Source organism: Manacus vitellinus, unplaced genomic scaffold (genome assembly GCF_001715985.3).
Source record: "Manacus vitellinus isolate BGI_N305 unplaced genomic scaffold, ASM171598v3 scaffold_0_pilon, whole genome shotgun sequence".
NCBI lineage: Eukaryota > Metazoa > Chordata > Aves > Passeriformes > Pipridae > Manacus > Manacus vitellinus.
The window spans coordinates 11,724,287-11,796,375 of record NW_021938789.1 but is presented as its reverse complement, the minus strand read 5'-3'; the positions used below and the strand labels follow the sequence as shown (position 1 = coordinate 11,796,375).

The following is a 72,089-nucleotide window of genomic DNA, read 5'->3' as shown; positions in this document are numbered from 1 at the left end:
GTACAACATGGCATTGCAAACTTATGAGAACACAGCCCAGCTGCAAGATGCCGCAAAATATGAACCACTGGACAAACTTAACAGGTCTGCAAAGCAGCAGAGAAAATACAGTAGAGAACTAGATATTTGGAAGTCTTGTAAAAATAACATATTTGATTTTGTCTCTGTTGTGGGCATGGAGAATGCCATAAAGCATCTATAAAGGATACTTTTTTTTAAAGTGCTCAATTAGCTTGAGCATTGGACTACAAAGAGAGTCTGGTAAGCACTTCTCTTACTCAGAGGTGTTCCATTTAATGTCTTGTAAAGCTGAATGAAATTCAGAGAACAGAAGCAATCTTACTGTTGTGCCAGTATTCAAAGTATAATGACCTGCATGAACTTTTAATCTGAAAAAGTATAATACAAGTTCAACACAGGATTGAACTGATCAACAGGAAAAAATTTAAATTAATAGCTGATGGGTTTAAAAGTACATATTTTAAATATATTTGAGCTTAATATTTCTTGACATAAAGTTTAAATGACTGAGGTAACTTCGCAGATATCATTTTTCTGAGTGCTACAGCACCAGAAAAAATTGCATTCTGGTTTAAAAGAAATCAGCGCTATATGTTAACAACAGGGAGGTCCCTTCTAATCTAAATTACACTATGATTCTAATTGGAAAATCGCAGGTTTTGGTGGGAACAGTTCTGGGAAAAGGAGACAGAACCTTGTTCAGCTGTGCTTGTGGGTTGGATGTCAGATGTTATTATAGCATCAAGGTATGACGTCTATCAGCAGAACATCATCAAAAGTTTGATTTCAGAAACATGGAGTCTTTCATGGAAAACTAACATGCAGTATGTGGAGCAGCCCTTTGTACTGTTTGTATTTAAAAATGTACATGCATCACCATATTGTCACAGATAAAGGTATGTCTGGGCATGGTGTCTAGGTAAGACAAAGAACTCAAGGTAGATCTATAAAACAACAGACAGACAGTTCAGTGGGCTCCCAAACACTAATTCTCAATGTGCAGCCAGCAGAAGAACAAAACACAGTCATAGAAAATACTGGTAAATATGAAAAAAGTAATATGGCATTGATGAGACTAGTATTGGTATACTGTATATAGTGTTGGTGACTTTTTTTAGACAAGTTGAAGAACTTGAGAGGGTAAAGACAAGATCCACAGAAGGGCTGGGAATACCTTTGTATGATAGGCATTGCTTGGCTGTAAAAAGACTGAGAGTGATACGATTACAGTGTATGGACACAACCCTGCGAATTAGATACAGAGTGCTGAATAATGCCTTTACACTAGTTTCTAAAAATAGCAAAAATTGTTTTTAAAACTGAAGGTGAACAGTCATTGGAAATAGATTACTAAGAGAAGCAATGAATTCTCTACCTCTGGGTGTTCTCATAAATATCTTTCTAAAGAGCTTGAATAAGATACAATCTCCTGCGATCAATATGGACTTGTGATGGATTCTTATAGTATATGTTAGACTATGTGATTCTTTTCTCCTGGTATTAATTTCAAGGAACCTTGACCCTTTCTCCAATGAATTATCTCAGTTCTCATACCAAAACACTCTGATGCCAACTATTGCTCTTGTCTGTACAGTCTTCATCAAGGTCTACATGTAGCATTATTGCAGCTTCTCATATTCATTGTGCAGAGGACTGCAGTGATAGAGGCACTTTTATATCATCACTGTGGTGATCATGATTCATTTTAAGAAGTAAGTATTTCAAAAATTTTCAATCTTACATCCCTTCCTGAGAGTTGGTCATTTTGCAAACTAGAAATATGCAAATCCCAGAGACAAATTTTGACTCACTAATTTTAATGAACTGCTGAATGTCAGTTCCTTCAGTCAACAGGGATTACTTTTCCTAAACAAATGTGTGATATTTTATTATCTCCAGGTAATGCTAATTACACTAGAAGAAAATGGAAGAGAATCTTTAGCATTGCTGTTAGCAGAGAAGCTTAGCAGAACATGATTCACAGGTATTCAGAGCACTTAATAACTATATTCTAAATGAAACAAATTTACTCTGTCTTTAACACTAATTTTAATGGAAAAATATGAAACAAAGATCAGATCTGCTGGGAAAATAGGTAACCTTTTAAATTAATGTTCCCTGAGCCACAATTAATTCAGATTTAATAGGACAGTTAGTGTATGTTATGTGAATACTGATTATTAAACACTCACCAAGGATTAAAAGTTATGTAATAGATTCATAACAGTGAAATTGATATGGACCTATTGCATTGCCATAATACTCTGCAAATATGTTTTAGTATGTAGCTGCTATTTGTTTAATATATAATAACTGTTTAATGAAGTCTAAATTAAATACTTGAATCTCAGTGGCCTGAGAAGTACAAAAGACAATTTGAAATATGTTTACTGTGCTGTGTTTATCAAGATAAAATCACACTGTTTTGAAAAACAAACAAACAAAAAAAGCAATCTGCGGGGCCTGCTTGAACAAAAAGTTTTCCCTGGATAGCTTCACTGCCAAAACTTCTGTGAAAGTGCCTAGATGTCAGGATGATTAAGTACCCAAAGATCAAGATCCAGAAATTTTGCTGATGTTGACATCAAAATGTATTGTTTTCCCCATTTCCTTCTGTCTTGAGAAGCAAACCTATAATGATGTATTAATTGCTATTTATTACTATGCTTCCTATTGCTTCATTTTTTATGCCTTGTGATTGCTTACCAGAACTATAATCCTATGGATAAAATGTACTGGATCAGTACAAGTCTCACTGCAGATTGTTTAGACTGTGGCTTTATTTAGAAATCGAGGGTGCCACAGAGATCACTTCTCTAATGACATAGCTCTGCAACTAGACAGCGATGCTATAACCTACTGCTGTGGCTCCACCTGCTGAAAGGTATGGGTTTGAGTTCTGAGGGAGTGCCACGGTAAGACTCATTGCTTCTCCCATCCACTGACTGCTTTTTTTCCATCTCACAGATTCATAGAATATGCCAAGTTGGAAGGGGCCCACAAGGATCATCGAGTCCAACCCTTAGATCTGCACAGGACCATCCCCAAGAGTCCCATGTATCCGAGAGTATTGTTCAAATGCTTCTTGAACTCTGTCGGGCTTCGTGCTATGACCACTTCCCTGGGGAGCCTGTTCCAGTGCCCAACCACGCTCTGGGTGAAGAACCTTTTTTTAACATCTAACCTAAACCTCCCCTGACACAACTTCAGGCTATTCCCTTGGGTCCTGTCACTGGTCACCACAGAGAAGAGATCAGTGCCTGCCCCCTCTTCCTCTCTGCATGGTACTGACTGTGCCAGGTGTCCATATGCCATATAGAGCGTAGATGCATTTTGGTTTCTTGACAGTAAGGACCCCAACCTCTGTTTCAAAGGGAACTTGTTATTTATTGTCATCCATGTGTTCATAACTCCTGCTCCATGGGCTGTGGGTACACCTCTGAGTCCAGATGAGCTTCTTATCATCCCCCCTTTTCATTTTTACTATTGCCCAGGCCTAGCTCAGTCCTGCGGGATATTGTCTGAGCTACAGTCCCATCTCAGTGTGAGACTCAGCTGCTTGCCTCTGGCCAGTGTAGTCTATTTTATTTTCGTTATTATATTAGCCTTTTCCCTTCTGTTTTTCCATCTAAATTCTCCGCCTGAGTTTGAGATGTCATGCAGGGAAGAAAAAGAGAATCTCTTGCTTCAGGCGACATTACGCAGCCAATAAAATTGGGACTTTTCTAGGGTTAATGTTCTGTAAAATCTAAGGTGATAAGATTTGGGAGTGAAGGAAATACTTCAAAGTATTCCTGTTAAGGAAGTTTAACTTCCAAACTATTTGAATTGCTTAAGCATCAGACAGTTTTTCTTTCATATGCATTGTTCACACAACAGTGCAAATCCACATCTATCTATCCAGACATAATCACCACCATCTTGGAATGCCATTGCCTTCTTTTAAGCCATAAGAGCAACTGCGTTAGTAATGAAATAGTCCAATTTTTGTTTTCATACTTGTTTTTCCCAACAACTCTGAGTGGTTGAAACCTACTTACATTATAACACCTATTGAAGTATTTAACAAAGTATGGTAAGGAGTAGAAGGAAAACTATTTTATTTCCATTTTTATTAGCAGATTATTGCTTGGGAGCCTATAAGTACATTAATGCTGAGTAATGTGCCTAACACATGTAAATATTTTCAAAAGGGGTTGGAATGATGGTCACACATTTTAGAAAATTTTTAATCCTAGGCTGTATGAAAACTATATTTATCTCTTCCTCTTCCATGCAAATACATATTTCTATAGCTTTATTTTTATTTTTATGAGAATTCATATAAGATACACAGAAAGCTTCCAATTATTTGGAAGCCAAACACTGAAAAAGTGATGATGGAACTGTATGTTAAAAAGAAATCTTTCCCAAAAGATTTTACATATTTTCAAGCTGTACACACTGCTTTCTAAAATTTAGCAATGGAACTGTGTTTCAAAGTCAGTGTTCCATCTACAGTTATAGACTAGAACAGCAGAAGAGGAGTGAGATTCCCATATGAGTCTGCTGAATCCACATAGAATGTTTTTTTTCCTTCATGCACAGCAAAGAAAGTGAAAATCAAGCATGAGAATGTTCAGGTCCTGACTATTCTTTCTGCAGAAATCTGGTGGTATTTCAAGTTTTAATATAAAATATTTCAGTGTCTAATTCTCACTTAATTTGGGATTTATTGGTAACCAAACCCAAACACCTCTAAATAAACAGCATGGGCTGTTGTATAAATGTTTTATACATTTCCAAAATGTTTTATACATTTTCTATAAGACAAACTAAGTCAATGAATGTCTGCTATTCTTGAAATATGTCTACTTAAAGGAACAATCAGGTAAAGGGAAATAGTGTTTCTCCTAAGACTCCCAACTGAGGCTAAAAGCTCTATTTTTCCCATTATACTACTGACACTGAGGATCTCTGACCTTTGACTGCAGTAAACTGGGAGAGGGGCTTGCAGAGAATATCTCTGTGTCTGAGAACAAATGGAGAATATCCAACATGACAAACACTAGCCAAGCATCTGGAAATATCTGTGTATTCCACACAGCAGAGCTTGGGGTAACTCAGTGAACTGACTGACAGAGGCAAGGATATACTACAGTCTGCAGCTGCGTAAGAAGTAGTTGTTGTACAAAGGTGACTCTGCACCCACCTGGATTTAGTGGTTACCAACAGCAAGCCAGCATGTGTCAGCAGTTATCATCACCTCCCTGTACTTGGAATATCAAATAACCACAGTATTGCAGACATGGCTGAGGGCAACCAAATGCTTCCTCTTCCCTGATAATTGCTGTAGCAAACAAAACATAGCTGATGATGTCCCAGTCCATGAAATGTGGTAGGTAGAAGACTGTGGCAGCAAGAAAAAAACCTGTAAGATATGAAGCAACATGGGAGTCCCTTGAGAGGAGATTTAGAAAGCACTCATTTCAGTGAAGGTGATGATAGCCCAGCAAAATGTGCAAGGATATAAAATAAGGGATGATAAAAGAAAAGGAGAGGAGTAACAAAAGAATCGGAATGCAAGACAGACACAAATCACATAAAAGCTCCTATTTATCTCTGTGATCTGAGGACAAATAAAGAATTTGAAGTGCTGCCAAAGCTACCTTTGTTTACACATAAACAGTGATAAGAATTTAGTTGCCTTCCACTCTTTCCCACACCCCTCTTTAATATACTGGATACAAAAAGTTAGTAATTAGGAGACTAGAAAGAAGAGAGGAAAAACTGTCCTTTTCTGTGGTTTCCCTAGTTGCCACTAGTACATTCACTTTAAATTACTTTTCAAAGTTGAATGTACTAGTGGCAAATTTTATAAAGGGAAGAGAAACCACAGAAAAGGACAAAGTATGCTTATTGGGAATCTGAAAGCAAAGTGCATTCAAAAAAGTTCAAGTTAATGTCTCACTGCGAGGAAGCACCAACAAAATTACCAACACTGATGGAGAATGAGGGGATTGAGGGAAAGAAAGTTTGAGTATTTTCAATACAGAAAAAGAAACAAACAATGTCAGAAAGAGGTAATATTTTAGAGTAGCTGCTACCCCAGCTACAGCCAGTAAGTATTGGGAACAGCTTGCTTCCTTTTTTCACAGCTGTATTAGCTATTATAATAAAAGATACTGCCTCCCCATACAAACCTTGTCTTTCCTGAAGTTGCTGAGGATGGCTTACTTTGCTGCCTAGATGGGAGGTTTCACTCTCTTCCCTCGTGCCCTCCTCTTCTCCACCTCTGACACCCTTTTAACCTTTCTCTGAGTTGATTCAACTCAATAACCTGGCAGAAAACTAAACACAAAAAAAAGGCTAGCTTAGTTGTTGAGTTGAATCGGTTTATTGAACAATCAGATAACTAAAGCAGATGGAGCAAGAGTGAGGGTATATAACCTACAGGTAAAGGGGCTGTTGAGAAGCTAGGAGCAACAGGACTCTCTGGTTTTTGAAACAGACATATGATGTAACTTTGTTTTTATATCCTTAGACCACTACAATTACAATAAAAGTAGTGACCTAATAAACTTGACAAAGGTATATCACAGTTAAAAAAAAAACCCACACATGAAATTTGTTAGGTGACTCCTGTGAGACATATGTTTTGGATTATGAGCTTTCCTGAGTCAATGTAAGAAAATACATTTTCAAATATTTGGTGCAGAATGGAAGTTGCAGTAATTTGCACGAAAGAGGAAAGATAATTGGAAAAGCATAAGCCTTCAAGAAGAGACTTTTCCTTGAAGCCTTCAAGCTTTTTGAAGACAGGTAAGGAACAATAGACCATGGAATTAGATTCACTGCAGAAGCAGTCAAACTTAGAATAAAAATCAGGAACAACACTTGTAGGTTTCAACAGCTGCAGTTTAAACAGAGGCATAATTTAAAACTGTAGTTTTGCAACTGAGATCCATGGTTAGAGATCTTAGTAGGGGTGGTTTCAGTGGAGAGGAAAAGAATAGAGCAGATAGTTCATAAAGGGCAAGTAACACACAATTAGACATTAAGATGAAAAGCCATAACAACAAATTTGACTCTCCAGGATTATGGGAAAACGGAGAATTAAGATGGGCTGTGATCACAGACACCAGAAGCCCATTCCCATCATCACCTTTAGATTATGCGACCATATGGATCATCTCACTGATACAACTAGTCAAAACACATGCATTGCCACAAATGTAAGACCAGGTAGAGAAGCAAGTAGCTTGAGGGAAACCATGAGAATGTTCCCTTCAGTAGTACAATCTTGATTAGCTATGCTGAAATTGGGGTGATGCAAAGCCAAAATTCTGGTGGGATCAATGGTCTAAACTGGCACAAACTGCCCTGTGCTGCCACAAGAGGCAATTTTATGCCCTTTCTCCATGTTGATCCTTCACCCAGCACAAACCTTTTATGTAGCTGTGCAGTGAATCAGGACATGTTACTGATGCAGCCAAAAGTTATGGGAAGAAGGCAGCAAAAGGGAAGAAGTGTTTAACCCAGCACTACTTCTGAGGGAAAAGGTATCTTGGGCCATGGTTTGATACAGTCAATCCAGCTTTAAAACTCCTGGTGGCAGATCAAAAATGATAAGGTTCTATGATACAAAGCACTGTTCTAATACAAACTCCCTCTGCAGCCTGAATTTGTTTAAAACAAAGCCCAAAATGGAAGAATTAACTCTACACTGGGCAATTTTATGCTAATTAGACCTCTCTTCTCTTACAGTTGGTATAACTGCAGCATAAGAGTAGAAAAGCATTGTCAACTTTGCATTTTGTGCCCTGACCTAATTTAGTTCCAGTGTAACAGTGGCCTCGCATCTCACCCAGATCAGGTTGGTCCTGTTGAGTGACTCAGTGGCGCACAAACATAATATTAAAGTTCAGAGACCTGTGTTCTCTTTGCACTCTGGTCAACAATCTCAGTACACGGGGACAGGTTCTATTTTCATTTGTAAGAGGCCACAGTAAAAGGTGATTATGATGTTTTTATTGTAACCTTGTTCTTCTTGCTCCAATCCACAGTTCTGATGGTTTGTCAGAATCTTTCATTAGGTTATGCTTAAAACCGAGTCACAATCTGAGTGTTCGACATTATTCAAGGACATCTTAAGTTAAAGATTTTGTAAAACTCATTTTGGCAGCTGTTACTGTCAATATCTAAAATGGCATTTCTGTGTAATATCAGGTATTTTGCAGGGTGCTATTTACCACCTGCAAGGATGGAGCACCCTTAAGTTCTGAGTGAGGGACCAGAACTTCCCACAAGTTCTGCAAAATCTATCTTAAAATTTTTAAAGTAGGTGCTGCTCATTCTTGCAATTTGATTGAGAGTTAGGTAACAGTTCTTTTATTCTCCTCACACCTACCACAGGCAAAGAATGTATTGAGAATTTCAGCTGTCGCTGGCACAGAAGCGTTTGCGCCTGGCTGGCCTGGCTGCAAGGAAATATGAGAACACAACCTAATTACACCCAGAAAAGTAGCCCAAGTGTGCAATGAAAACACACGTTGTAGGTAGGGTTCTTTTCGGGTTTTTGGTTTTGGGGTCTTTTTGTGTGTATGTGTAGACAGGGGAGGGTGGTGGTGGTGGGTTTTTATGTTTGGTTTGGGGTTTTTTTCACATTTGAGGTTCATACTTAGAAAATGTGGCTCTCTGGCTGTCAAGTGTGAATAACTGCTTTTCTCGTTTTACAGGGATGATTTGAGGACAAAGGTCTCACAAGTGCTGCTTACTTCAAGTTAAGAATTTGGAAAGCCATTCAGAACTTCAGCAGGGGATTGTCCTTTCTCCACGGAGCATGAACGGCAACGCTCCCACTCGCTAGAGTGGAGCTGAGGGGCACGAGGCAAATTATGGAAGCAGAGAGAGAAACCAAAGCGCTCTACTTCGACCCCTCGAGGGGGACAGGGCGCACGAAGCGCCAAAGGGGCGCTGGGCTGCAGAACGCGGGGTGCCAGAACGGCCCCAGCCACAACTCTCTCCCCAGCCCCCCGCCGGCGCAGGCGCAGGGGCGACGGCCGCGCGCGCGCGCGGCGGTGCCGACGCCGCGGGGGCGCGCGCGGGCGCGGCGGCGGGGCCGGCGCGGGGGGGGCTGCGCCGCGCTGCGCGCGCTCGACCCGCCGGCCCCACACAAAGGGACCGCGGCTTCCCGCCCAACCGCATGGCGGCGGTGCCGCCCCCCGCGGGCTAGGCCGGGGCGGGCCCGGCCCCTCCCTCTCTCCTCCCCCTCTGCCGGCCTCTCCCGCGGGCGTGCCGGGGAGGAGCGGCGGCGGGCCCCAGCGCAGCCCCCACCATGCCCGCCCGCGGCCGTCCGCGTTCCGTGCCGCGCCGCACCGCGGCTGCCCCGCGGCCGCCGCCGCCCGGCGCGGCTCCTCTGCCCGCGCTGCTGGCTGCTGGCGCCCTGGGCGGGCGCGAGGCCGCGCTGCCCCGGGCTGCAAGTACACGGGCGCCCCAAGAGCGCCGGGCAAAAGCGGCGGCGGCGGCCCCGTGGAGGTGAAGGTGGGTGCAGCAACCTGGGAGCTCGCCCAGGTCCTGCCTCCCGAGGCGCTCGCCAACCGCACGGTCACCCTGTGAGTACCGGGCCCCGCGTGGGGGTGGGGCGGCCTCGGGGCGACGTGGACGGGCGGGGATGCGGGCTGAGGTGCTGCGGGCTGAGGTGGGGCGGGACTGGAGGCGCGGGTCACCCCCCTCTGCCGCTGGAGAAAGGCCCTGGGGCGGATATGCTTTTCATGTGTTCCCTTAGCTTCCCAGGATGGTGATTTTAGAGGGGGTGAAGCGTCGCGCAACTCACCGGAGGGGCGGGACCGTCCCGCAGAGGCGCTAACGCCCCGTAGAACAGCATCCCCACGCTGCCCCGCATCTCTCAGTAGGCGTGCTGGTTTTGTGTTGAGGCAAACCCGTCCTACCCATTTGAATAATAAGTTTCAAACACGATGCGCGATTTACTCCGAAGTAAGAAATGGATTTGGAAGTCGTTTTCCTTCGTGAGAGATTAACCGGTCACTCTAGCAAAGAAGTTCATAAAGTGGTTTGTGTTGGAAGGGAGCTTTAACGATCATGTGGTCCAACACCCCTGACAGGGGCAAGGATCATCATCGGCACTGGATCACATTGATCCTGGAAGTGGACCCCAGCGGCAAGTGCCGTCAAGTAGTAGACAAAAGAGTCGATGAAAAGAAACTGAATTATGGGGTCTAGCTCAACATATTTATCTGCTTAAGTGGAAAACAGGCTTGAAAGATCTATTAGTAATCCAACATTTAAAAAGTACAGAATGTATGTAGTTCTTTCATGAGAACGACAATCTGTCTGCCCCTTTTGTGAACTTTGACAGCACCAAAACACCAAGGAAGGGCTTCCTTCAGGAAGCCTTACTGAGGTGAGGACCCAGCAGATGCTTGGACCTGGACCTATAAGAAAAGGGAAAGCCAAAAATAAGCTTAAGTAGTAGTCCTCACTTGGCAATCTGCAAGGGTTCAGAGAATATTTGTAAATTACTTGTGAGAAGTGACCATAAATGTTCCTATATCAAGTTTCTAAAGTAGAAAACCAAGTAAAAAGTAGAAAGTAATGGCTGTTTGAACAACAAATGTATTTTAGTCTTTGTTAGCTTCAAGTGCTTTGTGGCTGATTAAATGTTAAAAATATGGTATTATCCATAAAAACTTTGATAAAGTAGATGATAATATTGTTGATATGCTGAAGTTGACTGTGGGGATCATTTGGTTCAAAAAACTGAATTGCTGATTTAAAAAACTTGAAGCTCTGATTGCTGTGAAAGACAAGCAGATATAAAACACAGCAACCTTGCTGTGAGTGGATATTTGTTCATAATTACAGTGACAGAAGAATTTGGAAGAATGGTTCATCTTTCATCTTGTTTTCATACTCCTTCAATATCTAGTGTGTATATAGAGCATATCTACATATGCTGATTAGTTGCTTTCGATTAACTGGCCTTTGAAGTTCATAGTAACTTCTGAAACATTTAGTTTTCTGTTTTGAACTTTTTAGTAGATGTAGCAAGAAACTATATTTTTTCATTGTTATTTGTAGTAAATATTATAATTCTTGATATAATGTAATGAACACTTTGAAATTTTGCTTAAATATAAGGCAGGGAGTGTTAAATCAATGGTCCTGCTTTTTCTAAGAGAGTGGATACTAACTGTTGTGTTCAGGTTTAGAATCTTTTGAGTTTGTTGACTCTTGAGGCATGACTTTCCATATCTGAGTGTTTTGTTGTGCGTTGGTTGGTTTTTGGTGGGTTTTGGGTTTTTGTGTTTTATTATTATTATTATTATTATTATTATTATTATTAAATTTTAATTTTTTTTATTATTACCAAATCCATCTTAACCTGGATGGAAGGTGTTGGTGATTTATGGGGTTTGTTGCCAAGTGGCACTTCACTAACATCATGATTAGTAGTGGCTTGGTTAATCGTTATTTAATCTTTTGCCAAAAATTACTTTTTTCTTCCTAGGTGGTACTTAGAATTGCAGCACTTGATGGATAGTGGAAGGTTGTCTGATTAGAGTCAAACTGCCTTGAGTTATCTTGAATCTTGATTCTTGTGGGATTCTTCTATTAAGATAACTACTAGTTCTATTATATCTTTTTGTGTTAGTTGATCACTTCAGAGATAAATAGCTGAAAATAGATCACTGTGTAGGTCAGCTGCATTTTAATTCAGTTTTCTTTTATGTTGACTCTTTATTTTGCACAAACCAATTTTAAATAGAAGGATCTGTATAGTTTTATATAATTTCTTATTTTTTGAGTGAACTTGGAATGAGGCAAATTAAGTGATTATATGCATTTTAGAAATTGTGATTTAATCCTTATCATTGGTCAGACTCTTAGACTTCCAGCAGATCAACTACTGTGCATTTAGCATTTACAATTTCTTTTTCCCCAGAGATATGTTTTTGAGGACAAGTCTCTAAAAAGTGAGGAAATGAGAGAACTGCTAGAAATTAGGATAAATGAGTAGCATCTGAGGATGCTGGCCAGCTTCTTTCCTTCTTGCACACCACTGTAGTTAGTGGTCAGCAATGATATTGAGAAGTTGGGCAAGGTCATTTAACTTAGGAAATGCCCTGGCCTGTGTTTGCCACAAAACATGTTATTGTACCAGAAATTTGGGCCAATATTATAGAATACAGTTATTAGAATTATAATTCAGAAAAAATATCTTAACTTGATTTCAATTGATAAGAGACAAAATAAAGGAAACACTAGAAGAGGAGTATTAAAGTACGGAAAGATATTTATGGGAGATTACCATACTGCCAGAAATCATAAACATTACTTAAATTGAAATTCCTTTAGAATCCAGGTAGAACTAGCTGTTGCTTTACTAGGCAGAGTAGGTCAAATTCCAAGGTGAATTCCAGTTTAGTTATAGCTAGGGAAGGGACTTTTTTCCTAGCCTTATATAATAACAGCTGATGGGGATGCAAATGAAGGGTGTATCTACATGAACACCATAGATTACTTTGACCTTTGTAGTTTAACCAGCCAGATGAGATGCTTTTGGTGTGAAGATACATTCACCAATGTGTTGTTAACTCTGTACTTTGTCTGATTTACTCTGAGTTTCAGTAGATGCTGAAGCCATTGCCATGATGCGCATTTAGGTAAGGAATGCCTTGTACTCTTGAGATAGAAGCTGAGATAAGATATCCATTGCTGTCCTGTTTCTTGATGGAAGCTCAAATGATGATGCCATAACTTTTTGGATATTAGCCATTACTTTGTTCTTTGGAAAAGAATGTGTAATTCCACTGAAGACAAGCCTTTGAAGTTGTGATACTTGTTATTCGTTGAGAAGTTTTACTTACCCATTATGTATATGCTATTGGAATAGGAGTCTAAATAAACACAGAAAAAACATATATTTAGTAAAGAATTGTGTTTCTGGATCAGGAGACTTAATGATCTACAAACAACTTTGCTTAAGCACATATCGCTATAGCAACATAGGAGTATCAGTGTTTGCACTTACAAAAGTCTTAGGATTTACAAGCCAGAGCACTGACTTGGATTTGTGTTCAGAGCTGTTCAAAGACACACTTAACTGAGTTGCTGTTGGGAAACATCTTAAAATGTTACAATTTGTGTTCGGCTCCTAAATAAAATCACATAAAACTGCATTCATTAAGGAGCTCAAATGCATACTTAACTTGGCTTTCCAAATATCTTTGCAGCTTTTCCATTTGTAACACAAATTCAAAATTTCAAAAAGTTTCAAAGGAAAATGTCACTCTCATTGTAGGAAGCTGCTTGTATCACAATTTGGGACTACATTGTAACTACCTGAGTCACATAATGTAAATGTCTTCTGTGGAAGTTTCATTCTTCTTTTAAAGTATATTTCTGTTACTAACTCAGTGGTACTCTTGACAGCTATTGGCTTTCTTTTTTGATTTTTTTTTTTTTGTTTCGGTTTGATTTGGGTTTTTTTGTGGGTTTTTTTTCGTTTTTTTTTTAGAATAGTCAATTTTAGGCTGTTTAAGTGGTCAGTGCTAATAACTTGGGCAGTGGTAACATTTTTTGAAGGTACAAAGGGCTAATAACTCCCATTAAAGCTGAAAATTTTCTTTGACTAGTGGACATGTAGGCTATGCAAAATGCGTTGTACTTGTGAACACGTGGCAGTACAGAAGCAGTACTGGAGAATTGTAGCCACAATGTAGTAATTCACAGTACATGTACATACCTTTTTACTAGTGACATCCGACTCTTCAAAGTCATTAGAATGTTTCATTTTCTTGTAGGCTTGTGTTCTAGTAGAACTATTCAGTATATATCTGTCAGAACTTGTATGGCTTCCCTTGTTGAGAAGATAACCATATTAAAAATCACATTTGTGCTTTTCTGTATGTACTTTTCCAACGCTGATTCATTGCTGTTATTACAGGATATACATACAGTATTCTCTTATCGTGTACACTTTTGTGTCTATTTGAACATTGCAAGAAAATTCTGAAGTCACAATTTGAACAGCGTTTTCTTCTAAATTGCAATATGTAGTTCCATCTGAATAACTATTCAACTTTGGAAGACAGCATGTTATGTTGTTTATATGTATCCACTGGGATACACAGTCAAGTTGGAATAGTGTTCTCTTATTTCATGTAGTGTTGCAATAATGGCTTTAACACACGTGTTGGGTTGTAATTGGTAATAGTCTTCATGCAATAATGATTGTATCAATTCATACTGGGGTTTTTTTCCAAAAAACTATTCTATATAAGCATTTTTAAATTGTTTTAGGTGCCTTTTACAATGAGATTATCATACTTTTGATTAAATACATGAGGTAATTAGAAATATGGCTTCTGTACCATAGATACAACAAGCTTGGGGTTCAGATTTTGCATCAGAGCTACGTATTGTTTCCTGGTGAGTTGGAAATAAGGGAGGTGGAGAGAGAGAAGTTCTACAAAATTCTGGAGAGCAAATTTAAATTTTTGTAATGGAAAAAATTATTTTTTAAAATTCTCTGAGCTACGCTATTAATGTAAAATTACCCAATACCTTTATTCCTATGAAGCTACCTATATAAGCAATGTTCTTTAAGTGTTCATAAACCCTTCAGTGAGTATTTAATGTTCAATGTGTTATGCTGTATTTAGCCTCAGGAAGACAGATTTTATCTTCACAACTAATACTTTTTTCTTTTATTGTTGTCTTTTATTGATCAGTAGTACTCCTGTTTTTGTTTCAGTTTGGCAGAACTGCAAAATACTAAAACTTTTATTTAATGCCAAGGGTAAAAGAATTCAAACTAGAATTTGTGCTGGAGGGATGAAGAACAAATCACTACTTGTGTCCCATTTCAGAGGTCATTTTTGTAATTTAAAACAACTGTGGAGCTGCAAGTTTAGATTTTTCATAATTTAATGGTTTATATGTGCAGGTTCATGGATTTGTCATTACTGCCTTATTTAGTCTGTATCATCACCATAATAGTCTATAATTTAATCTATTCAGTTTAAATGCTTTCTTTGTACTAGTAATTAATCCATGAAGATTAAAAACAGTTGAGCACTCCTTTTCATCATTGATAATAAATTGTTTTAAATCTAAGAACTTCAGATAAAGTATGTTTTTGTGAGATAAATGATACATTTTAAATATTAATTATAATAAATAATTTACTGAATATCTTTAGTCCTTGCACAGTAAATAGGTGAGAATTTTATTTTCACCTTTATATTTCACTGTTTGTGTGTTTAGCAGTGAAAACTGCAATGTCTTGTTGCCTTTAGAGTGTTTATATGGATTACTGCTTTGTGGCTCCACCTGCTGTAATGCCACAGGGCATGTCCAGTGGTGCAGTACACTACTGTCTTTCAGATCTCCAGGCTGCCTTAGAGTGAGTGGGGTCCAGTGCACTGCAGTGCAGAGGTTCTAGGTCCCAAAGGAGCCAAGCTGCTTTGGTGATGTGTGCGATCCAAGCTGGTCAGCCAGTTTTGGCAGGGCTGCAGAGTCGTCACTTCTGGAGTAGGAACTTGACATTTTTGGTAAGATAGGCCAACTAAGAGCTCTTTGCGGGGAAAAAGCCCAAACATAATAAATGCAGATTGATTAAAGACATTTAAGAAATAGGCAGCTTAATTCCACTATTTCCATCTGAACACAAAGGCTTATTTCTGTCAGATACAAGAACTCGTTTTTGGCTAACCTTTTATAGAGTACGTTTTACCTTGAAACTCAGATTTTTAAAAACATCCTGTCAAACATCCCAGGCAACTGATTCTCGAACTTTTGTTTTAGGATAACAACCTCTGGTGTTAAAACAAATTTAAAGCAATTCTCAAAACTGTGTGTCAATGGGCTCATTAAAGTTTCTGTGGGTTGTAGTGAGCTGACCTTACAGTTCTGTGCTGGAGAAAGGAGGTTCCCTTCAACCCTCTCTTCCAGCTTCTGACACAGGGATGAGAAGCAAGGACATGACAGAGGAGTTTTCTCCCTCTGGTTGAGTAATGTTACATCTGCATCCAGCTGTCAGTAAAACTGTAGCCTAAACTGGAGCTGATGTTTGTACCTTCACCTCCCAGTCTCTCACTGTGTGGATGTTTGAGGGTTTTTTCCTCCCTTCCCTGGCTCAGTACTAGCCTTTGTCTGGCTCCATGCCTAGTCAGTTCAGGGAGTTAAACTATCCAAAAACTGTTTACTTCTGTAGGATTAGGATATAAATTTTTGTAGATGTATCTTTGTGTGCCAGCATCTGACTGGAAGTGTTTGTTAATGTGTCTAGACAAAGCACTTTCTAGAGAGCTGGTACACCTGATAGGAGGTGTAAATTCATGTGAGACTGGGTGTGACAGTGTATGCTATAATTAATACTTCTCTGATATGACACATTGAATTTATTTACCATAACAGCTAAAGTTAGGAGTGTTTGGCTAGGCATCCATGTGCAGTATTTCTTGTGAAGTGAGTTACGCTCTTGGCATGTATGTATGGAGGTTTTCTGGGTTGGGCAAACATGCACTCAACTGCAAGTCAGTGGGAATCCTGAAAAGTATACAAGTGGTGGCTAAGTGGGAAACTCAGGAGGGAGCAGAAGGTAGTAAGACAGGATGGTTACTACAGAAAAAGTTGATCATCATCTCTTAAAATAATGCAGATGCTACAGATAAAAGCAGGGGAGAGAGAACTTGGAGGAAGCTTCCTAAAATGCAATGGTCACAAGGGTTAGAATACCTGTGCTTTTTGTTAGCTTTTAGAAATGGCAACTCAGAGTTAGTGTTGGAAGAAATTGGATGTTGCTGTGTCCTCTGAATTTTTTCTTAGGTAGGCTTTTGAACGTGGGATAAGTATGAGAAAGAGGTTTGGTTGGTAAGGTTGTAATTTCACAATAATTTATTTTGAAAGTAATTTAATTTTCAACAACATTGCTACTTATTCTTGCATTCTATTTTGCCCCTCAGTTCTGTGCTTTTTCTAAGATGATTATTATTTAGTACTTTTACATAGAAAAACTTGCTGAATTGTTCCAGTGATTGACACTGCATTTCTCTAGAAATAAATTTCTCTCCTTAAGAACAGTTGAAAAGCAATAAATAAAGCATATGGCCACTGAATATCAAGAAAAAACTTCTCTAATGGCAGTGCATAGTGATCATTGATGCTAGAGTAATGTAGGGATTGTGTAGGAAAACCAAAGGTTCCTCATTAGATTATATAAAGTTAGCACATTACCAGTTAAAAATTGAGCAATATAAATAGAGCTTTAATTCAGTAATTTCATTACTTGTGAGTGGTTTAGTTTACAATTTTAATATTGTTTAATATGCATTATAATGAAATGGCATAGGAAATCTTTTATCTCTTCCAAACTTCTGTTTTGCAAATATTTCATTGCTAAGCTTCCTCAATTATAATGCTTTTATTGAATTAGAAAATACTGTCTCCTTTCATTAGGGGCTTTGGAAAGATTCCTAGTTCTTTCACTGTGTAAAGTTTGGTGAAGTGTTTTCATTTCAGAGTTACTTTTAAGCAAGTACTGTTCATGTTCAGTTCAATCCATTACTACATTGCTTTTGACACCTGTAACTCACTAGAAGGCAAAATACTAACTGTTGAAAAATATTGGGTTTATATCTGTGTTAAATCAGCTTCTACAAGATAAACTTTGAAAAATGTATTCCTTTTTACATGTTCACAACTTTCAGCAGAAAGCATTTTTCTTCATTGCACAGATGGTTATTTTAGTCTGACTTGTGCTGGTGGCCGCTTTCCCAGTCCTTAGAGTATACAGTCATTGTGAAATGATCTGATTTATTTTCTATTTCCTGGCTCTCTATTTGAATCTCTTAAAATGTGTTCTGGAAGCTACTTCAGCATTCAACTAAAAGTTACAGTCTCCCAGTCTTCATACAGGCATCTTGATGGCCATTTTGACTACAGGTTAGGAGTGTTAATGGATATATGTGTTTTAATAATATCTACTGAAAGGATTCATATGTGAAGTTTGGAGATGCATTCTGAATTCCTGCCTCGTTGACTGCTGTCTTAGTGATGGTTGTTTTATAGCTGACTAGCCAAAATCATTTCACAGGACAAAACTTTTTCCACTTAGTGCTTACTTTCTTATTTTAATGGTAAAAACAGCTGTGATTTTTTTTTTTCCTTCTGTATAAAGAAGTTAGTACATCAACTTTAGTATCTATTGCTAAAATTCTTTGTAGTACAAAAGACAGACTTTGGGTTCGACTGCATTTATGTTTTGCAGGCTACCAACTGTGCATCTACTGCTAAAGGTCTCACCAATAAGTTAAGAGTCAGAGTTGTTTCTTTGCAGAGGTTTGCCAAAGTCTTCTGCTACTTTACGGAGCAAAATGGAAAAAGGGCTTTCTGATCCAAGCTATATTCAACAAAGAAACATTTCAGCAGTGTTTCTGGAATAGGTGAAAAGCTGGGGGGAGTTTGGAGGTGTTTTTTGAGGGGAGTGTTATATTTTTTCTTGAGGTGCATTGTTTCAGATCACCTCTGTCTCTACAACTCTCCTGCTCAATCAAAGGAAGAGGGAGATGTGTTTTGTGAGGTGATTTGAGATGTCCATGATTCTTTCTAGAACCTACTTTTCAGCTGCTTGTTCTTCCAAGTTTTTTGTGTTAATTCCCATGGCTGTGTTTTTTAACACAGGGACTAACATTGCCTGTGTTAATTCCAAATTTTAGTTTTCTGATATGTAAGGGTTGGACAAGCAAAATGCATGTGTTCTAAGCAGGCATTGTTGATCATTTAAAAGAAAAGAAAAATCTGATATGGAGCAACAATGCCTTTGGGCTGTGGAAACACCTTCATGAAATCTTCAGATACATCATTTATATTGCAAAGTCATTTGTTAAAGAAGAGTTGAACAAGATAGGAATGAGTGGAGCTCTCATCTCAGTGGTAGCTCGCTACTGTTTTCTTTTTAAACTTCCTAAAGATGGAAAAGTTAGCATATTTTCAGAATTACTTGCCTCATAGGAAAAAATATAGTCTTAAACTAGTAACTTAGAATTATTATTGATCACAAATAATATCCTGTGTCTAAGTAGTACATAATAGTCCATCTTTCACTGTACATTAATGCACAGAAACTGTGAAAGTGACTATAAAACATCTACTTTGAGGTGAATGCTTTATCGTGTTTTGTCTTCTTATGCCACATCTCTTAATGCTTCAAATAATGTATCGACTAAATATATTAATAGCAAGTTCTAAACTGCATTTTTTTTAAGATTATACTTACAACATTTTTAAGTGTGATGAAGTGTTTTTGGTTATATGGTGTGTTGTAAAATCCATCATTTATTGTACTAAACCTTTATGGTTGAGCAACTAACAGCCTCTGCAGAGAAAATACTAAATCAGACTGTAATTTGTACATCATACTCAAGAGAGAAATTTACCTTGTGCACAGATATTCAAAGGCTTCTACTTTAGGCCTATTATTTTATAGGCAATGTCAGAAATATAATTTTTTTTACAGAACTGTAACTTTTATTTAGTTTAAATTAAGTTCAGTCAGTTATATCTATTTTTGAAGTGGTTCTGGCTGCATTTTGAATAGCGTCTTTTTCTGTCAAAAGTACAGATAAATTAATAAATCTTAAGATGAAGTAAATTATAACTAAGATACAAGTTACTTTAGTGCTACCAAGGCTTATAATTTGGTTATTTGCGATGATTTAGATGTTTTGTGAACCTCATGGTTTGTTTTTTTAATTTCTCCATAAGTCTGAAATTGGTCTGTCTTTTCTTGCTGCTGATGTTATGCCTTATGTTCACTTTACATTAACTATTAATGATTTTTTATAAGCTCCTTCATTTATTTCTTTATATATTATTACTATTTTTCTTCCTGCATACATTTCTGAAACCAGGAAGGATGTTGAAATAAAGGTGTACTTTATTGGGTTTACTGAATTAATCCTCTACCTACTATTTTTACAGATAATACTTACTATTTAGGTTGAAACCTTTTCGTCTTTGAGTAGAAGTGAGAGTAGTTTCAAACTGATTTTAATGTTTCAGCTAAATTTTACTAGCTTTGCAGGCATTCCCATTAGTAGATGATAATTATTATTATTACCACCACACTTACAGTCTTGCAAATGTGTCTCATGGTTTTCTGTTACATGTTGTGCCTTCCTTGATGGAAAGATTCCTTGAAATACATATACATTTTTTAAGAGTACCCAGGCTTCCTTGGTTTGTATGTGTGTTTAAAAAAAAACCAACACTGTTTCGTTTGTTCAGTCATCTAAGTTATCACAGCTGCAGCCAAGGGGCAATTTTCTTATTTTCTTCCTGTAAGATAGCTTAATGTAGTTGACTACAGAACTATATTTTCACAAGAGCAATTGCTCTTAGCTGACACTCTAGTGCATGTCACAGGCATTATTGGCACATATAATAGCAAATTCTCAGCAAATACTTTTAAGTATTTCTTTCCCCTCATAGTTTTCACCATTCCAGTGATCATTCTTCACCTGGGATTGTGTAGCATACATACTATGTTGATCACACTTTGCAGTTGACATATAAATTTATATCTTGCAAGATTCCTTGGGTAAATGTGTAGTTTAACGTCTGTTGCTTGTGGAGCAGTGGGCACCAGAGATGACTTAAGATGACCCGCAGAAATAACGGCAGGAGAAGGAATGGGATCTCCTTTTGGCATCAGAACTTGTTACCTTTGTTAACAATTTAAGATCGGCTTCAAATTCCCTCCATCAAACTGGAAATGGAAAGATTTTCAGGTGTTTTGTTCAGCTGTCATGACTCTGTATGTGAGATGATAGAGTGACTCAAAGCCAGAGCTCTTAGAAATAAACGTGCCTGCACATTGTTTGTCTAAACCACAGAGGCTTGAGACAATCTTTGAGAAACCTGAAGAAGAAAACTGCTTAGAGTAATATATAGTTGTGTCAAAATGATGCAGTTTTCTTGAATTACTTCTGTATTTTAGTTTTTCTTATTCATAATGTGTTTTGAAGTATTAATCCTTGTCATTAGATGATGGTAAATTATATGCATTGGAGGAAAGAGAGGTGTGGGGGTGTGTTTGGTTTATGGCTATTGTAAAGGATGTTTGAAAGATGTTGTAGACCAGAAAGAAATCTCATAGTGTCAGTTTTAGGTGCAGAAATAGTTATCCAGCCTGAAGATGTAATTGGTGTAAGTGAAGAAGTGCAGGGACATGTTGCGTTTGCTGGATGCACTTGATAGAGGAGCTGTCTGAAACTGAAGTGACTGTAGCAGAAGCTGTGGCACAGTCTGACAGAGCGAATAAATTTCCAGGACAAGATGGTGCAACTGGAGAGCTTTTAGAAGAACTCAGGGATGAAGAAGTCATATGATGAATGTCTGAAGTCTTTCTTAGAATGAACTTGATTTTTGAGGACTGGAGGGATGACAAATGCTCATTTATGTAAGTGCATCACCACCTACATGTTTCCAAGTCTGATGTTTGTGTTGAACAAATCAGTAGAATCTATAATAAATATATTGGCTACCTGGATAAAGATACAGGTAAATTTACATCATCTCTAATGGGAAGCTCTTCCCCACAAATCTTTGGAGTTCTTCAGAATCAGCAAAATATTTACAAGAATGATCCAGTATAATGAGACATAGATGCTTTTTTAGAAGGTGTGTCTCAGTCCCTTGCCAAAGGCATTTGATGAAAATACCCTGTCAGTCTTCAGTGGAGGATCATTGTATCAGTAGTTAGCTTGCTAAAGGATATAAGAGAGTGTGGAAGTAAATGGTTCTCCTTCTCGGTGAAGGGGAGTCATTGAGACCTGTAATGCGCAACTTATTTCTTAATGACCTGTAAAACTGTGAGTAAGGGGTTGATATAGTTGGGTGAGTTGATTGATGTAATAAGGATGAGGGTAAAACAAAGAATTCTGGAAGAAGTTTATGAAACTAATTAGGCAATAAAATGGCAGCAGCAGCACATTGTAGAAAAAAATGAAAAATGTATCGGGGTGAAAACAATTCTGTCTTAATATATAGGATGATCGGCACTGAGCTGACCAGGAATCTTAGATTCTTGGCACAAGTGATAAAGACAGGTCAGGGAAATTGTAGGAAACAGACATCATTATTCCACTATGTAGATTTGTGACTTGTCTGTGTGTTGAATACTGTTTCAATTCTGGTGGTCTTACCTCACAATTTGAGTGTAATAAAGCTGGAAAGAGTTCAGAAATGCTTAAGGTGGCACAAATGACTTTTGTGTGAAGAATAATTAAGTAAAGCATGGGGTTTACATCTGTAAGGAGGCATTTAGTTTTCTACATAGTAATGCTAAAGAGAAGGTTAGGGAGGGATTGATTACACGTGGTAGAGAGGGTAGGTAGGGATTGATTACTGCGTGTTTCACTGTAAGAATTGAGGAATATCAAATAAAGCTGTCAGAAGGTGTTTTCAAAATGAGTGAGATGAGGCATTCTTTATGGAATGGAGCATTGTACTGCGAAGCCTCTTGTAAGGAGTGTTGCCGATACCACCAGAGAACTATGTAGCTCTATAGAAAGCAGGTCCTTCTAAGTAAGGAAACATCAAGCTATGCAAAGGATTTCCTACCTTGAGGATAATTTGCATCTGCTGACTGTCTGTGCTTGGAGGATAGGGTACTTGGCTAGATGGGCCTGATCCAGTTATTTCAATGAAAGAGGGGATTCATAGTTATGTGTTCCTTAGAGAGAAGAAAGGATAGATAGGAATGCTTGCTGAGCTTATTTGCAGATGTTTTAAAAAGATTACATTGAGAAGTAGGATGAAAGTGTGAAGAATGGCTGGGAAAGGTGGCACAACCTGGGAGAAGTGAGTGTGTGTGTGTGTGTGTGTGTGTGGCTGGAGGTGGCAGGGGAGGAAATTGGAAACAGGCATGTGCTGCCTGGTTTGGAAAACCAAAATGGGTACAGAAGAGAAGAATGTCGAATGTACAGATTTGTTCTTTAATACTTAATTTTCTACTACACCAATTGGGTTTTTCCATTAGAACAATCCTAGACTGATATATTTATTTCAGATATTAAATATGTAAGCTTGCATGGTACTTAGGACATATAACATAGAAAATCCTCTTTTTCTCATTGGTAATGTTTAAGCAGTGCTGTTGTATACACCTCAAGACAATGAGCTAGGCATTGTAGTTTGATATACAGGCTGCTAAACAAAAATATTTATGCCAGAAGTGTAAGCTGCAGCAAATAATTTTGTTACCATACTTATAATATATTGTTCTTGTCTCGTTTTGTTTACAGGATTTTGAGTAACAATAAAATAACAGAGTTGAAGAATGGCTCCTTCTCTGGATTACACCTTCTTGAAAGATTGTAAGTACTTCTTAAAAAGCTATTTTCACTTTAAAAATTAAGTGATATACTGTTTAGGTTCCATTAATAATTCTGAGAACAAAATGTCTTAAAGGACATCAAGATAAAGAACATATATTTCTTTGTGTTTGAAGAGTTAACATAGTTAAGCGTTCTCTTTATGAATGGCATGTAACAGCAAAAAGGGATTATCTCACCTGCAGGTGAGAGGGCAGCTTCAGTGGGAAGTTCGCTGGAATGATATGACGAATGGATTTGCTTTGTTGGTGGTGGTTTTGTAATACAAAAGCTTATGTTATTAAAAAAATTACTTCTTTAATTTCTTTTCTTATGAAGTGTCAAACCCTTTGTCAAACAGTTGCAAAGTATATTTGTAGGGGAAGCGGATGTATTAGAGCCTCTAAAAGAGGCTAGATTTATGTTGTTTGTTGTTGACATATATTTTAAGTTTTAGTGCTTACTTCACAACTTTGGTATATACTGAATGTACGGGGGGCAGGAGTGAGTCTGATGGGAGTAGCTTCTTGGATATCTTTTGCTTCCTGTTTTCACTTTCCCTTTCAGATGACATATTGCCTACGGGATAAGAAGCAGCATTGTAGCTTCTGTTACAGTCAGCTTTTTTCCAGCTGGTAGAAGTTCAGGATTGGCAGGTTGATCTACCTGGGAGCAGGCATAAACTTTAGAGATAAGGGTTTTTCTAGGCCATTTGACTGGGAAAGTAGCCAGTTTCATAATCATCTCACAGCATCTAGGAAGAGTTCCAAACGACTTTTGACTTCAGGGGATTAAAAGTATTTTATTCTTCCTCTAAAACTTCAGGGCTCCAATCCCAGTCACCTGACCTAAATAAATTCAAACACTTCCACCACTTCCTCTCCCACGTACCAGAAGAAAGATTTGTCTTTGCACTGGCAGATGAGCTTTATTGGAGAAGTAAGCTGTTGTGCCAAAGAAGCCAGGCTATCAGCAGTGATGGCATTTGCTTAGGTAATAAAGGCATCTGCTGACAGTTGTTATTTGTTGAAACTCATTACAATTTTCAGACAGGAAATACTTGAAACTCTAGTTAGATTGAGATGATAATTTATATTTTCTCCATGAGTCCAAATCCTAATTTTCTTTAAAATCATACGAATGTGGCTTTCTTCCATTTAACTCCTGTGATTTGTAAGGTTTTTTTAATATATTTTGTAAGGGTTTTTTTTTTGGTTATTTTAGTATCTTCTTTCATGAAAAGGCAAAGACATCAGGAAGGCATCATTTTTGGAGCATTTAAAGTGAGCTGGGATAGCAGTAATTTAGAAGGTATGGTGGTCTCATCTGAATGAGAACTCTTTTTATATGCACTGCTGTAGGAGTTAGTGCATCAACAAAGGATTAATAATGGCCAGGTGTCTTCATCGTAAACGGAGGGAGAAATTGTGTGATACACTAGTTATTAATGATTATTTTTTGTTGTATGTGTAAGACTTATTTAAAAGCAATAGATATTTAGCTGTAATAAAAGTAAACTTTTCTGCCTTAAGTGCTCTTGGACAGAAACTACTATTTTACCTAAAATAATTTTTCAAACTTAAATGGATAATCAAGAGTAAAAGGAAAATTAGTTGAAAGCCACAGAAACTATTTTAAACATTCACATTATGTTGAACATAACTCAGTTTCAAATGGTTTTCCTTAATTTTCATTGTGATAACTAACAAACCTTGAAAATTGCATTTTTTTGACAGTTTCTTGCTTATTTTTATTTTTTTCTTGTTACTCATACTTCGTATTGTTTCCTTATGAGTGTTTTCTTTCTTTGTAGATGAGTTCTTTTCCCCATGTTTAATTTATGAGATGAAATGGAGATAACAGAAATAAATTCAGTCAGCATTTAAATAGTTAATTCAGACAGTATCATTGTAATTTAACATTACTGTTTACTAGGAGAGCAATTTTATATGCATTTCATTTATGTTTGTTCCTTTTTTGTGATGTTGTACTTGACAGCAAAAATATTCGCCATTTCTCTTTAGTGGTTTTCAGGTAGACTTTAGATGTATTGATATATTTAACTAAGGCCTCTGAAAAAAGTAAATTAAATGAATGTCAGGAACATGTGTCTGCATAATAATTGACTGAATTTTAATCAATAATCACAACTTCATAATTCATTTGGTAATGTACTAAACTTGTTTAGTTCTTGGACATTTTAATAAAAATTTGCCTTTTTTGAAATGGTTTCTGTTATTTTATTAATTTTTCAGGTAAACTTGGATATATGGTGTCTACAACTGGCAAGTTCTTGCACTTTAGGTTATCGTTTTACTCAAATGTGATATCTCTTGACTTTATCCCCGTCTGACAATTCTTCACTGTTACTATTGAAAGGGGGAGATTGTTTTATTTGTTGCTTGTATGCACCAAAACTGTGAGGAAGTACATTAAAAATGGTGGCCCCAAGTAGCAATTTCAAATCTATTTGTTAATAATTTTTTTTGTATATGTTAACTTATGAAAGTGTGAATTTGTTAATCCATTATTTTGTGAAGAGGTGGATAAGCTAACCAAAATAAGAGTTTTATTTTACTGGAGGGTGAAAATGTGCTGGTTTAAAGGTAAACCGGTGGGGGAAATGAACCCAACTCAAAAGAGAGATTATAAATCAGAATAAGAATTTAATAAAATAATACAATAAGTACGATTATACAGACAAACAATTGGTTTTAACCCACAAAACCCAAATGTATAACCCAGCACCCTGGGGCATGAACAGAGTGGTGTTTGTTTGGCCCCCTGAGTCCAAAGTAAAAGGAGAGGGGAAAACCTGTTGGTGGGAGTGGTGGTTGTAGTCCAGTCAAAAGTGGTGGTTGCAGTCCGGTCGAGAGCGGTGGTCTGCAGTCTTCCTCTGGATCCCACAAGTGGTTAAAAAAGTCCCAAGACTCCAAGATTATATGTTCTCCAGTTCAGGCAGGAATGCCCAGCACTTCCCTCAGGGCGGGGAGTTCCACAATGGGTGTGAGGACAGGAGCACCCTCCTATCTCACAGGCCTCTTAACACCTAGTTTATAGGTTGAGGAGTCAGGCTGCTCTGGGTAGAGGGTGTAAATAGTCTATTGATACCAGTTTCTGGGAAATGGCATGGAAGGCTATAGAATACACAGTTTTGGGTTACACCCATACAGTGATGAGCTGCTCCCATCTGTTCTAACTAGGACAGAAATGTTTGTTAATTATAGTAGGAAATGACTATGCTATGTCTATATCTACTTTTGCAGGAAAGAAAGCATGCAAATAATAGTAATCAGGTCAAAGACTTCAACTGTGCTAAGTGGTAATAAAAGTGTCTGTACAAAAATATGCTAAATATTTAATGTCCTGTGACATTGTTATGCTATATTTTGATATTAGTTCAAAATTCAACAAAGGCAGATGCAGGGTCCTGCACGCATTCACGAGTACAGGCATGGGACCAACCTGCTGTAAAGCAGCTCTGCAGAGAAGGACCTGGGGATCCTGCTGGACAACAAGGTGTTCATGAGCCAGCAGTGTGTCCTTGTGACCAAGAGGGCCAGTGGTATCCTGGGGTGCATTAGGAAGAGCACTGCCAGCAGGTTGAGAGAGGTGGTCCTGCCCCCCTGCTCAGCCCTAGTGAGGTGCACCTGGAGTGCTGTGTCCAGTTCTGAGCTCCTCAGTACAAGAAAGACATGGAGCTCCTGGAGAAGGTTCACTGGAGGGGTATGAACGTGATTAAGAGACAGGAGCATCTTTGGTACAAGGAAAGGCTGAGGAAACTGGGCCTGTTCAGTCTCATGAAGAGATAACAGAGGGGACCTCATCAATGTCTATCAATATCTGAAAGGAGGGTGCCAAGAGGATGGAGCCAGGCTCTTCTTGGTGGTGCCAAGCAATGGGACAAGAGGCAATGGGCAGAAACTGATGTACAGGAAGTTCCACCTGAATATGAAAAGGGGTTTCTTTACTGTGTGGGTGACCATGCACTGGAGCAGACTGCCCAGAGTCTCTCTCACTAGAGATATTCAAGAACCATCTGGATGCAATCCTGGGCAATGTGCTCTGGGATGACCCTGCAGGGAGGTTGGACCAGATGACCCACTGTGGTGCCTTCCAACCTTACCCATTCTGTGGTTCTGTGAAACAAAAAAATTGAGTCATGAACCTCTGTTGTATTTGCCTGCGTAAAATCTACACCCTATAGAGGTGTGGGAAGGATTGGAAGACTTTTGTGTAATGTTAAATCTATTTCTGCAACTTCTTACTTTGTCTTCTTGCCTCACTTCCCTTTTGAAAAGGCATTCCATTATAGGAAGAGTCCATGGTAGCTCATATGTTTCCTGTTTGACATTGATTTTCAAATTGTGTTAAGGAAGAAAAGATAATATATCCAATGATAGTTGAGAAAGCTAAATAATGTATACATATTGGTATGTGTATATATGCATAGTTTGTTTGTGCCTGCAGGATGCTTTATTAATAATTAAGACAGTATTCATTGTGCTGAGACAGAAAGCAGTAAATTTTTAAGTATGTATACGTGCACTCAGTTGGTTAGAACTTGGTGCTGATTACACGAAGGTTGTGGGTTTGAGCCCCATGTGGGCCATTCACTTAAGAGCTCGAATCAGAGATCCTTGCAGGTCCCTTCCAACTCAGAAGATTCTGTGATGCTAACTTTTAAATCATAGACAACTAGCTACTAAAACATTTCATTTTAAAGTCTAATGGAACAAAAGGATTTTTTTTTCAACCATAGTTAAATTTAAGTAATCTTTCATTAGGATATTTTTCACATCTTAACAAGAACATTGGATGTGGCATTGAGGCTCTTAAAAATGTTTTTGCTTGTTAGGAAGTTGCTATTTGCCCGCTTAATCATGGATTTGATAAAGGACTGTTCCATTTGGACACAACAATATCTTTTATAATGGAAACGGTTAAACAGAGGGTTGTGTGATGGTAAAATCAGCATCCTTTGAGGTTTTCAGGGCTTTACTGTACGTAACAGTGGGGCAGTTCATCTGATTTAGTTGTACTTTGTGCCACAGTTTGAACTACATGACTACCCTCAACACACTCCTTAAAACCTAAGTTTTTCTACTGTTGTAACATCAGTTAGTCACCTTCACTGATAAATTTGGGGCATCCTTACTTGCATTCTTATTTAGATCTAGGAGAAAATTTAGAATCTTTCAATAGGTTCTCAGTGTCAGATTGCTTACTACCCCTTTTTTTTTTTTAGCAGTATTTTTAATTGCTAGACAAAAGATGTAGTTACTGTAAGATAAAAGATGTTACCCTAACTCAAATCCTCGTCTTTTGGGTTTTTTTGGACAGGTTTTCTTCTATTTGGGCAAATAAGTATATCTTGTCAGTTGAACTTTGCCAAGGAAATTTAAAATCAAAGTCTGAGATGATTAATTTTCTGTTGCTAAAACTATTTATAAGTATTTATAAGCATAAAAACAATGAAAACTTCAAATCCAAATGCAACTTCCTAATGAGATTGTCTCTCTCCCACCCTTTTATGTGAGAATCATGTAAGTGTGTTTGATTTAACCATTACTGTAATTTCTTCATGTCAAAACTGCTCTAGATGCTGGAGTCCTGGTAGTTGTACCAACCTGTGTGTGAATATCTTTTACTGTTTCTGAAGGGCTGCCAGACATGTCACTGTTAATTTTGACATCTTTAGGTATCTCTTATTTCACAGTTTTCCTTTCCTAATACTTTTTGGTAGATGGATGCGTAGCTAGTGCCTACAAAGGACTGCCACTGGGAGGGATAAAAAAAAACAAAACAGAGACTCCCCGACTGTTGTAGTTGCAGATTGAGAAAATTCCAACACTTTGGACATTCATCTCTATGAATCCATTGCAATGGATTTCAGAAAGAGCTTTATCAGGGAGTACTCTTTGACTTTGTGGAGTGAAATTAAAGATCAGTGATAGCCTAGACTAGTGGATTTCCAAGGCATGTTGTCAAGGTTTTTCTCCCTCAGTGTTTTCAACAGTGAGATTTTAAGTGGGAGTTACATGATTTTAAGCTGAAATTTTAAAATATGAACAGTAAGTATAATTTTTCTTCTCTACTCCAAAGACTGTTGGTAAATAAACAATTAATAACGTTTAATATTCTCAGATTTGTCATGGTGTGGTACTGTGTTTAAAAGTCTGCTGAAAGAGCCAGTTCTTCAGGCTCCTGATACTGCCATTGTACAGGGCAAGAAAATAAAGTTGGGATAAGAGAAGTGTGTATATGAAAATTAATTTAATGTATTGCAAGGTAAATTTAAAGTATTTCAAGTATTAAAAATTTTTATTTACAGCTTCAAGTTTGATCCACATGCCATGACATTGTTGTACTATGATTAGTTAATCTGTCTGCAGGAAATGCTGTTGTGAAATCTTGGGATGAATTATATTTTCAGTCATGCATGTCTCTGTGATGGTAGATGTTATCCTCTTGTACTGTTCTCTTTCAGGAAGAATTAATGTTGTAGTAGATTTAGGAGATGTTTTTTCTACTCTTGCATATTAAAACAGCTTTTAAATGAAGTCACTAATTTTCCTTTTGAATGCAAAATGTTCAGATATTACCAAGGAATGAGAAATTTTACTTGTACTAATACGTGTCTGTGAAGTTTCAGATAGTAGTCTAATAAAAATCTTCGGTGAATAAGGAGGTAGAAATAATTTTAGCATTCATGCAGTGATAAAGTTTGTTCAAAACCATATAATGCTGTCAGCTGCTTTCTGTGACCTTTCAAATTAAGCTGTATCTTCAGAATATCTCAAGTTGGGAGTTAAAGATCCTGTATCACTTGTAAAGCAATTTAATGCCATGGTTACTTTACATTTCTCCTTAGAGTCCCTGGGAATTTAAGATTTAATAATCTGCTCTGGAGTTATTTCACCAGCTTTGTTTGGGATCTTCAGCCAGGGCTTTGCTTTTGTGCCAGCAATGTAGGTGGAAATTTGCAATGTTGTGTCATCAGTGTATTTTTAGGATCATGTTTTGCTCCTTTTGGTAGATGTTGGGCACTACTGAAGTACTGAAAGTTGGATAGACTAAAGAAGACAACATTGTGCTAAACAGTATCGTACTGTGTAATGAACAAATGTCTCACCCTGTGTAACTGTAAGCTATTCAGACACAGTGGAAAAGTATCTTTGACTCTATACTCTTTCATGTGATATGAACTGATAGTATATTTAAGGGAATACATGCTGTTTCTATTCCTCCTTATAGTTAAAATACAGATTTTCAAATTTTGAAAGATGCTACATCAAAGAAAGTAAAAATGTGGGTTGTTTTTTTTTTTTTCTTGGAGATTCTCAAATAAATTAAGGCAAGTTTGGTGTATCTTCATGCATGTATATCTGTTTTAAAGTGTAATTTATGGTACATGTAATGTCTTAATTTTTCCCCACAGGGATCTTAAGAACAACCTTATTAGTACTATAGATCCAGGAGCTTTTCTGGGGCTTTCATCTCTGAAAAGACTGTAAGTACTATATCTAGCTAGTCAGTTTAAACAAAACAAACACAACAACCCTCAGAGAGAGTAAGTCTTAGGTTCTGGAAATTTAGACAGCAAAGCTATTATATATTAAAAGTTGAATATATATATATGCTGTCTAAATTTATACACACACTCATGCACACATGTGTAAAACAAAGCCTGCTTTCAGTCTTATGCCTGAAGAACATCCGCTGCTTGTGGCTTGGCAGTCGCACTGTTCTCACTGACAGTCTCTTGTACTGTTCCTTTCTTCTTATATTTCAGTGGCTTGAAACATCACTGGGTGAATGTTTATTCAGAGCTTTGATGCCATCAAGTCTTGTTTTGTTAAATGCTAAACTCCTTACGATTTTTTTTTTCCATAGGGCAGAGTGGAACATAGAGTCCCTTACTATTAATATTATGCTGAAGTTACTGTGCTGTTAATGCTGCTTTATTGAAGGTTATGCCAAAATTCCCATTAACACATTTTTGGGGGATTTATGCCTTGACTGTAAAAGTTCTGTACCAGATGAAACTAGAAAAACAAGATTTTAGCATGCTGGCTTTTCTTTTCTTTTTTTACCCTTATTTTTTTTTTTTAACACTCCAGATTTTTGGAATGTCTGTAACAACTTTTAAGTCTTGGTGATTTTGCCACTACCTCCTTCCCACCCCAGCTTTTCTTAATTTTTTATGGTATATATGTTGATTTGTCACTGATCAGATGATCTGGTTCACTTAAAAGGAAATAATGCTGGTAATTGCACTTTTGAATGCCTTAAAAATAAAATTGAAGGACTAGTTCTAGATCATTACTACTTGCAAGCTTAATTTTTATTCCTTTAAGAATGTTTGGCAATTTGATTTAAGACCTATATTGAAAAATATATAACACTTAAATATTTATCTAGATATAAATATAGAAGTAGTCTTATTTATGTATAATAAATGCACTAGTATAGGTCTCTGACGTTAAAAAATTAAATGATGTGGCACATGTGATGATATGCTATATTAATATGAAAGTTTATTTGGTAGGGATGTAAGCCTATCCTTTTCTAAGAGAATTTCCCGATAAGGCTCAGCCTGTTGAACTGTATGTGGGCAATTATAATTACTTAAGAAATGGATTAAGGAGTCTATATGCATGTGTATACAGCTATATAGCAGTACCTTGGGGGTTTTGCTGAAAAAGACCAAATATATATGTGGTGCAATCTGTTACTCATGAATCTTAGTTCATATACTTCTGTTAGCAGACTGTATGTCATTTGAAAATAAACCAGTTCATTCTAATTTTTCCTTTTTCCTATTTATAGAGACTTAACTAATAACAGAATAGGCTGCCTGAATGCAGATATATTTAGAGGACTTGTAAACCTTATTAGATTGTAAGTATAATTTGCTTTATATAAATACACCTAAGTTTTAGCTTTATGTAAGTTAACATTCTTTGTTTCAAGCGGAGTACTTTGTTTAAGTGTGGGTTGAAAGACAGACAGCTTTGTTTCTCAGTAGCAAGCTTAAAGAGCAGTGGGGCCAACCCAAACCATACTATTCCGTGCTCTGTTGACCTTGGCAACAGTTTTCCACTTTCTCAGAAGGTATAGCAGGGGAGGTGGAAGTGACTAGCAGACTGTACAGAATATTTTCCTTAGAAAAATATTTCAGAGTTTTAGAATCTTTTAATATCCATGCCCTGTAACATGGCATCGGTGTGGGTATGTTTTGCTGGCTTTCTTGCATGTTATGTAGTTCTTCATTTACTTTAGAGGATAACACGTATGATTATGAAATGTTTCCTTGCCCTGGTTTTTGACTTCTTTCACACAGTGCTTTCACTGATATATTTTATTTATATATATATATACATATATATACATATATATATATATAGGAAGTGGTATGTATAATATTTTTTAAAAATATTCTAATTGATCAAACATGCTTCTTATAGCGTGTTAATAGGAATACATCAGTTCACTGTGAACAGAGAAGTTTTCAAACTTCTTGAAAGCTATGCTCAACATGTACTGGTTGTTGCTTTAAATAAAAATCAAGTATTTGCATTCACTTTTTTTTACAGTCTTAAAATTCTTCAGCTAAAACAGAAGTATTGGGGAACAGTTTATTTTGGGATATTTTGCTAAGCTATTGACACCTGATTATTATTCTTACAGTCTTGTGAACTATGAGAGAGTGTCATAATAGTATATTGTAGTTTTTAATAATAGTGTTATCTTGAAGAGGGTGGGCATTTTTTATTTCATATGTTGGTTGTTTGATCATAAGTTAAAATCATGATACTTTTATTTCTCAGGAATCTTTCTGGAAACCTGTTTTCTACAGTTACGCAGGGAACGTTTGATCATCTTGGTTCACTGAGGTCTCTGTAAGTACTTACTGCATCCAATCTTGATTTGCATGATCCCTTGTGTTCTTAACAAAAAACCATATTATATACACTAGCTTTGTTTTGCATTTTTACTTTTAATCCTCTTAACTGTTTTTTCTTATCTGAATAAGCACTTGGCAGGTGTATGTATGTACAGATATTTGGGTCTTTGTACAACCCCCTTCAAAAGCTGCTCGCTATTTGTTACATAGTTCTGAAAGAACAAAGCTCTATTGGCATCTGGGCTTCCAAAAGTTTTATTCTGAATTTATCATTTATAGTAAATAAATAGCATTTTATACCTCTATAACAAGGGGAACAAATACTTTTAAGAAAGATCTTAGTCTCTGAATAGCAGTATAGTTTTGTAACATGTAACAGTGGGTACATCTCCACCTCATGTTATTTTGCTCTCTTAGAGTCATGAGTTGTAAGGAAGAAAGTAAATGAAGAAAATTCAGTGCTGATGATTAGCTTGCATTTTTTCCTGGTAGTCATGACAATTGGCTTCCTGTACTGACTTTCTCAGAAGCTTTGATTTCTGGCTTTGACACTTGAGTTAATTTCTTTTTTATAAAAGCAAATGTTTCTTTTCCTCCTCCAGCTTTTAATTGTAAGTTTTTATTCCTGGTGTTTTAATTGTGTATGTAAAGATTACTGTCCAAGAACACCACAGATCAGACAGGAGAACCTGGATATAATCCTTGACATTAAAAATGTGTGTGTCTGGAGGAATTCCTGTGAACAAACACCAAATGAAGTTTCACAGGAATGTTGATTTCGGGTTTGAAATGTTCTGCCTGTGATGTTGTATTGTCCTCTAGACATTGGTAAATGAAAAAGAAGTTTTCACTAGACATAAGAAACGGTGTAGACATAGCCATATGTTTTGGTATATTTTTAACTGTTTCTAAACAGATAAAATACTAATTTCTAAAATCAGTTCATATTAATGTCTTTTAATTTAGCTGACTTCAACAGACATCTGTGGGGAGGTTTGGTATAACCTTTTAGTAGAAAGTACTAACTTAACAGAGAAGACTCTATGAATCAGTTAAAAACCTTATGATTTTTATATAAAGCAGACTAAAATTGTTTGAATAGTGGTTCTGGAAAGAGAAATGGGTGAGAAGCTGTTTCTCTTAATTTTAGTGTTAAAGCATTTGATAAAATTAAGCAATGAAGTGTGCTCTTAAGTTATGATGCATATGCATGAACACCCTCCATGAACAAAACTGCTAGAAATTTTTTCATGTGCTAGTATTAGATGTTCCTCAGTTATGGAGAGAATTCCTTTTTTTCAGGGAGTATATTCTTTTGTTCTCAGATCACAGTTTGCAGAGGATTAGAGTATATTCTAGTGGGTAGAGGCAGGCAACTCCACTGTATTCTGGGGTTTCACTGCTTATTGTCTGCGTGTCTGTGTCAATGAAAGGCATTGCACAGCTGTTGATGTCAAGCTTTCAGACCTTGGAGTTTTTCGGTTTATCACTGTAAATACCCATTTTTTGTTGCAGAGAATTTCAGACTGACTATCTTCTTTGTGATTGCAACATACTGTGGATGCATCAGTGGTTAAAAGAAAGAAATATAACTGTACGCGAGACAAAATGTGCCTATCCCAAGTCACTTCAGTCACAGACGGTGACTGGTGTTAAGCAGGAGCTTCTGACCTGTGGTAAGCACTCCTGGCAACTGATACTTGTTTTCTAAAGCATTTTATGTTCTGTTAATATTAGGGAAAAAACTTTCTCTGCTTTGTTTTGTTTTCCTAAAATTCAGCACTTGTATGACAGTGGTAATAGTGAATCCTTTTCAGAGGCTGAATTTTAGTTGTGATTCAGTGTTGCTTGCTTTTGGAAATAAGTAAATTGATGATTGTGGATGTTAGTCTGTAGAAGCAAAGGATGACTAGCATTCTCAAGAGATAAACTCCTTTTTTCTGCTAACCTGTGTTTTTCAGAGATCTTTACCTAAACTTCACAAGAGGAATTGGAAACTGATAATTTCTTTCCAGAGTCTAGCTTTCTGACTTTAGATGTGTGAATTATTCTAATCCCAAATTTCTGAAGTTAAAAAGATCTTCAATTACTTTCCTACATGATGATTCTGTTCTTGATTAGACTTCTCGTGACAAAACCATTATCAACTTGCTCAACTTCTTCTTTTATTACAATTATTCCATCTGTAAAAATTAAAAACTGTATGTATTTGTGATTTTTGAGTCTTAGTAGTGAGAAGCTGTGAAGAACTAAAATGTATAAATATATTTTTCCTTCAAATTTGTTTTTCACTCTTTCGTATGTGATCTAGCAAAAGATTCCTGAAATGTATTAAAGGAGTACATATTTTGAAAAAGAATATGATGATAATTTGTATTTTTCAATATCTGATGCACTAAATGTTTATATAAGTCTTGCAAGATGCAATTTACAAAGTTATATCAATAATTGATACTGAGTGTATTTTTTCTCCTTTTTTGAAAATTATGTCTATAACAGATTCTTAATTGTGGGTTTATTTCTTGAATTCTAGAACCACCGCTTGAATTACCGTCTTTCTATATGACTCCATCTCATCGTCAGGTTGTCTTTGAAGGAGATAGTCTACCCTTCCAGTGTATGGCTTCGTATATTGATCAAGACATGAAAGTCCTGTGGTATCAGGATGGGAAGATAGTGGAAACAGATGAGTCCCAGGGGATTTTCGTTGAAAAAAACATGATTCATAACTGCTCACTGATTGCAAGGTGAATCCATAGGGAGAAAACGTATTTCCCACTCCCTGTTTTCTGCTCTGATTTGGTGACTGTTTCCATAACCAGTAAGGTCCCCTCATATCCTCACTGAATGAACATATGTAGGCAGAAACATCCCAAGTAGGGAAGTAGTCTGTAACTTCACATATCTCCTCCTAACTATAAGTTTTGAGGAAGGAGGTCTAGAGATTTGATTAGTCAAACCTACATGCTTAAAATAGGATTAGCTAGAGCAGGTTGCCCAGGACTGTTACAGTAGGGTTTTAATTTTCTTCAAGTTTTACTCAATGCAGTTCATGTAAAATATGTTTGTGGTAGACCACATTTGTTCTCTCAGAATATTAAAATGATGAAAATGTTGAAAACAAGGCATTTAACTGAACTACTTTTGGATTCCTCACTCTAGACTTACTCAGCATCTACAGAGTGGTTATATATCCTGTAGTTGTACTAGTAAATTAGTACTTTGATCCTTATAACAAATCATGCATTTGGAAATTTATTTTAATTTGCCCTTTCTGGAACAACTGAATGGTTTGTGTTGAAGAGCAATGGTAACACATAAGGAATTTGGACTTATCATTTCTTCTTTCTGAAGTCAAGGGACTTTTTCCCATGGCTGTTCTTTTTCTTCCCTACCTTGGCAAAATTGAGAGTTTGAAGAATAGTAAATAATTCTCTATTAATTACAGTACATTGAGTTGTAGATAGCTCTGGTTTAGTAAGATCACTCATGGTTGTATGTAATTTGTTTCTCCATTGTCTTTCTGTATATCATCTTTTGGTAAAGCTTATATAAATTTTATTGCAAGACTGAGTTTTATTTGTTTGTTTTATCTTCCCAGTGCACTGACAATCTCAAACATTCAGGCTGGCTCCACAGGAAACTGGGGTTGTCATGTGCAAACCAGACGTGGGAATAACACAAGGACAGTAGACATTGTGGTCTTAGAAAGTTCTGCACAGTACTGCCCTCCAGAGAGGGTTGTGAACAATAAAGGGGATTTCAGGTGAGTAACCTCAGGGTTTTTTTCAGAAGAAAGTCCATTTAATCTTGTTTCTAAGATTTTATGCTTTAAAGGCACCTATGTGGATGTTTTCTTGTAAACTGTGTTTAATAGATTACCTGTTTAAAAGTATTATATGCTGACAGAAGTGCATGAAACTATACCATGAAATGTTAAACTTTCAACCAGTTAACACATCCTTGAAAGATATGGAAAGTAAGCTATTATATTTGAAATATATAAATGAAATTATTGGAATAGAATTAAACTTTTTTAGATTACCTGTAAGTTAGAGTTGGACTACATACTGTGATAGGGTGATTTCCACCAGGTTATAATTCTCTATTTAAAATCTTTCTGCTCACATACAACAGAATCACTATATGAGAAGTACACAACATAGTTTGGGGTTTTTCCCCCATTTTATTAGAGTAAGTAATATGAATGGTGCTGCTTCCTTTTAATGATTGTTGGGACTGTAGTGGCAGCTCTGATGTTCCACTGCGTTGGGTGTTGCGGAGTATTTTATCTTTTGTTCTTATCTCTTCACCTGTTTTCCCTTTTCTGATCTTTCTGCTGCTGGTTACTCTAACAACACGTTACTCCTGGAGGTGCCAGCTGTAACAGATAGCTTCTGTATAGATTCTCTATATGTAAGGTAATTCCCTTTATAACTACTCTGTGTTATACCTCCCTGCAGTAGCTCCTACTGAGAATTAGTGTATGTAATAGCATTGTGTTCCCTATGGTGCATAGGGTTTCTTAATGCTGTAAAAACTGCTTTTATCTGCTCATTTCACTTTTCTTATGCTGCTTGGCTATGTTGATCTTCTGCTTGGTCTTTTGTTTACAGTTACAATCTTTCCCTGTGTACATTAGAGTTTTTTGAAGTCATCATCTTTGTATACAGTCGATCTAAGACCATAAATCTTTTATATTAAGGAATGAAAAGTAAGTTAAAGCATGTTGTTGGGACATAATTTGTGGGGGGAGGGAAGACAAGCTTTCAGGTACAAAAGGCCTCCTCCAGTTGTAGCTAAAATTTAAGTAAAGTCCTGACTGAGAGCATTAGTTCCAAGTTCATCTTCTTTATGTTCATTAGTTGGACAATTGCTGACTGAGTATGAGCAGCTATTAGTAAAGAAAGTAGTGTGAAGATCACTTGCTGCACAGAGGCAATTTGGAACTACTGAAGAACCACACTTTCACATTGTAAGGAGTTATTTATATAAGAAACTTTGTACGTATCTTTTTACACTGTGGTGGTTTCAACTGCAGGGATAAGCATTACATTAGAAAATGAGAACTTCCTGCTTAAGGTAAAAGGCGAAGAAAGTCAAACAGATGCATGCTGTATTCATCAAAGAACACATCTATTTAAATCACTTATGCTTTTTTTTTTATGATACAAATGTGAATTGTTCTTCTTTGATTAGCCATTAAAGGTGAAAACAGATGGTAAAGGCTTATTTCAAAGTGTTTTCCATTAAATTAACCTGTGCTGTTCAGTGACTGTTCAGTGGAATAGGATTTACCCCCTCTGGAATTCAGTAGAAAGAAATAAGATTTCAGGAAATGTTCAGCTTATCAAAAAGTTCACGATATCTGGGTTTATTATAACAGACTTCCACTCATAACTTAGGTAGAGTAATAAGAAAGAGTAATTTTTCACCTTTGAGAGCATATGGAAATAAGGCTTTGACTAGTGAGAAATGCTTCAGAGCAGATGGCTGTAAATGATCCTAGGTGAATTTGATTTTATAGTTTTTTAGTTGGAACTGGTTAGTCATTTTAGCTTGGAAGGTGTTTCAAAACTGGCATCTAGACTTTTATCCCTGCAGAGATGGGATAGCAAAGTAGCAAAAAACGTTTGTCTTCAGTGTCTTTGGCTCAGTAATAGTTTAGCATAGTTTATAAAGGTTAGGCAAAAACTTCATCATAGAATCTATTTGCTTTAATTTAAATATTCTTTTAAGTCTTACTCAGCTAATATCCCTGAATGTGTTACAATCAATGATTAAATTGAAAATACAGTTTGTATGTTAAAGTGCTTCCACTTCAGTAAATCCTTTAACTGTTGTGTTTAACATAATTTTATGATGGTAGTTGATAGAATTCTTTCTTAAATATAAGAATTAACTTTTTGAGAGCTGTTACTCCCTGGGCATAATATATTTTAAAATTGTAATTATCATGCTAAATTTAGAGAATTACTAGGATGTAATAATTAAAAAATACTGGATTATATGTAAGCTAATTAAATTATGATATAAAAGCTCATTGTAACTGAAAGTTATTGTTCATTTTAGGAAATGAATGCTTTCAAAACAGAATTAATATATATGAAGGAAAGAATTCTTTTATAATCTCATGGACTGGCTTTTTTTTTTCCCCCTGAAATGAAATTACAGTACTTAAACATAAATGAACCATCTTTTCCCCCACAGCTGTCTACTCTTATGTATATGTGATAAATTTTGAGCACCTAATTATAAAGAGTAGTGAAATAAGAGTGTTAATACAGTCCACATTTGCACTTCTGCTAGCCGATAGGTAAACTGTGAAAGATATTGAAAATTAGACTCACAAGAAATTAAGAATACAGACTCACATAGCGTTTGTTTGGATGGTGAGAATTTCATGTCGTTATTCACCTTTTGAACCCTGCTGGAGGGATGTACTCTCCAACTCCTTTGAAAGAGAATGCCTCCTCAGCTCATCTCATACAGGTATTGGGAGGAAACAGTTCATGACTGAGAATAGTACAGCTTAACATTCATTTAGCAAAAATAGGGTATAAGGAGAATGTAGTTGAAGCTGGAATCAGTTCCCCTATCCTGGGTTGCAAAACAACTAGTACCCATAGAAGGTGTATTGTGAATGAGAGAGGGAAGAGGATAAGGGACACTGTTCCTCACAAAACATTTCTTTTCATGACACTGTGCATTTGGATTGGTTTTGTGTATGTGAGATTATGGCAGAAAGCTTTGAGTTTTAAATTGCCCACCTTCTATGTCTGGTTTAGTAGAAAGCTTTCTAATTCATTATACAAATAATGGATTAGTTTGAACAGTAAAATGTGTCTGTAGATATCTAAATTCTAATGGGGTTCCGCATGGCTCTTCTTAGGCTGTGCTCTCTTGAACATCTTACTTATAAATGACTTGGACACAGGACTGGAAGGGATACTAAGCAAGTTTGCACATGACACAAAACTGGGAGAAGCTGTTGACTCCCTTGAAGGCAGGGAGGCCCTGCAGAGAGACCTTGGTAAATTAGAGAGAGGATTGAGCAATCACCAACCATATGAAGTTCAACACGGGAAACTGCTGGAACCTGGGATGGGGCAACCCCAGATGTATGTACAGACTAGGGAATGAGATGCTGGAAAGCAGTGCCATGGAAAGGGACCTGGGGGTCCTGATCGATGGCAGGTTGAATATGAGTCAGCAGTGCCCTGGCAGCCAGGAGGGCCAACCCTGTCCTGGGAGCATCAGGCAAAGCATCACCAGCTGGTCAAGGGAAGGGATTGTCCCACTGTGCTCTGCACTGGTGTGACCTCACCTTGAATATTGTGTGCAGTTTTGGGTGCTACAATATAAGAAAGATATTAAGGTCTTAAAAAGTGTCCAAAGGAGGGCAGTGAAGATGGTGAAGGGCCTTGAGGGGAAGCCATATGAGGAGTGGCTGAGGTCACTTGGTCTGTTCAGCTGGAGAAGAGGAGACTGAGTGGAGACCTCAGTGCAGTTACAACTTCCTAGTGAGGGGAAGAGGAGGGACAGGCACTGATCTCTTCTCTGTGATGACCAGTGACATGACCCAAGGAAATGTCCTGAAGTTGTGTCAGGGGAGGTTTATGTTGGATATTAGAAAAGGTTCTTTACCCAGAAGGTATTTTGACACTGGAAGAGGCTCCCCAGGGAAGTGGTCACAGCACCAAGCTCATTAAGCGTTTGGATGATACTCTCAGGCACATGGTGTGACTCTTGGGGATGGTCCTGTGCAGGGCCAGGAGTTGGGCGCGATGATCCTTGTGGGTCTCTTCCAACTCAGCATATTCTGTGATTCTGTGAAATTTGTTCTAAAAGTAGCACACACTATAAGACTGTCTGGCGTTGCTTGTATTCTTTTGAGAAGGTCATGGCAAAAGATGATAAAATGCCATGTAGGGAGATGAACACAAAGGAAACTCAGCAGGAATAAAAGAGCAGTAACAAAAGAGAAAGAGAGGGGTAACAAAAATAGGAAGGTGGAGATAAAAACAGGGAGAAAAGGCAAATAAATAATCTTATAAAAATCTAATAGCCTTTGAAGTAGTGTTAAACACTCAAACTCTCACTTTTTTGTTTGATGGCTACAGAAATTCCAGAAGATATATATATATAGCTTAGAAATCATACTTGTTTAAGAACATAGTAATTAAAGCTCTCCTGAAAAACTTGTTTTTTTCATTTGAGTCCTAATCTGAGAAACCAGAGAGAAACTGTTTCCTCTTTTTCTAATTCTGTACCACTAGATGTGTATAGTGAGAAAAGGAACAGAATGTGCCATTTTTCAGTGAAAATATTTGTCTTGGCGGTTCTGTCATAAACATCTGTCAGGACCACAGAATTTAAATTATCCTAAGGCCATGTGGCACTCAGTCTGTAAGGCAATACATTCAGTCAAAACTAAGCCAACCACACTTTAACTGAAAATGCTTTGGAAAAATACAACTTTTAGAAAACTGTCTGTAAAGACAGAGACAAATACCGCTTTCAAAGTGACATCTTTGATGTGGAAACTTAATATAAAAATTTCAGCATTGATAAATGGTTTTGGAATTTATGTTTTGGCACTCCAGTAGCGTGTTTCTGGAGACCTGACTCTGCATTCTGGAAGTGGAGATTTGGGTGTATTATGCAAGGTATTTGTGGGCCTGCATGTCTTCTAACAGCTGTGCCAGCTGATTTACTACTTGTCCTCATCCGCCTGTGTTCTCTTTGGCTTCATTCATTGAAGGCTTATTACGGAAACATAAGAATTGGGAACATAGAAGTATTCATCTCTGTACCTGTTTTTCCAGTCTGCGTTGAAACAGAATTTATTTCTGTGTTGAATCAGTCCCTACTGAATTTCAGTGATTTAGATAAGTTTACATGTATTGTATCCCCCTATCCCTCCTTCCCACCCCCCAGCACATCCATAACTTGCTCTCTCCATGATCAGAGTTGGCCAGACATGATACAGTGTGAAGTTCTTATTAACTTGCTAGAGTGCATGTAATGTTGCACTAAAGTTACTGCTGGGATTGTGGCAATTCACAACAAGGCTGTTGTTATTTTTAGTAAGGAAGATTTTTGTCCTTTGTGCTGCCTTTTCTTCTTTATGGGCAAAAAGATGGTAAAAAACTTATGTTACCATTGCAGAATCCATACCTGTTCTTTTAATTAATTTCCATTCTCTAAAATACCTCTGATAATTCCAGGCATTTAAAAATCTGTGCTAATTATTCTTAAATTTTTCTTTTTTCTTTTAACTACCTCCATTGCCACCAAGTCTAGTATAAGTTTTCCTTTCTGATAGTGGTTGATGGTGACACTTCTGTTAACTACTTGAAGTGGCTGCTGAGGCTCTGAATGTAAGGGAATGCATATTTGCTAGGCTGGGTGAAGCTCTGCTATGATACCCAAAAAATCTGAGGTCTCTCCTAGTATTCAAATACTCTGGTGATGGTTGTAGTAACAAGTCTCTGTGTCTTAACAAAATTATGTTACTACAGTATAGAGAGGTTACGTGTAATGCCAAAGCTGTGATAAAATTTAGTTAAATTTGTCCCTATTTTCTAGTTTAGTTTGTATTTATCATCTAGTTTTTTGCATTAGATTTCTTACTGACTTTAAATTCTTTTATAGTTGTTGCAGTGACCTGTGCAATATAGGGATGCCATCAGCAGCCATCTTTTTGTTGCTTGTTGCCCAAACCTAAGTAATGGTCAAAATGGCCTACAGTAAGAGTCTTTCTGCCATTACTGAACATGCTAAAATTGTTCTGTTGGAACTGATTAATAAATAGGAATTTGAGATAAAGACTTTCAGTATACCTCAAAAGGTTAATCTCTTCTATTATTTAATATAATTGAGAAGTGTAGCCTTTTGCCTTTGTCCATCCCTGGAGTTAATTCTCTTCTCTGAGGAAGAACTGTGATTAATCCTAGCATCTTCAGTAAGAGGAGTTACTTAACTGATGAATAAGGAGTGAAAATGGTCCTGACTTTTTCAGTTTGTCTGTTTTGGCAATAGTATTTAAATTTTTAATTTCCTGGAAATGGAACACCCTTCAAGGTGTTTACTTCATCTTCCTGCAAACACAGGATTATTTTTTTTCCAAGATAGATATATTCTCAACATTTCTTAATTTGGCCCATAGCAGTGAATATATTTACTAAAAGGCAGTCCAGATATAAAAGCAAACTTTGAATCACAATGTAATGCACCGGAACTTTTTGTTTGCCCAGTTCAGTTTTTGGATTCAGCTGCTTTGGACAAGGCCCTTTGAAATACTTAAAACTGAGAAAAACTGTGTTAGCTCGTAGGGCTGTCCAAGGATCTTGACTTATTTATGGTACAGAAAACGGGGATGATCAAATGAAGTTCTGTTGCTCTCAGTTTTAGTTAAATCTTTTATGTTGGGTTGTTGGATTTGAGATACTTAGCATTCTGCAATTTAGGTATGTATCCTTTTTACTTTTAAAATTTAAGAAATTTAAGTATTAGTGTTCAGGTATTAATGATTGATAAAATACTGCTTATGCATATATGAACAGGAGAGAGTACCAGAATCAGGGCATTCTTTACCCCCGTCCTTCTCTCCTTTTAGCATTGCAGCTGAATTCAGGCATGATTTCTTTCTATTCTTAGTTTTCCTTGAATTAGTTCTGCTCTCATGAGTGATCAGTGCACTAAAGCTGTATTGCAATCTAATTTTTGTATTTATTCTTTATTTCTTTTTTATCTATGTATATGTTTATACAGATAAAAATTCACAGTAAAATTAGAGGAGAAAGTGGAGAGAATGTTAGAAGTTTTCTTAAGACATACTTAGTTTCATATACCTTGAGTGAAAGGAATTATTTTCTACTTTCTTAATATTTTTAACAAATTTTTTTCCCATTAAATTCTGTTTGGTATTTTGTTTGTTTGCAGGAGCGGTGAAAGTGGTTATACTACTGCTACTATTTCTTAAGTACTGTAAATGTAGTCTTCTGTTCATATCTGCAGTTTGGTACTGATATGAATGCAGTTGTTTGAAAGTTACATTAATGCATATAAACAGGACAAGTAGAAAACTAGTTTTCAGCTTGTTTTTATAGTGTTAACAGGGATTTTTTTCATGAAGTAGGGAAGGGTTTTTATAAAAAAAATAGACTATTTTTAATTATTTTATAAACACCTTCTTCTCTCCACCTAAAACCTCATCAAAGAATTTTGAAAAAGCATGTTAGCATTAGAACTCATTTTGTTAGTGGAACAAATATGAACAGCTTGAAAATAGTGAAGATGAGCCAAGGTGGCCTTTTCAATAGTTTAGAGATGCTTAGTTTTGAGTGTCTCTTTATTTCATGTTGTAGTGTTTAATCCTTTTATTTACTTGTCATGTAAATTTGTCTAAATGTGGGGATTTTTTTCCTTTTGACTCCCCAGGTGGCCTAGAACATTGGCAGGCATCACAGCATACCTGCTGTGTACACGTTATTCCGCTGGCAGTGGGATATATCCTGGCAACTCACAAGATGAGAGAAGAGCCTGGCGCAGATGCGACAGGGGAGGGTACTGGGCAGAGGAGGACTACTCCAGGTGCCAGTATGCAAATGATGTGACTCGAGTTCTTTATATGTTCAATCAGGTAATTTGTGCTTTTCTTTAAAATCAAATTGTGAAAATCAGATTAATGAAAATAAACCCTCAAAGAACTCTTCATCTTTTTTTAAGCTGGTAATAATGGTGGTCTAGATCAGTTACGATAAACACGTGCCTCTGAGTACTGTAGTGGAACTTACAGGTTTAGGTTAAGAGCTTGGTTTGGTATCTCTCTTGAGTGCCCCCAGATTGAAAGTGCAAGGGAAATTTTATTCTTTGTACTCATATAAAGCATAAGAGAGTGGTGCTTGTTGTGATCATTTTTGTCAGCCTGATACTCTGTCCTGTCCACGTGCTATAAAGAAGCAAGACAGGCTCAAGCTGTAATGGAGAACAGCTCTTTTCATTCTACTAATAGAGTAGTCAAATTCTGCTCTGCTTTTGTTGCTGTAAACCTCTTTGACCAATGAGAGTTAACTAGTGAAAAAAGTGAGTATTAAATAGGCTTCTTTAGTCTTTTAGCACTTACCAGGGTATGAGAGTGTTGTAGAATTTAAATGTAGCTATGAAACAAAATTTTTCAGCTCCAGGCTCTATTCGAGGCTTATCTAGTTAATGCACACTTTCAGAAGCACTGCTCTGCAGTGATGTACCCAACCTTGTATGTGTAGGTGCTGTGTTGTAAATTAGTCCATAAAGCTTTGAACCTCTGGTCTAAGCTTGTGTTCCAGTCCAGTGCATGCTGTCAGATCCCTAGTATCATTGCAACTGGTGAAACTATGGAGATGACATTGTCTTCAGTGTGATGTTTTGGAGTTTATATGGTGGTTGTTTTTTTTTGTTTGTTTTTAATAATACAACTTGGTCACTTGAGTTGATGATGTTGGTAGCACCATCCATGTTTAACATGGGACTGTGGTGGTTGCCTGACCCCAGGGTAGAATTTCTCTGTGTTGGGTGAGTTTGGAGTGGTTTAGTTTGTGAGGTGACATTCATTTAGAGTAAACTTCACACTGCATATCAGAAGCACCACAGCCCCTAACTGACACAATTGGGATTTAAACATCCCTTTTGGATGTCTTAGATTTGTATGCATAGTGAAGTCTTGATGTCTGCTTGCTGGGGCTAAATCCAGTAGGAGGCAAAAGCATTGAACTGCATTTTGTGTATGTGGGTTGTTGTTGACTTGTTTCCTCTGTGTTCAGTTGCTTACTATTGCATACATAGTTTTTTATAGCTCTAGTTCCCTGGGAACCCATGAGCACTGGTGTAAGAAAGGTGGCAAGGAAGGGAGGGAAAGAAAGGAAATGCCTCTTTTGACCCAAGATAAACTTAAGGGTTGACATAATTATTTTTATTTTACTGCTTTATATTCCTAGCCTTAGAGGTGTATGCCATGACTTGGTCACAAGAAACATGTTTAAGGGTGATGTTTCTTAATGGCTGTTTAGCAGGTGAAAGATAATGTTGGCAATCAGTGTGTCCTTTTGTGGGACACACAGCAAGGTTGAGTGTTTGCTTATTTAGAGCTTTGATGCTGCTGATTTGCTTTTTTTCTCACCTAGGAATTCAAATTTTCCTGCAAGACCTGTGACAGCTCAATGCTACTCCTTCCTACGTGCTGTAGTCCAGCTGCTTAAGAGCCTAGATTACTTAAGCCTGTTATAACTGTTTTTGGTTAGCCAACATTTATCCAGTTGTGGACTAATACTGCCAGTTTCGTGGTAGGAAGTTTAAAATGTGAGGGTTAGATTGGTATCTTCAAAAAAGCAGAAGTGTAATTTTCATGTGTGAAGTAGATAACTTCCTCTTATCTGCTTAAAAATACATGTACACAGGTATGGTACACTGAAGTAGAGGTTTCAGATTTTTTTTTTTTAAGGGAAGAAGTGGCATGTTTTGGTTTAGCGTTGTTTTTATTCCTTAGAGCCACCTTCTTTTTACATGTAGTAGGTCTGGAATTTTTAGCAGTATTCTGCACAGAAATTTATTGTCTGAGATTAATATTAAATGTAATCATAAGCATCTTTAGAGCCTTTGAACAAAAAGGTAGTTGAGCTGTTTTGAACATTAGAATTTTGCCAAGCATTTTAAATTGAATAAGGGTCTAAGTTTAAAATAGAATGATGCCCTTGTAACATTTGTATAAGAACATGTATATTTCACTGTTCTTGTTTGTGTATACTGAACAGGTATAGTTTTAGCTGAAAAGTAATTGATGATTAAAGAAAAAATTCAAAGAAATTATACAGAGTATCTGAATTTGAAAGTTGACTTTGTTCAGCGTGTGTTACGACTTTGAACTTTATTTGCACTTTAAATACATGACTTCTGACATATTGGCAGAAATTATCTTCTGTTAGTTGCATTCAAATCTATGTGCAAGTGCTAAGACAGCAGGGACAAAGACAGAGTTGTGCTTATGTAGCACATTGCAAATTTAGTAGGGCAGACTAGATATCTGTACACCACAAACCAGAGAGACAGAACCTCTCTAGTTTGGATTATCATGGATAAACAGCATCTGAACATGAGCTGATAACATTTGCACAGCTTTCCACTGTGCTATATAAAATTTCCCATTTTCAGTCCCTGCTAGCTCAGGCATGTTGATGTTGTGTATTATTTAGTGAAGAATTTTCCAGCATGTGGCTTGCTTCAGGAATGAAATCATGAGCTTTGTCACAGGAGATCTGTCTTGGTTTTTATGTTTGTATTCCTTTCCAAACGTTTCTATAATTACAGAATTGAGAGTGAATGCTACAGCAGTGGTGTGTTTGAATTTGTTTTAGCTTCTCTTGCTATAAAATGCTGTATTTTAGGAGCTTTCTGTTGTCATGCCTAGGCTTTGGTGAAAATTAAAATAAGCATTTGACAGTACTGTTTTGGGGTTTTTTGCTCTTTTTTTTGGTGCAGTACCTCTCTCCTTTCTAGGACAACAGCACAAAACCCAGTTTCTGGTTGCAGGTACAAATCTGCAGGTTCTCTGTCTTGTAGGAAATGTTTTGCTTAAAATCTTAGGATGGTAGTCCTTGGTTACTTAAAACACTGTCATTCCTGTGGAAATTGCTCTCCTCTTTGAGAGAATGCTTATTTATTAATTGATGAAATGTTGTCTCTACCTTGTACTTTTTACTTCAAAATGTTCATGTTTTGTTCTCTATGTAGATGCCTCTCAACCTTACTAATGCAGTGGCAACGGCAAGACAGCTCTTGGCTTACACTGTTGAAGCAGCAAATTTTTCTGATAAGATGGATGTTATTTTTGTGGCTGAAATGATAGAGAAATTTGGAAGATTTGCTGAAAAATATAAAGAGGTAACTGGATAATTTGCCATCACTTTAAAGATAATCATAGTGTTTGTCCTTAAGTGTTCTGAGCAGTGAAACCTTCCCAACACTAGATGCAGGCACTGAGTTAGTGGATTATCAGATTCTATTGCATGTTTTTGTTTGTTTAGTAGGTCCCTGAAGTTGCTGACCCATGGTCACAGACTTTGCATTCGCGCTGAGATGATCCAGCATTCACTGGACCTGTAATGTGAGTAACACCTCTGGTCAGCACTGGAGCAGGGAGATAGGTACAGTAAGTCTGTTTTTATTTAATATGGAGTGGGTCACACAGGTTTTCATTGGTATCCTCTTATTTAAAAATACAAATAATGAAAGCCTCAGAGATCCTCTCAATAATGAATAAAACAAGACTTATATTCTCCCCTTCCACCATGGTAGGCTGTCTTTATTCAATATTGAGCTTTATCTCTAAGGTTTTCAGTATTCTTCTATCTTGCAGGATATAAAATAAGACATTAAAATAAAATCTTAGAGAATGCTCATTGCTGGGGAGAAAAATATAAGTAGTGGAATAATCCCACCAATGGGTAGGAACTCTCTGTTTCACTGCTGAACAGAGGTTTTATTGATCTCACTGTACAGTGCATGTTGGGAAGTTGGAGACTACAATGCCTCAATATTAAACTTGTTCAAAAAAAGAAAAGGCAAATTTTACCCATCCACCCCTCAGCAAACCATAAATGCTATTTCTACATCCTTTGCAGAACTCCTTGGAGAATTTTCAAGCTAAATCTCCTTTTTTACAATCAGAGTTTGGATTTTTTTTGCATATTTTGGAATTACACACACAGTTCATTAAATGGCTGCTTTTTTACCTAGTCTAAAATAGAAACATGTTTTAGATTACTGCATGATTTACTGCATTAAAAGAATATTTGTTTCTCAGCTGTGACTTATTGTCTGTAGAGTGACATAATCTGGCATTACTTGGCCGTATCTGAAGGTAATGGATAATATGAAAAAATAGGTTAAATTCATAGGTAGTTTTGGTCTTAGAGTTTCTTTTAATCTCAGTTGGTTGGATTTGAAGCCAACCTTTGATTTGCTGGTATATTCAAGGAACATGAGTGCAGTTTCATGTAATAATTGTAGTAGCTATTAATGAGACTAATTTCTTATGAGGGTATTACTCCACAAACTTGTTCTTGACATTGTTATTCATATCTATTTACTTACACCGTCTTATTGTTAGTTCCTTAGTTTGTGTTACAGTGGCTATTCTGAAAGATTAGTACTATGAACTATAGAAAGGTTCATTTAATAGCTCTTTAATATCAGAAGAAAGAAGACAAATGTTCAGAAAGTTCTTATCAAAGTGTCTTGTTAGAATACAGTTGGAAAAAATTGTGCATACCTTGATAAGCAGGAGAAAGAATAGTGTGTAATATACTTTAAAAGTATGAAACAACTTCAGTTCTTCAAGTTCAGGATCCTTATACTGATAATTTATTGTAAAATCACCATTTGTTGATGTGTAAAACTTGCTACCTCTTTTCAAGTAGTAATAAGTTATAATAAGGACTTTCAATTAATTTAACTTTGATTTGTTCTTGAGAATATAATGAAAACAGCTACAGCCTGCAAATTTTACTTGAGATTCTGTGTTAGTTGTTGAAAATTTTTACTGATTATAATTTCTATCCCTCAGAGAGACAGTTCTAAAAGTAGTAAATATTTTTATATTCCAATTCTGGCCTTTATTTTTAAAGATTAAAAAAAAATACCCCAAACTACTGTGTTCTCTCCTCTGAAAAGACATTGGGAAGCCTGGATGGTAAAGGATATGTCTTCCTCACCCTGCCCTGTCTCTCTTCAAGCAGAAAATTCTAGTCCCTAAATTTAGCAACTATAAATTGCATTTCAGTCAATTTAACTAGAAAATACACTCACCTTTGCTTTGTGGTCCAGTATTTATCACTGCTCCTTAAATGTTTTGAAAATCCAGGGTAGGTCAATGTTGTCAATGTAGGTGCTCGTTAATTTTGGCAGAGTTGTGGCGTCAATAAATGAGTTCCCTTTATAGTTTGTATTTGTTTGTCATCCAGAAGGCAGGGCAAGGACTGTGAACATAAACTTAAAAGTATGTAATTCATGATTTGAAAGCAGTACTGCTGCTTATAGGTATTTACTGTCTGTCTCGTGTATACCTGTGACCTAAAACAGGTCATGCAAAATAAAAGACAAGCAAGAAAGCAATCAAAAAAAGTTAGACCTGCTGAAAGGAAGTGAAACAGGAGCGTTCTGTGCTAATTTTTGCTGTATTACTCTTACTCTCTTCAATCACACACGCAAACTGTATTATTGTTAATTTGAAGTTTATTTTAGATTTTAAAGTTGATTGTAAATAGACCTTTAAACAATTAGTACAGTCAAACATGGAGTATTCCTCTCTTTGCTTTTAATGAAATATCTGTATTTATCATGGATTTTTTTCTAAGTAAAATATAAACAAATTACATTGGCATAACATTTTTCTTTGCTGGAGGTAAATGTCTGAGTCAAAGTATTTCAGTATCTCAAGATGACAAGAGGTGACTGAAACAGGAACAACCAGTTTCCTTTTGCGTTTTGTGCTGTCAAGTCGCTTTGTATTTTCTGATAGTGATCCTACTAGATGAACACTTTCAAAGCTATAACAGAGTCTTATTTCTCTTCTGTGTTAGCTTGGTGATGTGATGGTGGACATAGCAAGTAACATTATGTTAGCTGACGAACGTGTTCTGTGGATGGCACAAAGGGAAGCCAAAGCTTGTACCAGAATTGTACAGTGTTTACAGAAAATTGCTATGTATCGGCTTGCAAACGGAGCTCAAGTTTATTCTACTGTAAGTATGAATTGATTTATTTAGAAGACAGTTTTCTTGCTCTTGAGTTTAAATAGTTTTTTATTTTTCTTAATGTGGGTGTTTTCTGAAATGTCTACTATTCCTGTAGGGAGAAGAGCAATACTCTGAACAGATTTATCCTTGCCAGATAAGCAGGAAAGGTCTTCATGACAGGTTATTTTGTGAAGGCAGAGAATTCCTTTATTTATTATCCTTTCTGTGGTGTGTGAAATTATTTTATGTTTGATTTTTGTCATCACAGTATTCTCCAAATATTGCTCTTGAGGCCTATGTAATAAAGGCTGCTGGCTTCACTGGGATGACGTGCACCGTATTTCAGAAAGTGGCTACATCAGACCGTACAGGACTCAGTGATTATGGGAGAAGAGATCCCGATGGAAATCTAGATAAACAATTAAGCTTCAAGTGCAACGTTTCAAATACACTGTCAAGTCTGGCGTTAAAGGTCAGATACTCTGTTTCCCTACAGACTTTGTAATAATACCTTATGTATAAATATTTGGAAAACAAGTTTATAATTATTAATTTTTATGTTAAATTAGCATTTTTATGTAATCCAGAATGACTGTGACAGGAATTAAAGGGACAAGGGATATTAGAGTTTGATTATAAAGTAGGCTTTTTAATGGACACAGTTTTTAATAAATAGGTGTGGGTTTCTATTGAAAGGTATTCAAAGTTCTTAAGTTGAAGGATCCTTTCAGACCTTTTCATAAGGATGGAAACTGAAACACTCCCTAGTTCATAATAATATGTCTTTATTTTCCTGTATTTTCACCTTCATTACATATTAAACAGATATTACCAGTCTCCTTACATATCTGAAATACTCTGCTGAGAGTGATACTGTAATAAGCATGAAACAGAAAACAGACCTGAAAGGTTAATTTTGTGTTTGTCTGTGCATATAGTGTATACACACACACACACGTATATATATCTCTATATGTGGGTGTGTATAAAATGGAAAAACTTCCTCATATTCCTTAAAAGTATTTTTCAGTTACGTTCACCACCTTAGCAGTTTACTTTTAATCACCTTATTTGCTTTAATGTCACTGCAGGGTGTATATTAGAAATTATACTTATGTAATTGTATGAAATTATGTGCATTCTTCTCTACCCAAGTATAATTTATATACAAGTTAAATGCTGTTTGTATACAGCATTCCTGTATATCCTGTTTTGAATAGTACTAGTGCCCAATTACAGCATTTCTGTCTGTATGTTTGCCTTGGTTGCTGCTTCTAGTTGCCGATAGTCAAATCTTGTAATACTTTACTGAAACCGACTTCAACTTTACTCTCTCTAAAAAGTAAGGCAATTGCAGAATCTTAACTTTTTTTTTCTTTTTAAAATTTTTTAAGACTTTAATAACTTGATTAAGCTATTTTATCCTAGATTATTTGGAAACACAGTGTAATAGGTTTGTCACAATACACAGTCTGCTAAATGCGTTCATCTCTGACACAGTTCAGTTAGAGGAGTTGCTGATTTAGTCTTTATGAAGAGTTTCACTTTCTCTTTAGAACTTTGAAAATCTGTTTATTTCTAGAACACAATTGTAGAGGCTTCTATCCAGTTGCCAGCTTCCCTTTTCACCCAAAAACAAAAAAGAGAAATCAGACCAGCAGATGAATCTGTCTACAAGCTTCAGCTTATTGCATTTCGCAATGGAAAGCTTTTTCCAGCAACAGGAAATTCAACAAATCTGGCTGATGATGGGAAACGTCGCACAGTTGTAACTCCAGTTATTCTCACCAAGATAGGTTTGTTTTTATTATTACTTTTTTATGATCTTTAAGAAACATTTTGACTCCCTTGTTTTGACTAGTGTGTATCTAATAAAAGGTTTTAGCATCTAACGCCTTACATGTTGAGAAATTTATGTGCACGTACGTTTCCTTTGCAACAGATGGTTTAAACCTGGCCAGTCACCATGTCCCTATAAATGTGACACTGCGGCGCATTGCACATGGAGCAGATGCTGTTGCAGCTCAGTGGGACTTCGATCTACTGAACGGACAAGGGGGATGGAAATCTGATGGTTGTCACATCCTTCTGTCTGACGAAAACATTACTACCATCCAGTGCTACTCCCTCAGCAACTATGCCGTCTTAATGGTATGACACTTAGGATTGCATTTCTTTCTGGAACTTAAAAATGCTTCAAGATGCAATTCTGTTTGAGTTTTTCTTGTGTTAAAGAGAACAAGCATTCCCTACATTTAATTTCACATAAAACTAGACGTAATAAATAAATCTTTAGTTTTTGCTCGCGTTGATGTAAATGTTGAGGTAAGGTGAGGCTTAAATGGAAATCTGTCCAAGTGGAATTAATTACTGAATATGCTAGACACAAAACTATTTTCATATGTGAAGTAATACATTATAGGAAGACATTTTAATGAGCTCCTTAATCAAATAGGCTTTTATGAACTTTAGTCTAGTAATGACAGGTTTTCTTCTACTGTTACCTTTATTTTAAACTGTATTCTCTCTGTTAGATTAAATTTGTTGACTTTATGTGTTGGCAGGACAGGAGTGTTTTCCCATGTATTTTTTTTTTCCTGTGATCCATAACCAAAGACAGCTATTTCATTGCAAATTAACTGTTCATTTGCTAGTATGTAGGTCTATTACCAGAAGACATCAATTGAAATAGAAAAAAAATCAAAACACTTAGTAACTATCAAAAATATCTTTGAAATATTGCTTAAAAGTATCTAAACTCTAGTCTTAGCATATTGATATCAGTAAAATGTTTAACCAATTCTAAAATATGGTCATAGAAAAAGAAAAAGGAGCAAGACACCTTCTTTATTGCTCTTCAGTTGTGAAGACTGACTTCTTTGTCTGAGCTCTTAATTTCGGAATCTGGCCTAAGCAGTTTCCCTTTTTACAGATGATGACTGCTACTCTGCTCAGCAGTAATCACCACAGATACTAAATGATAAAACATGATAAATAAAAATGGTAGGCTGATAGGAAGCTGAATGAAATAGTAAGAGGTTTAGGAAATTGTTAACTTTAAATTTCTGATGGGTTTTGTTGTAGTTAATGTGCTCTGTGTGGAATTACATATATATTTTTATGTAATTGTGTGGAAGAAAGAGGATTACTCTATGATGATCAGTGGATGAGAAGTTGCTGTTTTTCTTTAGCAACTCAAAGTTTCAAAAATCTACCTTAAAAGAGAATTAAATAGTAGAATACCAAAAAGCTAAACATAAATAAAATTGATTTAAATGCCAAGGTTTTAAAAAATGCTCGAAGAGAGCAACTCTTCATTTTACCTCTGAGAGTACTGTTGTAAATTACTTTAAACTGTTACAATCCTAGAGTTCATTTATTTTTTGTATTTTTAAAATATATAATCCTTTCCTAAAATGTAACAGCATTCTTTAAAATGGAATTAAACTTCACTTTTATGTGTAGAATGCATGTAAAGGGAGGTTATGCTTTGAACTGGTCACATTTCTGTTACCCGAAGAAACAAAAATGAAAAGGATGTTCAATCTGCTTCTGTAAAGACTATTTCTAAATTAATACATGGTAAGATTGTATGAATATCTTTTTGTGAATTATAGTGAGAACTGTTGACAATCAGAAATCAAAAGTTAGAGAAAGGGGCAGTTTTCTTCTCTTTCTGCTGGTAGCTCCCATTGTATACTTGGTTGAAAGTGGTATTCCTTTAATATTTACTGTTTACCAAAATGTAGAGAATGGAGGGATGGGGGTAGGTGGAGGGGCACAGAGTAATAATACTTAGCTGATATATGTTCCTTGGACACAGTTAACAGGCTGCAGAAGCTCTGGATGTCTTAAGTGGCTGCTGAAGAAGGTTTGCATACTGCCTATCTGTATATTAACCAAAAAGCCATAATAACCTTTTTCATTTGTAAACTCTCATCGTGTTGTGAAAGTCTGGGTTCTGATCCCAGGCTCAGAGGAAGTTCTTTTGAGTTCAGTTTTAGAAGTTTGCTTTTTAATTCAGCAGTTCTCATTAACGTCAAATACATGGACAGCAGTGGTAGAAGGAACCTGAACACGGTAGTCCATCATCCTGGCTGGATGGTGAATAACTTAACCAGAGTTATTTTACTCTCTTTTAGGCTACTTTACTTTAGTATGTATGTGTGCAGAAGAAAGCACATTGTAACATATTGACCTGTTTTCATACATTTCAGAACATCATGTAAAGTCCTCTGATAAGGAAACATTACTGAGTGTCTAGTTGTCTGATCTAGTGATTTAGACAGATACAGTTGTAGAACTTTGTATTTATTTGGAAATTATCTTTACTACTGTTTAATAATAGAAGTGGTAAGCAGGAGATTCACCTGGAAACTCATTATTATAGGCTTCCAGCAAAGTTAAAAAAGCAGCAGTGGTGGTTGAGAAGAAACAAGAGTTCTGCTAGTTGAATATGAACTCCCTAATGTTCTTAATGTCATCTCTACTTTTATTTTACTGTCATTCTTTTTTACTGAATTTAGAATCAGTTTAGCTCAGAAGTAGCATTGTTAGCTCCCCTCACTCCATTTAGCAGGTCTGATAAAGAATGTCAGTAATTGATAAAAATTCCACTGAGTTAGTGTATACTGGGTCAAGGCCTTTGCTAGCTCGGCAAAGCATATTGAGTTTTTCTCAGATGTTTTAGATTATTGTAGATCTTGTGATTTTTAGCTCTTGTTCTTGAAATTTGCACCAGTATGTGCATGACATCATGCTACCTGGTGCCAGTCTGGAAGCAGTAACCAGAATTGTCCTGCACTTTCAGTTCCCCGATAATCACGGTCCAGGTGTGACAAAATATTAGCTCGTGCTTGTAAGAGCAGTGAGTTCCCAGGGATCTCCAGCTGGATATCATCCAGGCCATGGGTAGTGTTGAAATCAGATGACACTGGCTGCCTGAGGCATAATATCTTATGATCTTTTTCCAAGTGCCAAAGAAAACGAAACACATAAGAATCAAACTGACAATCCGATGAAATTAGTTTGAAATGAGGTTGTTGAGTTAGTTAGGAATAACGCATTTATATTCTGATCAAAAAACAATTCAAGGAATGGTGAAGAGACCGCTGACTCTAATTTAATTGTAAGCCTCAATTCAAAAACTCTTTTCCTGTCTATGAAATCAGATTACCTGTCTTAAGCTTAAAACCAGATTGTATATCACTGATTTTTCTCAAAACAAACTGAAACTTTCTCGTAATGTTTTTCTGTTCTTTCTGAATGCCAAGTCTGTTCTCCTTTTCCCTAGCACACTTTTGAACTTTGCCAGCTTTAGAACTTTGAGTGACTAACTCAGAATTATAGGTGAGAGAATTTTATGTATCCACCCATTCTGCAAAATTATTTTAAATAGATTTTTCCACTAATCATAGCTAAGAAGAATTACTTTATTTTCTGCTGGAAGGGACTGAAGGGGTTTTCTTGAGTCATCCTGTTGTGCCTGTGTATGTCCACCCCTGGAAGTTTTGTAAATAGTAACTGCTTCCAAACAGAACTGTTCCTTCAGAAAATGAAAATGTCACTTCAGAGTGAATTCAGAAAACTTAGTTGATGCTATGGAGCCGTTGAATTCTTTGAGTAATCAACTATCTATTCTGGTCAAACAGTAATCATAGAATAACAATCTGGTAGGAACATCTGGTGCCATTTGGTCCAGCTCAGAGTTTGAATACCTTCAAAGTCAAATCAAACTGCTTTAGGTCATATTCATTCAAGCTTTCAGTATCTCCAAGAGCACAGTCTTTCTGGGCAGTATGTGACTGCTTCAGAATTTTTTTTCCTGTATCCAATCATAATTTTCCATGTTGCTGGTAATAATGTCTGTTGCCTTTCATCATTTCATGGTTCAGCTCCAGGAAGAGTTTGACTCCATTTTTGTTATATCACCCCAGTAGGTAGTTCAATATAATAATGAGATTTCTACCCTCTTCCATTCCTTCTTAAAGACTGAAGACATCTTCAGCCTCAGATATTGTGTGCTTCTGCCTGCTGATCATCCTGGTGATCTGTTAGACTTGCTCCATCCAGTATGTCAGTGCCTTTTTTGTGCTGGGGAGCCTCAAATTGAGGAGAGTGCTGCACAGTGCTGAACAGAAGGGAATTATCAGCTCACCCATGTGCTGTCTTTGTGCTCACACAAGTGTGGCCTTAGCAGTGTCACCTATAGCCTGACTTGGGGTCAGCTTTTGTCTACCAGTACCTCGGGTGGTTCTTTGGTTGTTTTCTAATCAGTACAGTGCCTAGCCGATATTTTTGTGTGCATGGGGTTATTTCATCCCAGATGCAGGTCTTTTAATGTTTTCCTTTGCTAAATGTCATGATGTTTTATCAACCCATTCCTCTGGCTCACCAACATCCCTCTGAGTATCCTCCACTCTGTTGATCAGTCCCCTCAGTCTATAGCATCATTCACAGAATTGCTGAGGTCACTTTCTGTAGTGTTCTTCCGGTTGTTGAAGAAGATAACCATAACTTAAACACACAGTTGTTCTACATGCTGTACACACAAGTATTTTAAGATGAAGAAAATGGTATGTGTCTAAAAGCTGCTTACGTCTATGTAACTTCAAGCATATATGAAGTTTACTTCTGTAAGATTAGAATCCAGCCAGAATAGCAGGTAATTGCAGAAGAAACCCAGGAACATCAAATAAATAATTAGAGAGTCAATTTGGGGGGAGTGGGGAGGGAAAGAAGACATTTCATCTGGAAGGTTCCTGTTACTTCTTAATTTGTGTTTGCTTTGTCATTTCTTCACCCTCAAAAAATAGTAAGATACAGTGGACTAATGTTATTTTTGGTTTTGTTGTCAGGACTTGACAGAAGCTGAATTATATACACAACCAGCTGATCTTTTGCATCCAGTAACTTATGCCACTGCTGTGGTTTTGCTAATGTGTCTGTTGATGATCATGGTCAGTTACATATACCATCACAGGTATGAATCAAAATTACTAGACTAAAACAATTAGTTTTAACATGCTTGGGACTGACTAAGTTTTCTTTTTGATTGGGGCATGATATAGTAATATGCGTTTGGTGGTGTTTTCCCTCTAAAAATTGTTGATGAAGACTAACAGTTAAGCAAATAGCTATTTCATCTTTCTTGAGTATGATAATTTAGCTCTCATAACCATGTCTTTCCTTTGATTTTTGACTTTTGCTTCATGATGAAAGTAGAGACCACTCAAGAATGATGGTAGAATTTAACAAACTGTTCAGCCTTTTACATTTCTGTTGATGTGAAAGCTTGAAAGCCTAAAATTTTTAAATCAAGCCCCAAATAGATGTATAAAGCTGGTTAATAGGAGGATGTTTTAATTTCCTGTGATAAAGGCCAGAGATCATATTTGTTTACAAAGTATATGGTAGTCAAACAATCATTAACAGTAATTATATGTCATTTATCATGTGTATCTTGCTAGTTTCTGAAAACCAGGAATGTCAGCTATGTTTTATATTGTCTAATTTTTTTCTCTTAACAGTGTGATCAGGATCAGTGTAAAAAGCTGGCATATGCTAGTTAACCTAAGCTTTCATATTTTCCTGACATGTGTGATGTTTATTGGAGGCATAACTCAGACCAGGAATGCCAGCATTTGCCAAGCAGTAAGTAAACACACAAACACTCGAAAAAATCAGTTTCATACTTCTATATATGTATTTTCACCCCTTGCCTTCTACAGAACTTTAGTGCTATATAGGCATTCACCAGAATGTAAAATTTAGACAAAAAACTAATGTTTTGTTTTGGTTTTAGAATCATAGAATGCTTTGGGTTGGAAGGGACCTTAAAGTTATCTAGCCTAATGCCTCTGCAATAAGGAGGGACAACTTCAACTTGATCAGGTTGCTCAGAGACCCAATCCAACCTGACCTTATCTGCCACTTCTTTGGGCAACCTGTGCTTGTATTTTACCACCCACATTACTTCTGTCTAATCTAATCTTTCAGTTTAAAGCCATTACCCACTGTCCTGTCACTACATGCCCTTGTAAAAAGTCCCTCTCCATCTCTCTTGTAGCCCAGTTTAGGCACTGGAAGGTGCTATAAGGTTTTCCTAGAGCCTTCTCTTCTCCAGGCTGAACAACCTCAACTCTTTCTGTCTTCATAACAGAGTTAGAGATTCTCTTTTATTTTCAAGAAGTCGTGAAGATAAAACTAGTTCAGTACTGGAAAACCAGAAAAGTATTTCAGAAGTGCAGCAGAAATTTTTTTCCCAAAATGCTGTCACAAAAAATAAGCTTTGTCTGTTATTTTTATTTTTGAGACTTACCTATTGTAAAACTACTTTATAGGCCTGTATGTGACCTTTACAGATCATGTGAAATCTGGTATTAAACTACTTATTTCCACTTGCTCAGTATAACTGAAGGGGAGGGAGAGAGAAGTGTTTCAAGCCTGCGTGCTTTCTCTAAACAAACATCACTAGCTTTATTGAGACTTCTCTTTTTTAATGATTTGCTCTTCTGAGACTTGGCTGTCTCCAATTCAGTTGCAGTATTTTAGTATAATAGCAGTTGCTGCTTTGGAAAAATGTCAGTGGATTTTTTTTCATGTTTTCTCTTTGCATCCAGTGATTCAAAAAAAGTTTCTAATTGCTCACTGTAATATTCCATAGTGCTTTTTGTTTGAATTTACACTAGGGTTGACAGGTCAAAACGTTGCAATGAAAAATATCCCTGATCTTTCTCCTATGTACACGTACATGTGTATGCACACACACGTACACACATACTTTTTTTCCTTACATTGGAGACAGTAATCCTTCAGGAGAAATCCTGTGTTACAGATGGGCTGTTTGAAAGTTGTACTTTTACTGGTGATTGAAAATTGCAGTCATCAGGAACTAAAGTGTTACCTCTTCCATTCTGTTTTTGTGCTGTCATGACAGTGTTGCCATATAAGCAAGAACAAACAGATTCTGCTGTGAAGCAGACTTTTTATTAATGTTTGGGCTGGTTAAATATCTAATACACTTTCTCTATTTTTGCATAATATTAAAATCCCTGTCTGTATTTTGCCACCTGCTGCATACTTATCACAGTATTATTAATTTGCTGTTCCCTTACTTGTTTCAATTTGAATAATACCTGTAACACAAGACAGTTTAAAGTTGTCTTTTGTAAAATGCAGTTTCCTAAAGTGTGTGATTGATATGTAATCTGAAAAATTTTTGTTAGTAAAGTTCTTCCCCCGTTAGTAAGTTATCCTTCCATTAGAGGCAACAGTAGCTATGTAGCCATTCCAGATTGAGCTGATGCAAAAATGGGTTTGCATATCATATTTTACTTTTTTTTGAAAACTACAATGATTTGACACTTAGAACAGTCATAAAATAAGAGATGTGGTTTTTTTCCATTATGGCAAGTTGTGTGTTTAATGGTTAATATATTAACTCAGTAGAAAGGAAGTGTTTGGGAGTTAATTCTTCTTTTGTTGCTTGGTTTTGTTTTAAGGTTGGGATAATTCTCCATTATTCCACTCTTGCAACAGTACTGTGGTTGGGAGTGACATCTCGTAATATTTACAAGCAGGTAACCAAAAAGGCAAAAAGGTGTGAAGATCCTGATGAGCCACCTCCTCCACCCAGACCAATGCTGAGGTGAGCCTGTTGTTTGTTTTTGTGAGTCATTATTTCCCAGGTTGATATATTTATATTCTGAGCAGAAAATGTAACAGGTCACTACTGTTTTGTTCTTTCCAGGTCAGTAAAGTTCCTTCCAGATTTTTCTATTCCTCAGCATTATATTAAGGAGGGTGAGCTGAAGGATTGTTGGTCTTTGTGTATTACAGATGCAAAACTGTGCTGATGATATGTCAGTTAAGAAATTGGTAGTGTTTCAGCATCACACTGAGGGTCTGATAGAGACTTTAGATAGCAACACAACCCATTAAATTATCATAGAAGAAAGAATGTGCAGAACTGTATTATCACACAGCTAAAAACGCTGCAATTTCAGTAAATAAAGTTTAATATGTTTTCCAAAGATTGTTTCCAAATAATTTGAAAAATAGGGGTGTCACTTATTATCAAATGAAAATAGTGTTCTTTGTGAAGCATTCCTCGTAGAATTTTTATTTCTGAAATCCCGGAGATGGGACAAACTATGAATTTTACCTTGTGTGACATGTTCTTCGTAGAAAATACTGTCATACTTTGTTCATGTTGCCTCCTGGGCCCGGGGATATTAATTAAAAACTGCTACGCTGAAATTCTCCACAAGGTGGCAGAAGTTGATTACCTTTGATTGGTTATAGGCAAATATTTAAAGAGCTTGATTTTTGAAGTACAGAGACTGAAGAAAAACAGAAATGCTTTTCTGATTATCTTCAAGTAAAATTTGCAGTACTATATACAGCATATAGAAGTATTTAATTGGGAAGTTAGAAGGTAACTATTTATACCACTTCATTACTATATTTGCCTTCCTTAACTTTTATTATTTTTCTTTTAAGAAGAAGTAAATCTTTTGTATTCACTGTATGCTCACCACCAGCTGTGCCTTCAGCAGGATACTGAATAGCCTTTTTAACATGTTATGACTTTTTTTCCCCCTCATCCCTTATTATTTGTTTAGAAGTTCTTGCTTTGGAAAATGTTGCAATAAAATTACCTGTCTCACAGGCTCAGCTTTGCATAGACATAAACACAAACATGCAATTTCAGATCTGAACACCTCATGAGTGACAATGGTGGCAACTCTGGAGACAAGTATCAGAACAGAACAAACATGCTTTAGATTTTTCAGACTTCCTCAGTGTGCAACTTCTTGCAGATCAGGAATTTCCTCAGTTAGATAGATGTGTGATGTTTTTGCACGGAAGAGCCACAGAAAGTTGGGGTTTTTTCAGTTGTCTTCTAGGCATATGTTCAAAATAAAATTACCTGTTGTGTAGTACCCATACTGCCACAGAAATCTGCTCCATCTGGCCAGCTTCTGATTACTGCATCGAGATACAGAATAAACCAATGTCAGAATTTGATCTTTGTAGGATTCAGCAACTAAATAATACATTCAGTGTATCTCAATTTACAAGAAAGTCTTAATTTATTTCAGACTGTTGTGTGTCTCAAGTGATACAGGAGCAATTTCTAGTGAAATGTCCAGGACCATCAGAATAGGTGTCTCTTGTTGATAAAACAAACTGCTCACCCATATGTCACAGTAGTAGTTTTCACTTGTGTGTTCTGATCTGAATTTGGACTGGTTTGATGTAAGCTGCAGGACTGAGTGCCGTTAATTGGAATGATTGTCAGTAATAACTGACCTACCACTAATGAATTCAATCTGAATTCATAGAAACTGGAATGAAAAGATACTCCAACAACATATGCCCTTTGTCCTTGTGAAGGTGTATAGTTTTCATTAATACCCCCACAGGGAAGCAGGAGATGTATACTATAAAATTACAGAGTCCATTAAAATTAAAAAAAACCCCAACCTGCCATCCACCAAAGCCATCCACCCCAAAAAAATTCCAAGTAGCATGAGTTCTTATGGCTGATTTTCCTTACAGTATATATTAGGCAAGTTCATCTCTGGAACACGAGACATACCACTTACTATTTTCCTTTTAAGTTTTCATATTCTCTTCTAGCAGTTTACAACTTCTGACTGTCAGCTTTTGCTTCTTCCTTCTAATCCTGTATACTTCTGTTCAGTGTCTGCAAGTGGGAGGTGGGAGTGAGCCGCTGTGAGAGAGATGCAGCTTACAACAGGAAGAGAAAAATTGTTGTGAGGAAGACTTAGAGAAGAATTGATGTTGCCAAAGCCCAAAGCTTATTCACCTTATTTTCATAAAGAACTTACATATTTCTCAAATCCTGGAAAGCTCTTATTTCTTTCATAGTGACTGAATAAAATCCGTTGCCATGAAGCAGACATTGATATACTGGATTTCCTTTTTAGGTTCTACCTTATCGGTGGAGGGATCCCTATCATAGTTTGTGGAATAACAGCTGCAGCAAACATCCGAAATTATGGCAGCAGACCTAATGCTCCTTAGTAAGTACCACATAACTGAGAATTCTGAAAAGATTTCATAGGTTTACTTTTCTCCCAATACTTGTTGCAATTAATTCTGATTCCTCCAGAAAATGTAGCACAGCCAAGATCATTTCAATGAACTGATAAAAGATAAGTGATTTGTGAGAAGATGTTAATTTTAGTTCTTTGTTTTGTTTCTTTTACAGTTGCTGGATGACTTGGGAACCTAGCTTAGGAGCATTTTATGGACCAGCTAGCTTTATAATTTTCATAAACTGTATGTATTTTCTCAGCATATTTATACAACTAAAACGTCACCCTGAACGCAAATATGAACTTAAGGAACCCATCGAGGAACAGCAGCGTCTGGCCACCAACGAACACGGGGAACTGGCTCATCAGGATTCGTTGTCAGTGTCACTGGTTTCCACATCTGCTTTGGAGAATGAGCACAGTTTTCAAGCACAGCTTCTGGGAGTCGGCCTTACTTTGGTTTTGTATGTCACACTGTGGATCTTTGGAGCTCTGTCCGTTTCCCTGTATTATCCCATGGACCTGATCTTCAGCTGTTTCTTTGGGGCAACATGTTTATGCCTCAGTGCCTTTCTTATGGTACACCATTGCATTAACAGGGAAGATGTCAGGCATGCTTGGATAACAACTTGCTGCCCGGGAAGGAGTACGTATTCAGTGCAAGTAAATGTGCAGCCCTCCAGTTCCAGCGGAACTAACGGAGAGGCCCCAAAATGCACCAACAGTAGCGCAGAATCCTCATGCACAAATAAAAGTGCCTCAAGCCTAAAAAACTCGTCTCAAGGTTGTAAACTAACTAACTTACAAGCTGCAGCAGCTCAGTGCCACCCTACTTCTCTGCCGTTGAACACAGGTCCTCAGCTTGATAACAGTCTGACTGAACATTCAGTAGATAATGATATCAAAATGCACGTAGCTCCCTTAGAGGTACAATTTCGGACAAACGGGCACCCGAGTCGGCATCACAAGAACAGAAGCAAGGGACATCGTGCCAGCAGGCTTGCAGTATTGAGGGAATATGCATATGATGTTCCCACAAGTGTGGAAGGAAGTGTGCAAAATGGCTTACCCAAAACTCGACAAAGCAACAGTGAAGGGCACTCAAGGAGCCGAAGAGCCTATTTGGCATATAGAGAACGCCAGTATAACCAGTCCCAACAAGACAGCAGTGATGCTTGCAGTACACTTCCAAAAAGTAGTAGGAATACTGAAAAAACAATAGCTACCAACAACAAAAAAGATATTCCAAGGAAACCAATAGTGGCTGAACTGGAAAACCAACAAAAATCTTATGGCTTAAATTTAGCCATTCAGAATGGACCACTTAAAAGCAGTGGACAGGATGGACCCTTGCTCACTGCAGACAGTACTGGTAATATTAGAACTGGGTTATGGAAACACGAAACTACTGTGTAGCATTGTAATTCATTATGGGACAAGTCCATATAAACTGTGATTACACATTCCTGAAAGCTATTAACACTTTTAAGGACTGTTTACAAACTCTAGGTACTTTATGCAGGGAGGGAACAAAGATAATCTGCTGAGCAAAAGATTGTATGTGTTATTATCCTTCCTGTTCCTACAGAGATGAACTCTTGGTATTTTGTGAAATTTTTTTTGAAACATCAGTCTTTAGAGATGCAGAACACAACTTTGTACATTTTTATTTTTTACCTGTAACCCTGCAGATATGTCCACAACACATTTCAAATTTGTATTTAAATGTATAATAAATAGTACTTTCCCAAGCAGCCAAAAGTTGGACTTATTTTTTGGGGTTTTTTAAAATATTATTGCACTGAATGCCATCTTGATTTTACTAGTTCAGTATCTGAAAATTAGGAGCTTCAGTTACTAAAGAAAATGCTTGGTGTCTCAAACAGACAATACAAATAGCTCAATCACTTTCATAAGGCCTAGAATTTGGTTGAAATGAAGAAGCTGTGTTTTAAAGGGATTTTTTAGTATACAGGCAACTTGTTTTCTCCAAATCATTGTCTTGTACTTGCTGCATAAGTTAGTTATATTTTTAGATAGTTGTGACTTACTTTATTGCAATTGTACAGAATTTTCGCTTACTCAATAATGTTTTTGAATAATAATCTGTTTTGCCCTCATAATTACCTGACTCATATGGAGTTTTTTAAATTTTTTTTAATCATTTGTATTTGAGAAGGTTATGAACAGTCACAGACAACAGATACTTATTTGCAAAGGTCATCAGTAAATACCAGTCAAAACACATGCTGTTGCAATAGTGTGGGAGAATAATAGTGCAGGTGTTTTGTTAGGTAGGCATGGGATAACCTGGTAAGAATATGATAAGTATGCAAAATCAGAGTCTTCGAGTTCAGTGTCACGGTACAAGCTGACTTGTGAGAGAGCATTTTGAGTTCCGAGTTCAATTTTCACTCCCTTGCAGAATAATCTCTAATACTACAGTGTCTGTGTTTAAAAAAAACACAAGGAAGTTTCAGTAGCAGAACTATGTAAATCAGGTTATCAGTTTAAAAAGCGTGTAAATTCCTGCAGAACAAATAGCTCATATTTTACAATAATGTACAATAATGCAATTTGTTACAATAATGCAAATTTTGAAAAATAAAAGTTCTAGTTAAGCTAATTTAAATTTAATTACAGTGTAATTAAAAATAAGAGTCAAGCTAAAAATACTTTATATAAAATGAAATCTAGAATAGCTTATTTGTCAATTATGAGCTTTTTTTATACTTATAGTTTTCTATACTTGTTGACACCTCAATGTAAACAAGATCATATTTTGTGTCATCCTGCTGCTGTGACAAATTTGATGTTGCAGTTGCAGAGTAATGCTTGGGGTTTTACCTGTTTCTGGTACTGATACCCATTTTTCTAAAACCACATGTATTAAATAAAAATATGTTTGTTAATGCATTCCCTGAGATTACAGTTAACAGCACTCTGACATGCTGCCTCTCTACTCCCCTATACATGTCACTTGTATTGCACACCGTGAGGCCATCACAGTTGCTGGAGATCCTTGGCTCATCTGTTGCTTTTTAAATGCCTGGTTTAGCTCTGAACTTGAGAATTGTCCATCTGGCTGCAAACTCTAATGATTTTTTCACGTATGCCTCCTTGCAATCAACTCCTTTTTCCTACTGACACTTTTTTTCCTCTCCTCAATCCCTATCCTTGGTAAAACCATCAAAAGTTTCTTAGCCATAAACCAGGGTGTGCTTATACTCTTCTTCTTTTAAACCTGGTGACACTTGCTTTTCAAAGTCTGTTCTGCCACTACTATAAATGGGTAAATACACTCACTGTTATCGGGGTGACAACCAGCTTTAACTACTGCTGTTTCTAGTCTCTCCCTTTTTTTTTTTTGTAGATAATACAAACTACCCCACTTTGTGTTATCTGCTCTCCTTTAGGTATCTGATTAATGATTGTAGTTATTTTCTCGTTCCACAGAAGGCAAAACTGGGTTTCTTGTGTGGTGGGGTTTTTTTTCCATTGGAATGATGTAGGTGTTTTTTCATTCAAAGTTTAATTACAGCTCTGAAAAGAAGCTTGCTTTACACTGTTCGGAAAGAAAATATGAAAAATCCTGAAGATTTTGTGTTTCCAGTTTCCTTAATAAGATACTATACTGAATAACTCCACTTTTTTTTTTTTTAGAATCTTATAACCTGCCCTCCATCTTTCTGTTACATAGGTTCTTTCAATTTAAGATTCTTCATGAGAAACACAGCAGATAAGTGTATTGTGCAGTGTTTGTCTGCCTGTATCAGAGAATAATGTCTTAATTTATTATCATCTGAGCCAAAGTACTTCTTATATTAAAAGCAAATGTAGCTATGTATATAGTGGTGACTGAACTGAGCATGTTTATTAGTGCAATGATTTAAGAAATATTTTTACATTAATGACCCTATATGCACCAAGGCTAGTGATAGTTATTAGGTACTTAGAGAAGAGCTTATTCTTCATCATCTCATCAAAACAGGGCAAACCATCAAGCTATGCAGAAGTATTACACATAGAATTAATTTTAAAGGCATTTTCAGGATCAGTTTTAAGAAAGACTGAACTAGTGTTCAATTCCAACAAAACCTGTGCAAAAGGTGGCAAATGCTATAGGCAATGGGCAAGGGGATTCTAAAGGATAACTGATCTTACTCTAAGTCCCTGTCATACCTTGTTCAGATAATAATGAATCTGGCTCTTTTGACATTTTTCCACATTATATATGGATTATATTTTTCTAGCACTATAATTTTAAAGATAATATAAAGTAGGCTTAAATTATTTGTATTAGTGTAGACAGCTGATTAAATATAATCTAAAAGTATCTGAGTTTGGGCTACAGACTATATCTGAAGAGCCCTCAATGATTAAATTGCTGCCAGTTGTGCAACATACAAATTCGTCTCGGAGATGATTGCTGCTCTTAGCACATGCCCTTACACTTACTTCTGCAATTCCGTTTTCATGACCTGCTGCACTTGGAATGGGATAGGATCAAGTTGCTGGGTTTGACTTCTAGATCCAAAAATGTATTTTTGCCACCAAGAGGAAAACCCCTACACCAAATAACAACCCACAAACAGCAATTACAAAGCATTCAGTTGTCTAAGATGCATTAGATACGCTGCCAAATAGCTTTAAAATGTAGATATTTTATATATATTTGGGTTTTGCTTAAATTATTTTCTTTGGTAATATCTTTAAGTTTCTTTTGTTGAGTGCCTATCCGTATGGTAGCTGTAAGGCCAGATACAAGCTAAAAGCTGCTCTCTTGAAATCAGGAAAATAGAATAGCAATCAAAACTGAGTCATACGCTTGTCAAAATGTTCCTTAAAGAATTCTTAAATGGTAACTACTCACAAGAAGGAAAAATAGAACCCAAATCCTAACAACACTGTCCTGTTGCAGAGCTTTGTACAATGCATCCAAGATCAATTCAGACTATCAAACCGACTATTAGAGGCTGCAGTAATTACCTGAATGGGTCCATACATTGCAAATTGTTTAACACAGTTTTTGAGTACAGAGAATGTCAGACCTGTAGCTGTGCTCAGATACACTTAACTAGAACACCCAACAGTGACAAGTCTGAATTGGGTAACCAAGTAGCCAAGTACTTAAAATCTTATTCCATTTGTTGCTTAAAATTTGAGTTGTGGTAGCCGTACTATATTATACGTAAGTATTTTTGTTATTTAATACATGTGGAAATGTAGGAAATACATGTAGGAAATAAAACTCACTTTTGGATTAGAGAGACACTTTTGAAAAAACTATCATGAGCAAAGAGATGTTTTTGAAAAGGACTTTTCACTTGCTTGATGAACATCTGCAAAGACAATTAGCACATGCAACAGTCATTGCTTGAATGTATAATTAAGACATGAAGATGCAGATATTTTGCCTTTTACTGAATGAAGAGTTCTCTGTATCACTGTTTGTTCAGACATAATGTGTTATCAGAACACCTTTGATGCTAATTATTTTAAATTTGTGTAGGTTAAGGAATATTTCAGGTGTTGGAAGAAACAATTACTTTTTGCTAAGTTTTTGTTTTTATTTAATTTCATTTTTTAGCAGTTCTCTGTTAACACTGCTGCTTGCTGAAGCTATTGATGTGTAGTATTGCTGCTTTTTCACATCCCTGAGCAAAGTGAAGGATCAGTTTGCATTGGTTTTGTTGGGTCACAATTTCTAGATCTTAGAGATTAATGGCATAGATATCTGTGAGAAATACGGTTCTTGTAGTTCAAGATTAACATAAAATAATTTAAATGTGATTTTTTAATCCTTGTCTTCAAAAATGGGGTCTATTGTGTTGTAGGAGTTTGGTTTTAGTTTAAATTAGGTTTATATACCTTCTCTGGTTCCAGGATTGGTTGAATATGCACATTTGGGGAGATGGAGGAGGAAATTGAGTGGTGGGATCTATGAATACAGATATACAATTTATTTTATATGGAAGACTTAAATTTTGAAAACTGTTAGATTAGTAAGATTGTAAGTATGGCAAAGTTTTTCCTCTGTAATACTAGCCCACCAACACCACCTCTCCGCTGAAACTTGCCTCCATACAAGCAGGTAGGAAATAGCCGTCCTTGGCTACAGGTGGTGAGGAAAGCGGCCTCTGCCTGATCTTCACTGATCAGCCACTTCTTAAAAAGCCCTTGCGGAGCTGGTGCTGCTGATCAGGCCTCTTCGCTGCCTGCAGTTGTGGCTCACTCATATATCATAGACCAAATCTTGAGTCAAAAGAAGGATGACTCTACAAAGTTGCAAGATAGAAGCTGAACAGTCGGTGCGGAGATGGAGCTTACTGACCTCAAAGCATGCCTCACAGCCAGCTGATTACATATCTAATGTGACTTTAGTTTAAAAAATCCAAACAGCCTTTAATCAGCAATTGCTAATTGGGATGGAAGTTCTTGAAAATTAATCACAGTTAAATCCCAAAATATACAATTTGACTATACAAATTAAGTGCTTAGCTGAACATGGCATTTTCTGAAGTCAGCATTTACTCAGTACAATAATACCTATAAATCTTATATTCTTTGAGCTTTGTGGTGAAATAGATCAGGCAAGACTTAAGATACTAGGGAAATAAAATTGAGGAGAAATTTTTAGTTCCTATTTGATGAAGATGCTTGAAATTTTGCACTTGATACTTAAATGCTGAATATAGTGTTAATATACCTCTTCAAATGGGACATCACTGGAAAGCCTCAAATCCAAGTTACATGAATGAAAGAATACTAAATGTTAAAATAAGCATCTAGAGATTGTTTCAGAGACATAGTTTTCATAAAATGAGTCTTGTTTTTTTCTTTAGTATAAAGGTTTTGTGTTCTAAGTAAATTTCAGCTTTCACCTGGAGGAGGAAAACTTCAGCCCAGTTGCAAAGGCTAAAAAGGGCCTGCTGTGTAGTCACTATGGGATTCTTGATACGATGAACTGTTTCATATAATACATACCTGACATTTTCCCTTTATTCACTTAAAGTTCTATTTGATGACTATGATCATTCTGTTTCTGTCAGCATCAAATGTTCCTCCTGCAACCTTGTTCCTCATCTATTACCAGCTACACATTAACACAGATTGTCTGCTGCAATCCCCAGCATGTTTCTACATTGTGACACTGTGGAGAAGCTTTCTGAATTGTTTGCAGCAATTTCCCTTTAAATCATAATGAGTAAGTTGTTCCTATCAAGCAGAGTCCAAATCTGAGCAGCAAAAATCTGCAGTATGCAGAGACTTAATTTCATCTATTAGGTGATGATGTTTCTATTGGATGCAACTGGTGAAGTAGAAACATATAGGAAGGACAGTATTCTTCCCAGTGGAAGAGACATCCCTGGTAACATCTGGAGCTGCTGAGCAAGATATTTAAAATAGAATAAATACTCGGACGTAGTGTGCATCTACTTGTTAAGAGGCTTATCTCTAAAGGTGCCAGACATGCAACTTCAACAGGCTCTTACAGGAGCTGTAATACATGAACTTGTCGATTCTGTTGACACATAGCACTTAACTGGATCAGGCTGCAGTAAATCTTCAGCTTTTATAGGCTGAAGATGTACTACTATTACAAATTTTCAAGTAAAACTGTACTTGAGTTTAATCACGGCTTTATAACTACAAGGCAGAGTGTTTACAAGGAAGAAGATTTTGATGTGAAACAGAAAAGGATAGTTGAAAGGCCATTTTTATTAAATACAGTTGCAGATGTAAATATGCCTATTCTCAGGCCATTACAGTCTCAAGATTTGATTAAAAAAATGGGTGCACTCACCACTACCTTGTTCCTTCCACATGTGGATAATGAACAACCCATCAGATTGCTCTAAAATACCATGATGGAGTGACATACCCAGTTGGCCAGTACCTCTCAGCTGAAACATGATCTGGATGTGGGAGCCACCACCAGTACATCAACACGTCCCTAGTGGTGACTTACATTATCATATCCTGTAAAGTAAGGTCATTGGTTATCCCATAGCTGAAGCTTTCTCTGAACCTCATACATAGCACAAATGAGCTTTAAAAAGATGCCTCATTTAGAGTTAGGACAGTTTTATGTTATTGGTTTCCAAGAAATGCATCTTTCCATCTAAAATGAAGGCCCCTGCACAATGATAGCACCAGGCAGAGTAGTGTCAATTGTTCCCTCCAGTCCATGGCTCAATAGCTTTCCTGTCACCTTCAATAGCCAACAAGAAGAATGCTGTTGTCTCCATCTTTTTGACAAAACTGGTTTATAGTGTGAGATTTTTCTTGCCTTTCTTTTATGTAAGTGAGCTACCTGGCAAGTTTAATTAATTAAATATATCAGCTCAACCAGTGTGATTTCCTCTTGCCTGTTATATTTGCCACCTTATATTTAGTGTTACTAGATTCAAGACTAGGAAAGACAGCTTATGTCTTGCTCATTAGTTTTGTAAAGAACTCCCAATTAACCTCATGTATAAAGGAAATCTTGGGGAATTGTGAGGAGAATTTTCTAATCTTACCCAGTATTTCTGATAAAGGAGATGGGAAGAGTTTTAGTCAAATGCTTACCACAAATAAACAACAAAATCTGGCAAACAAGCAAAAAGCCTTCCCAGGCAATGAAACCAAACAGATTTCTGATGCAGATCCCAAAAGGAATGAGCAAAATTTTAATACTGCTTAATAGGTAAAAGTGTGTTTGTTGTGGTAAAGATACAGAGATGAAGCTGCTCTTTGCACTGAGGTGCCCTAAGAGTGCCTCGTGTCTAGACATGGTGATAATGCTGGAGTTTAATTGCTGACATCTGATGGTTCTAATTCAGCCCCTGCCAGGCTGTTTTTGAATCTTTTGTCTGCAAACAGACAGGCAGACCCAGGAGTGTCACAAAAAAATTATTTGGAGTGAGATTTCGTGCCAGAAATACCGCAG

At 36.7% G+C, this 72,089-nt stretch overlaps 1 protein-coding gene across 1 annotated transcript; it reads left to right on the top strand.

Annotated features, from left to right (window-relative positions):
* The first annotated feature begins 21,411 nt into the window (after nucleotides 1-21,411).
* ADGRA3 (adhesion G protein-coupled receptor A3) lies at nucleotides 21,412-65,277 on the top strand. Its single transcript, XM_018067878.1, has 19 exons — nucleotides 21,412-21,487; nucleotides 23,334-23,405; nucleotides 30,844-30,915; nucleotides 32,235-32,306; nucleotides 33,236-33,307; nucleotides 34,828-34,988; nucleotides 35,846-36,059; nucleotides 36,914-37,078; nucleotides 44,758-44,959; nucleotides 48,082-48,231; nucleotides 50,931-51,092; nucleotides 51,355-51,558; nucleotides 52,669-52,882; nucleotides 53,029-53,237; nucleotides 57,944-58,068; nucleotides 58,616-58,739; nucleotides 60,590-60,735; nucleotides 63,044-63,139; nucleotides 63,328-65,277. The coding sequence occupies exons 1-19, from the start codon at nucleotides 21,420-21,422 to the stop codon at nucleotides 64,568-64,570; spliced, it is 3,771 nt and encodes a 1,256-aa protein (XP_017923367.1). The 5' UTR covers nucleotides 21,412-21,419; the 3' UTR covers nucleotides 64,571-65,277.
* Nucleotides 65,278-72,089: the final 6,812 nt, after the last annotated feature.

Excerpts from the sequence above, each read along its gene's own strand:
- ADGRA3 (XM_018067878.1), top strand. The coding sequence starts at position 21,420 with ATGTCTGAAGTCTTTCTTAGAATGAACTTGATTTTTGAGGACTGGAGG. Across the intron at positions 30,916-32,234 it reads CTTTCATCTCTGAAAAGACT|AGACTTAACTAATAACAGAA; the intron begins GTAAGTACTATA and ends TCCTATTTATAG. Across the intron at positions 34,989-35,845 it reads GCAGGAGCTTCTGACCTGTG|AACCACCGCTTGAATTACCG; the intron begins GTAAGCACTCCT and ends CTTGAATTCTAG.